This window comes from Hordeum vulgare, chromosome 7H (genome assembly GCF_904849725.1).
Source record: "Hordeum vulgare subsp. vulgare chromosome 7H, MorexV3_pseudomolecules_assembly, whole genome shotgun sequence".
NCBI classification, from domain to species: Eukaryota; Viridiplantae; Streptophyta; class Magnoliopsida; order Poales; family Poaceae; genus Hordeum; species Hordeum vulgare.
This window is the reverse complement of record NC_058524.1, coordinates 48,062,772-48,134,860: the sequence shown is the minus strand read 5'-3', so window position 1 is coordinate 48,134,860 and position 72,089 is coordinate 48,062,772. Positions and strand designations below refer to the sequence as shown.

Below are 72,089 nucleotides of genomic sequence, written 5' to 3'. Positions count from 1 at the left end.
CTGTGGGCCTTGGCTGCTGCTCAATCTTGGCCCCAAGTTTCCTTGTGGTCCAAAAAAATCTCCATAAATTTTTGTGGCAATTGGACATCATGTGATATGGATTTTCCGTGAAGGAAAAAACAGCAATTGGCCCTAGGCACTATGTCATCCACATAGAATATTAGAAATGCTATAGAGCTCCCACTCACTTTCTTGTAAATACAAGCTTCTGCATAAACTTGTATAAATCCAAACGCCTTGATCACCTCATCAAAGCATTGATTCCAACTTCGAGATGCTTGCACCAGTCCATAAATGGATCGCTGGAGTTTGCATACTTTGTCAGCATTCTGTGGATCGACAAAACCTTCCGGTTGCATCATATACAACTCTTCCTTAAGGAAACCGTTAAGGAATGTTGTTTTGACATCCATCTTCCAAATCTCATAATCGAAAAATGCAGCTATTGCTAACATGATTCTAACGGACTTAAGCATCGCTACGGTGAGAAAGTCTCATCGTAGTCAACTCCTTGGACTTATGAAAACCCCTTTGCAACAAGTCAAGCTTTATAGATGGTGACATTATCGTCTGTGTGTGTCTTCCTCTTAAAGATCCATTTGTTCTGAATAGCCTTTCGACCATCAGGTAATACTTCCAAAGTCCACACTTTGTAATGATACATGGATCCCATCTCGGATTTCATGGCCTCTAACCATTTGTGGAATCTGGGTCCACCATCGCTTCTCCATAGCTCGTAGGTTCATCGTTGTCCAACAACATGACCTCTAAGACAGGATTACCGTACCACTCAGGAGCAGTACGTGTCCTTGTCGACCTACGAGGTTCGTTAGTAACTTGATCTGAAGTTTCATGATCACCATCATTAGCTTCCTCTTCAACTAATGTAGGCGCCACATGAACATCTTTGTTCATCGTGTTACTCTATGGTTGAAGTGGCGGTTCAACAACCTCATCAAGTTCTATCTTCCTCCCACTCAATTCTTTCGGGAGAAACTCTTTCTCGAGAAATGACCCGTTCTTAGCAACAAACACTTTGCTCTCGGATCTGAGATAGAAGGTATACCCAACTGTTTCCTTTGGGTATCCTATGAAGACACATTTATCCGCTTTGGTTTCAAGATTATGAGGCCGAAGCCTCTTGACATAAGTGTCGCAGCCCCAAACTTTAAGAAATGACAGCTTAGGTTTCTTGCCAAACCATAATTCATACGGTGTCATCTCAATGGATTTAGATGGAGCCATGTTTAAAGTGAATGCATCTGTCTCTAATGCCTAACCCCAAAACAATAGTGTCAAATCGGTAAGATACATGATAGAACACACCATATCTAATAAAGTGCGATTACGATGTTCGGACGCACCATTACGTTGTGGTGTTCTAGGTGGCCTAAGTTGTGAAACGATTCCACACTGTCTTAAGTGCATGCCAAACTCACAACTCAGATGTTCTCCTCCTCGATCAGGTCGTAGGAACTCAATCTTCTTATTACAATAATTCTCAACTTCACTCTAAAATTGCTTGAACTTTTGAAACATTTCAGACTTGTGCTTCATCAAGTAAATATATCCATATATACTCAAATCACCGGTGAAGGTGAGAAAATAATGATATCCACCACGTGCCTCAACACTCATTGGACCGCACACATCAGTATGTATGATCTCCAACAAGTCACTTACCTGTTCCATTGTACCGGAAAATGGGGTTTTCGTCATCTTGCCCATGAGGCATGGTTCACGTGTATCAATGTTGGGTAACGTAGCATAAATTCAAAAAAATTCCTATGCATATTCAGATCTTCCTATGGAGAGACCAGCAACGAGAGAGGGGTGAGTGCAACTTCATACCTTTGAAGATCGCTAAGCGGAAGCGTTGCTAGAACGCGGTTGATGGAGTCGTACTCGCGTCGATTCAGATCGCGGTGTGCTTCCGATCTAGTGCCGAACCACGGCACCTCCGCGTTCAACACACGTGCAGCCCGATGACGTCTCCCGCACCTTGATACAGCAAGGAGGAGGGAGAGGTTGGGGAAGATCTCCGGCAGCACGACGGCGTGGTGTCGATGGAGAGACGAGGTCTCCCGGCAGGGCTTCGCCAAGCACCGGCAGAGAGGAGGAGAAAGAAGAGCAGGACTGCGCCAAGGGAGATGAAGATTGGTGTCTCCAACAGCCCAAAGTGCCCACTATATATAGGGGGAGGGAGGGGATGCGGCCCCTTGAGGGTTTCTGTGGTAGCCTGGCTTATTAGGGATGATAGACTACTCATATCAATAAGGAATTCCTTCTTTTTCGGGAGCCCATTCGAACAGAACTCCCAGGTTAAGCATGCTTGTCTTGGAGTAGTTCTAGGATGGGTGACCGACCGGGAAGTTGATCCCAGGTGCGCATGAGTGAGGACAAAGTGCGCAGGAAAGACTAGTATTGATATGTGGGGCCAGTCTAGATCCCGCCAGGAGTAACCCTCGCGGTTACACGGATGTTTGCAGACAGGTGGGCGGTCATGTTGTTCATAACGTTTGTGACCCGTCGTGGCACACAGCATGATACATGTACTGGACTGGATGCACAGACGTTTGTACCAAGAGGGAACGCTCCTGTGGCCCGACGAGGACGTCGGTTCCTCTGAGTGGTGGTGTATGTGATAGCCTGGCTTATTAGGGATGATAGACTACTCATATCAATAAGGAATTCCTTATTTTCCGGGAGCCCATTCGAACAGAACTCCCAGGTTAAGCATGCTTGGCTTGGAGTAGTTCTAGGATGGGTGACCGAGTGGGAAGTTGATCCCGGGTGCGCATGAGTGAGGACAAAGTGCGCAGAAAAGACTAGTATTGATATGTGGGGCCAGTCTAGATCCCGCCAGGAGTAAAGACCGCCGGCGGGTGTGTCCGGGGCGTTATAGTTTCCCTCTCCTGGGAGGGGCGGCAGCCCTAGATGGGGAGGAGGTGCAGCGGACAGGAGGGGAGGAGGGGTGGCGCACCCTTGTGGTGGGCCTTAGGCCCACCTGCGCTACGGTTCCCCCCCCTCTCCCCTCTTCTTGCGCCATGGGCTCAGTGTGGGGGGCGCACCAGCCCACCTAGGGGATGGTTCCCTCCCGCACTTGGCCCATCTAGCCTCCCAGGGTGGTGGACCCCCGGGGCCACTTCCGGTGGTCCCGGTACATTACCAGTGACGCCCGAAACATTTCCAGTGTCCAAAACCATCCATCATATATATCAATCTTTACCTCCGGACCATTCCAGAGCTCCTCGTGACGTTCGGGATCTCATCCGGGACTCCGAACAACCTTCGTAACCTCATAAATAATTCCCTATAACCCTAGCGTCATCGAACCTTAAGTGTGTAGACCCTACGGGTTCGGGAGACAGGCAGACATGACCGAGACACCTCTCCGGCCAATAACCATCAGCGAGGTCTGGATACCCATGGTGGCTCCCACTTGCTCCACGATGATCTCATCGGATGAACCACGATGTCAAGGATTCAATCAATCCCGTATATAATTCCCTTTGTCTGTCGGTATAGAACTTGCCCGAGATTCGATCGTCGGTATACCTATACCTTGTTCAATCTCGTTACCGGTAAGTCTCTTTACTCGTTCCATAGCACGTCATCGTGTGACTAACTCCTTAGTCAGATTGAGCTCATGATGATGTTCTACCGAGTGGGCCCAGAGATACCTCTCCGTCACGCGGAGTGACAAATCCCGATCTCGATTCGTACCAACCCAACATACGCTTTCAGAGGTACCCGTAGTGCACCTTTATAGTCACCCAGTTACGTTGTGACATTTGATACACCCAAAGCACTCCTATGGTATCCGGGAGTTGCACAATCTCACGGTCGAAGGAAAAGACACTTGACATTAGAAAAGCTTTAGCATACGAACAATACGATCTAGTGCTATGCTTAGGATTGGGTCTTGTCCATCACATCATTCTCCCAATGATGTGATCCTGTTATCAATGACATCTAATGCCCATGATCAGGAAACCATGATCATCTATTGATCAACGAGCTAGCCAACTAGAGGCTTGCTAGGGACACATTGTGATCTATTTATTCACACATGTATTACTGTTTCCTGTTAATACAATTATAGCATGAACAATAGACGATTATCATGAACAAGGAAATATGATAATAACCATTTTATTATTGCCTCTAGGGCATATTTCCAACAATCAAGTGATTCAAAATCAAGTGACTCCAAAAGTAGATAAGCATGGAGCTTCTTCATGTGTTTTACACAGATATGACCTAAGCAGCAGTGCCACAAGAAAGCGGTGTATCATCTTTTGGCATCAGTGTTATAAATATGTGTATCATCACTATCAAGATTCCACAAGAATAAACCATACACATTGGGTGCATGACCATAAAAAATATTAGTCATATAAATAGAACAACCACTATTCTCTGATTTAAATGAGTAACCATCTTGCATCAAACAAGACCCAGATATAATGTTCATGCTCAATGCCGGCACCAAATAACAATTACTTAGGCCCATCACTAGTCCCGATGGTAATCAAAGAGAGAGAGAGCGCCGACGACGATCACATCAACCTTGGAACCATTTCCCACGCGCATCGTAACTTCGTCCTTTGCCAGCCTTCGTTTATTTAGTAGTTCCATCTTTGAGTTACAAATATGAGCAACCGAATCGGTATCAAATACCCAGGTGCTACTATGAGAGCTAGTAAGGTACACATCAATAACATGTACATCAAATATACCTTTGTTGACGGTGCCAGCCTTCTTATCGGCCAGATACTTGGGGCAATTCCGCTTCCAGTGGCCAGTTCCCTTGCAATAGAAGCACTCAGTCTCAGGCTTGGGTCCAGCCTTGGGTTTCTCCACGGGAGCGGCAACTGCTTTGTTGTTCTTCTTGAAGTTTCCCTTCTTTCCCTTGCGCTTCTTGAAACTAGTGGTTTTATTCACCATCAACACTTGATGCTCCTTCTTGATTTCTACTTCCACGACTTTCAGCATCACGAATAGCTCAAAGATGGACTTGTTCATCCCTTGCGTAGTATAGTTCATCGTGAAGCTCTTGTAGCTAGGTGGTCTTGACTCAAGAAATCTGTCAGTGATCGTCTCGGGCGGAAACTCAACTCCGAGCTGAGTCAATCGGTTGTAGTACCCAGACATCCTGAGTATGTGCTCACTGACAGAACTATTCTCCTCCATCTTGCAGGCAAATAATTTATCGGATGTCTCATACCTCACGATTCGGGAATTTTCTTGAAAAACAAAGTTCAACTCGTGGAACATCTCATATGCTCTACGACGTTCAAAACGACGATTCTAAGCCATACAAGATGGCACATAGAACTATCGAGTAGTCATCAGCACGCGCCTGCCAGACTTCCACAACATCCACAGGCGGCACTGGAGGGGGTGGCGCACCAAGCGGCGCATCAAGGACATAAGCTTTTTGTGAAGCCGTGAGGACAATCCTCAGATTACGGGCCCAGTCTGCAAAGTTACTTCCGTAATCTTTCAGCTTAGCTTTATCTAGGAACGCATTAAAATTCAGGGAAGCTACTACGCGAGCCATTGATCTACAACATAATTTGCAAAAACAACTTAGACTACTCTTCATGATAATGAGTTCAATTAATCATATTACTTAAGAACTCCCACTCAAATCAACATCCCTCAGGTTGTCCGAGTGTAAAATGATCCAAATCCACCAACCCAAGTCCGATCATCACGTGAGATGAGGTTTCAATGGTGAACATCTTCATGTTGATCATATCTATTATATGACTCATATTCGACCTTTCGGTCTCTTGCATTCTGAGGCCATGTCTATGTTGGGTAACGTAGCATAAATTCAAAAAAATTCCTACGCATATTCAGATCTTCCTATGGAGAGACCAGCAACGAGAGAGGGGTAAGAGCATCTTCATACCTTTGAAGATCGCTAAGAGGAAGCGTTACTAGAACGCGGTTGATGGAGTCGTACTCGCGGCGATTCATATCGCGGGGTGATTCTGATCTAGTGCCGAACTACGGCACCTCCACGTTCAACACACGTGCAGCCCGATGACGTCTCCCGCACCTTGATCCAGCAAGGAGGAGGGAGAGGTTGGGGAAGAACTCCAGCAGCACAATGGCATGGTGTCGATGGAGAGACGAGGTCTCTCGCAGGGCTTCGCCAAGCACCGGCACAAAGGAGGAGAAAGAAGGGCAGGGCTGCGCCGAGGAAGAGGCAAAAGTCTATCTCCCAATGGCCAAAAGTGCCCGGTATATATAGGGGAAGGGACAGGTTGCGCCCCCTTGAGGGTTTCCCTCTCCTGGGGGGCAGCCCTAGATGGGGCCTGGTGCGGCGGCCAAGGGGGGGGAGGGGTGGTGCACCCCTGTGGTGGGCCTTAGGCCCACCTGCGCTAGGGTTTCCCCCCCCCCCTCTCCCCTCTTCCTGCGCCATGGGCTGAGTGGGGGGCACACCATCCCACCTAGGGGCTGGTTCCCTCACCCACTTGGCCCATCTAACCTCCCAGGGTCGTTGCCCCCTTCGGTGGACCCTCGGGGCCACCTCCGGTGGTCCCGGTACGTTACCGGTGATGCCCGAAACACTTCCGGTGTCCAAAACCATCCGTCCTATATATCAATCTTTACCTCCGGACCATTCCGGAGCTCCTCGTGACGTCCGGGATCTCATCCGGGACTCCGAACAACTTTCTATAACCTCGTATAACAATTCCCTATAACCCTAGCGTCATCGAACCTTAAGTGTGTAGACCCTACGGGTTCGGGAGACACGCAGACATGACCGAGACACCTCTCCGGCTAATAACCATCAGCGGGGTCTGGATACCCATGGTGTCTCCCACTTGCCCCACGACGATCTCATCGGATGAACCACGATGTCAAGGATTCAATCAATCCCGTATACAATTCCCTTTGTCTATCGGTATAGAACTTGCCCGAGATTCGATCGTCGGTATACCTATACCTTGTTCAATCTCGTTACCGGTAAGTCTCTTTACTCGTTCCGTAGCACGTCATCGTGTGACTAACTCCTTAGTCACATTGAGCTCATGATGATGTTCTACCGAGTGGGCCCAGAGATACCTCTCCGTCACACGGAGTGACAAATCCCGATCTCGATTCGTACCAACCCAACAGACACTTTCAGAGATACCCGTAGTGCACCTTTATAGTCACCCGGTTACGTTGTGACGTATGATACACCCAAAGCACTCCTACGGTATCCGAGAGTTGCACAATCTCACGGTCGAAGGAAAAGACACTTGACATTAGAAAAGCTTTAGCATACGAACAATACGATCTAGTGCTATGCTTAGGATTGGGTCTTGTCCATCACATCATTCTCCCAATGATGTGATCCCGTTATCAATGACATCTAATGCCCATGATCATCTATTGACCAACGAGCTAGCCAACTAGAGGCTTGCTAGGGACACATTGTGATCTATTTATTCACACATGTATTACTGTTTCCTGTTAATACAATTATAACATGAACAATATACGATTATCATGAACAAGGAAATATGATAATAACCATTTTATTATTGCCTCTAGGGCATATTTCCAACAGTCTCCCACTTGCACTAGAGTCAATAATCTAGTTACAGTGTGATGTATCGAACACCCATAGCATTATGGTGTTGATCATGTTTTGCTCGTGGAAGAGGTTTAGTCAACGGGTCTGCAACATTCAGATCTGTGTGTACTTTATAAGTATCTATCACTCCACTCTCGACATGGTCCTGGATGGAGTTGTAGCGGCGTTTGATGTGCTTCGTCTTCCGGTGAAACCTGGGCTCCTTGGCTATGGCAATGGCCCCAGTGTTATCATAGAAGAGTGTCATAGGACCCGACGTGCTTGGAACCACTCCAAGGTCGGTGATGAGCTCCTTCATCCAAATTCATTCATGAGCTGCTTCTACTCCGCTTCACATGTAGATGCTGCCACGACTTCTTGCTTGCTGCTGCACCAGCTCACTGCCCCACCATTCAACACATATACATATCCGGTCTGTGACTTAGAGTCATCCGGATCTGTGTCGAAGCTAGCGTCGACGTAACCCTTTACGACGAGCTCTTCGTCACCTCATAAACGAGAAACATTTCCTTAGTCCTTTTCAGGTACTTAAGGATATTCTTGACCGCTGTCCAGTGTTCCATACCGGGATCACTTTGGTACCTCCCTACCAAACTTATGGCAAGGTTTATATCAGGTCTGGTACACAACATGGCATACATTAGAGAGCCTACGGCTGAAGCGTAGGGGACATAACTCATCTTCTCTCTATCTGCTGCCGTGGTCGGCGACTGAGTTTTACTCAATCTCATACCTTGCAAAAGTGGCAAGAACCCTTTCTTTGAGTTTTCCATATTGAACTTCTTCAATATCTCGTCAAGGTATGTACTTTGCGAAAGACCTATGAGGCGTCTTGATCTATCTCTATAGATCTTGATGTCTAATATGTATGCAGCTTCTCCAAGGTCCTTCATTGAAAAACTCTTGTTCAAATAGGCCTTTATGCTCTCCAACATCTCTATATTATTCCCCATCAATAATATGTCATCCACATACAGTATGAGGAAAGCTACAGAGCTCCGACTCACTTTCTTGTATAGACAGGCTTCTCCGTAAACCTGTATGAACCCAAACGCTTTAATCACCTCATTAAAGCGAATGTTCCAACTCCGAGATGCTTGCACCAGCCCATAGATGGAGCGCTGGAGCTTGCACACTTTGTTAGCACCCTTAGGGTCGACAAAACCTTCTGGTTGCATCATATACAACTCTTCCTTAAGGTTCCCGTTAAGGAACGCTGTTTTGACGTCCATTTGCCAAATTTCATTATCATAAAAGGCGGCAATCGCTAACATGATTCGGACTGATTTCAGCTTCGCTATGGGAGAGAAAGTCTCTTCGTAGTCAACTCCTTGAATTTGTCGAAAACCCTTTGCGACAAGTCGATCTTTATAAACGGTTACACTACCGTTTGCATCAGTCTTCTTCTTGAAGATCCATTTATTTTCTATGGCTCGCCGGTCATCGGGCAAGTCCACCAAAGTCCATACTTTGTTCTCATACATGGATCCTATCTCGGATTTCACAGCTTCAAGCCATTTGTTGGAATCCAGGCCCGCCATCGCTTCTTCATAGTTCGAAGGTTCACCGTTGTCTAACAACATGATTTCCATCACAGGGTTGTCGTACCACTCTGGTGCGGAGCGTGCCCTTGTGGACCTTCGCGGTTCAGTAGTAACTTGATCTGAAGCTTCATGATCATCATCATTAACTTCCTCTTCAGTTGGTGTAGGCACCACAGGAACAACTTCCCGCGCTGCGCTACTATCCTGTTCGAGAGGGGGTGCAATTACCTCATCAAGTTCTACCTTCCTCCCACTTACTTCTTTCAAGAGAAACTCTTTCTCTGGAAAGGATCCGTTCTTGGCAACAAAGGTTTTACCTTCAGATCTAATATAGAAGGTATACCCAATAGTTTCCTTAGGCTATCCTATGAATACGCATTTCTCCGCTTTGGGTTCGAGCTTTTCTGGTTGAAGTTTCTTCACGTAAGTATCGCAGCCCCAAACTTTAAGAAATGACAACTTAGGTTTCTTGCCAAACCATAGTTCATACGGTGTCGTCTCAACGGATTTAGACGGTGCCCTATTTAAAGTGAATGCTGCAGTTTCTAATGCGTATCCCCAAAACGATAGCGGTAAGTCGGTAAGAGAAATCATAGATCGTACCATATCTAATAAGTGCGATTACGACGTTCAGACACTCCGTTGCGTTGCGGTGTGCCAGGCGGCGTCAGTTGTGAAACGATTCCACACTTCCTTAGGTGTGTGCCAAACTCGTGACTCAAATATTCTCCTCCACGATCAGATAATAGACACTTAATTTTTCTGTCACGTTGATTCTCAACCTCACTCTGAAATTCCTTGAACTTTTCAAACGTCTCAGATTTGTGCTTCATCAAGTAGATATACCCATACCTACTCAAATCATCGGTGAGAGTGAGAACATAACGATAGCCACCGCGAGCTTCAACGTTCATTGGACCACACACATCAGTATGTATTATTTCCAATAAGTCGGTTGCTCTCTCCATTATTCCTGAGAATGGAGTCTTAGTCATCTTGCCCATGAGGCATGGTTCGCATGTGTCAAATGATTCAAAGTCAAGAGACTCTAATAGTCCATCAGTATGGAGCTTCTTCATGTGCTTAACGCCGATATGACCAAGGCGGCAATGCCACAAGTATGTGGGACTATCATTATCAACTTTACATATTTTGGTACTCGCACTATGAATATGTGTAACATCACGATCGAGATTCATCAAGAATAAACCATTCACCAGCGGAGCATGACCATAAAACATATCACTCATATAAAATAGAACAACCATTATTCTCTGACTTCAATGAGTAGCCGTCTCGCATCAAGCAAGACCCTGATACAATGTTCATGCTTAAAGCTGGTACTAAATAACAATTATTAAGGTTTAAAACTAATCCCGACGGTAGATGTAGAGGTAGCGTGCCGACGGCGATCATATCGACCTTGGAACCATTCCCGACGCGCATCGTCACCTCGTCCTTGGCCAGTCTCTGCTTATTCCGCATTTCCTGCTTTGAGTTGCAAATGTGATTAACAGCACCGGTATCAAATACCCAGGAGCTACTACGAGCGCTGGTAAGGTACACATCAATAACATGTATATCACATATACCTTTAACGTTGTCGACCTTCTTGTCCGTTAAGTATTTGGGGCAGTTCCGCTTCTAGTGACCCTTTCCCTTGCAATAGAAGCACTCAGTCTCAGGCTTGGGTTCATTCTTTTTCTTCTTCCTGGCATCTGGCTTACCGGGCGCGGCAACAGCTTTGTCGTCTTTCTTGAAGTTCTTCTTACCCTTGCCCTTCTTGAAACTAGTGGTCTTGTTGACCATCAACACTTGATGCTCTTTCTTGATTTCTACTTCTGCAGACTTGAGCATCGAGTACAACTCAGGAATGGTCTTCTCCATCCCTTGCATGTTGTAGTTAAGCATAAAGCCTTTGTAGCTTGGTGGGAGAGACTGGAGGATTCTGTCAATTATAGCATCATCCGGAAGTTCGACCCCAAGTGAAGTCAGACGACCGTGTAACCCAGACATTTTGAGTATGTGCTCACTGACATAGTTGTTCTCCTCCATCTTACAGCTAAAGAACTTGTCGGAGACTTCATATCTCTCGACACGGGCATGAGCTTGAAAAACTAGCTTCAGCTCTTGGAACATCTCATATGCTCCGTGTTCCTCAAAACGCCTTTGGAGCCCCGTTTCTAAACTGTATAACATGCCACACCTAACCAGAGAGTAGTCATCACTCCGCGTTTGCCAGACGTCCAGAATGTCCTGGGCTGCTGCGGGAGCGGGAGGGTCACCTAGCGACGCATCAAGGACATAAGCCTTTTTAGCTGCTTCAAGGATGAGCTTCAAGTTGCGAACCCAGTCCGCATAGTTGCTACCATCATCTTTCAGCTTGTTTTTCTCTAGGAATGCGTTGAAATTGAGGTTGACGTTGGCCATCTACAATATTTATAAAGACAACTTTTAGACTAAGTTCATGACAATTAAGTTCATTTAATCATATTAAGTATGAACTCCCACTTAAATCGACATCCCTCTAGTCATCTAAGTGATACATGATCCATGTTGACTAACCCATGTTCGATCATCACGTGAGACGGACTAGTCACCATGGTGAGCAACTTCATGCTGATCGTATTCAACCATACGACTCATGTTCGACCTTTCGGTCTCTTGTATTCGAGGTCATGTCTGTACATGCTAAGCTCGTCGAGTCAACCTAGGTGTTTCGCGTGTGTAAATCTGGCTTACACCCGTTGTATGCGAACGTTAGAATCTATCACACCCGATCATCACGTGGTGCTTCGAGACAACGATCCTTCGCAACGGTGCACACTTAGGGGAATACGTTCTCGAAATTTCAAGAGGGATCATCTTATTATGCTACCGTTGTTCTAAGCAATAAGATGAAAAACATGATAAACATCACAATGCAATCATATAGTGACATGATATGGCCATTATCATCTTTGCCCTTTCGATCTCCATCTTCAGGCATCGCATGATCATCATCGTCACCGGCGTGACACCATGATCTCCATTATAGTGTCTCCGTGAAGTCATCACGCCAACTACTACTATCACTACTACTATAGCTAACCGTTAGCAATGAAGTAAAAGTAGTAAGCACATGGCGTTGCATCTCATACAATAAATTAAGACAACTCCTATGGCTCCTGCCGGTTGTCATACTCATCGACATGCAAGTCGTGAAACCTATTACATGCAACATCACAACTTTGGCCATATCACATCACATGTCAAACCCTGCAAAAACAAGTTAGACGTCCTCTAATTGTTGTTGCAAGTTTTACGTGGCTGATTTGGGTTTCTAGCAAGAACGCCTTCTTACCTATGTGACAGCCACAACGATGATATGCCAAAGCTATTTACCCTTCATAAGGACCCTTTTCATCAAATCCAATCCGACTAGAGTAGGAGAGACAGACACCCGCTAGCCACCTTTATGCACGGTGTGCATGTCTGTCGGTGGAACCAGTCTCACGTAAGCGTACGTGTAAAGTCGGTCCGGGCCGCTTCATCCCACAATACCATCGGAAAAGAATAAGATTAGTGGCGGCAAGCAAATTGACAAATCATCGCCCACAAATTTTGTGTTCTACTCGTGCATAAAATCTAAGCATAGAAAACCTGGCTCGGATGCCACTGTTGGGTAACGTAGCATAAATTCAAAAAATTTCCTACGCATATTCAGATCTTCCTATGGAGAGACCAGCAACGAGAGAGGGGTAAGAGCATATTCATACCTTTGAAGATCGCTAAGAGGAAGCGTTACTAGAACGCGGTTGATGGAGTCGTACTCGCGGCGATTCAGATCGCGGGGTGATTCCGATCTAGTGCCGAACTACGGCACCTCCGCGTTCAACACACGTGCAGCCCGGTGACGTCTCCCGCACCTTGATCCAGCAAGGAGGAGGGAGAGGTTGCGGAAGAACTCCAGCAGCACGATGGAGTGGTGTCGATGGAGAGACGAGGTCTCCCGGCAGGGCTTCGCCAAGCACCGGCAGAGAGGAGGAGAAAGAAGGGCAGGGCTGCGCCGTGGGAGAGGCAAAAGTCTATCTCCCAATGGACAAAAGTGCCCGGTATATATAGGGGAAGGGAGGGGTTGCGCCCCCTTGAGGGTTTCCCTCTCCTGGGGGGGCAGCCCTAGATGGGGCCTGGTGCGGCGGCCAAGGGGGGAGGAGGGGTGGCGCACCCCTCTGGTGGGCCTTAGGCCCACCTGCGCTAGGGTTTCCCCCCTCTCCCCTCTTCCTGCGCCATGGGCTGAGTGGGGGGGCACATCAGCCCACCTAGGGGATGGTTCCCTCCCCCCACTTGGCCCATCTAGCCTCCCGGGGTCGTTGCCCCCTTCGGTGGACCCCCGGGGCCACCTCCGGTGGTCCCGGTGCTCCCGGTACGTTACCGGTGATGCCCGAAACACTTCCGGTGTCCGAAACCATCCGTCCTATATATCAATCTTTACCTCCGGACCATTCCGGAGATCTTTGTGACATCCGGGATCTCATCCGGGACTCCGAACAACTTTCAATAACCTCGTATAACAATTCCCTATAACCATAGTGTCATCGAACCTTAAGTGTGTAGACCCTACGGGTTCGGGAGACAGGTAGACATGACCGAGACACCTCTCCGGCTAATAACCATCAGCGGGGTCTGGATACCCATGGTGGCTCCCACTTGCTCCACGATACCCATGTCAAGGATTCAATCAATCCCGTATACAATTCCCTTTGTCTATCGGTATAGAACTTGCCCGAGATTCGATCGTCGGCATACCTATACCTTGTTCAATCTCGTTACCGGTAAGTCTTTTTACTCGTTCCGTAGCACGTCATCGTGTGACTAAATCCTTAGTCACATTGAGCTCATGATGATGTTCTACCAAGTGGGCCCAGAGATACCTCTCCGTCACACGGAGTGACAAATCCCGATCTCGATTCGTACCAACCCAACAGACACTTTTAGAGATACTCGTAGTGCACATTTATAGTCACCCAGTTACGTTGTGGCATTTGATACACCCAAAGCACTCCTACGGTATCCGGGAGTTGCACAATCTCACGGTCGAGGGAAAAGACACTTGACATTAGAAAAGCTTTAGCATACGAACAATATGATCTAGTGCTATGCTTAGGATTGGGTCTTGTCCATCACATCATTCTCCCAATGATGTGATCCCGTTATCAATGACATCTAATGCCCATGATCAGGAAACCATGATCATCTATTGACCAACGAGCTAGCCAACTAGAGGCTTGCTAGGGACACATTGTGATCTATTTATTCACACATGTATTACTGTTTCCTGTTAATACAATTATAGCATGAACAATAGACGATTATCATGAACAAGGAAATATGATAATAACCATTTTATTATTGCCTCTAGGGCATATTTCCAATAGTCTATACATGTTAGGCTCGTCAAGTTTAACCTAAGTGTTTCACATGTGTAAAATTGGCTTACACCCGTTGTATGCGAACGTAGAGTCTACCACACCCAATCATCACGAGGTGCTTCGAAACGACAAACCTTTGCAATGGTGCACACTTGGGGAGAACACAATTTTACCTTGAAATTTTAGTGAGGGGTCATCTTATAATGCTACCGCCGTCCTAAGAAGAATAAGATGCATAAAAGATAAACATCACATGCAAATCATATAAGTGACATGACATGACCATAATCATCTTGTGCTTTTGATCTCCATCTCCAAAGCACCGGCATGATCTCCATCTTCACACGCATGACACCATGATCTCCATCATCATGTCGTCAAGTGGTTGTCGCACCAACTATTGCTTCTATGATTATTGCTAACTCATAGAGATAAAGTAAAGCAAAAATGGCACAAATAAATTAGAGACAACCATATGGCTCCTACCGGTTGTCGTACTCATCGACATGCAAGTCGCAATAATCTATACAAAACATGATCTCATACATCACATATATCACATCATGTCTTTGGCCATATCACATCACAACGTGCCCTGCAAAAACAAGTTAGAAGTCCTCCACTTTGTTGTTGCAAGTTTTACGTGGCTGCTATGGGCAACTAGCAAGAACTATTCTTACCTACGCAAAGCCACAATGGTGATATTCAAGTTGCTATTTAACATTCTACAAGGACCGCCTCTGTCGAATCCGATTCAACTAAAGTGGAAGAGACACACACCCGCTAGCCATCTTTTTGCAACAAGTTGCATGTGAGTCGATGGAATCGATCTCTCGTACGTCGACGAGTAAGGTTGGTCTGGGCCACTCCATCCCACCGCCAAATCAAAATAATACTAAGGAAGTAAGCAATCTTAATATCAACACCCACAAACACTTTCCGTTCTACTCCTTCATGTTATCTACGCATAGACCTAGCTGTGATACCACTGTTGGGGAACGTTGCATGGGAAACAAAAAAATTCCTACGAACACCCAAGATCAATCTATGAAGATCAACACCTACGAGAGGGGGAGTGCATCTACATACCCTTGTAGATCACTAAGCGGGAGCGTTAATACACGCGGTTGATGTAATTGCACCTTTTAATGATCCAGTCATGATCCGTCAGGCGATCCAATCATGATTCGATCTAGTGTCGAACGGATGACACCTCCGCGTTCAGCACATGTACAGCTCGATGACGCCTTCACCACCTCGATCCAGCGAGCGAAGGTGAAGTAGTAGTTTCAGTTCTCCGACATCACAACGGTGTGGTGGCAGCGGTGGTGGAGCTATCCCAGCAGGGCTTCGCTAAGCGATGTCGCGATAGTAACGAGGGAGAAGGACTACGAGAGAGAGAGAGAGAGGAGAGCTGCGTTGTGGCCCTTGGGGTGCGGCTACCCTCCCTATCCAATAGTATATATATGGGGAAGGGAGTAGGGGTGGCGCCCTAGGGTTTCCCCTAGGGTGGGGAGACGACCACCAAGAGGTGGCTTGACCCTCAAGGAAAGGAGGGGTGGCGGCCACCTCTCGGCCATCCCACCTCCTTGGTCGCATGGGCCTCAGGTGGGAGGGGCGTACATCCCACCAAGGGCTGGTGTGCCACCTCTCACAGCCCATGGGGTCCTACGGGGCGGGTGGACCCCCGGAACACTTCCGGAGCCTCCGTCACAAAACCGTTAACTTTCCAAAACTCTACTAGAACTCGAATACCAACTTCCCATATATCAATCTTTACCTCTGGACCATTCCTAAGCTCCTCATCATGTTTGGGATCTCATCCGAGACTCCGAACAATCTTCGGTCACCAACATAATAACTCAACAATACTATATCGTCACCGAACGTTAAGTGTTTAGATCCTGCGGGTTCGAGAACTATGCAGACATGACCGAGATACCTCTACTGTCAATAACTGTTGGGGAACGTCGCATGGGAAACAAAAATTTTCCTACGCGCACGAAGACCTATCATGGTGATGTCCATCTACGAGAGGGGATGAGTGATCTACGTACCCTTGTAGATCATACAGCAGAAGCGTTAGAGAACGCGGTTGATGTAGTGGAACGTCCTCACGTCCCTCGATCCGCCCCGCGAACAATCCCGCGATCAGTCCCACGATCTAGTACCGAACGGACGGCACCTCCGCGTTCACCACACGTACAGCTCGACGATGATCTCGGCCTTCTTGATCCAGCAAGAGAGACGGAGAGGTAGAAGAGTTCTCCGGCAGTGTGATGGCGCTCCGGAGGTTGGTGATGATCTTGTCTCAACAGGGCTCCGCCCGAGCTCCGCAGAAACGCGATCTAGAGGAAAAACCGTGGAGGTATGTGGTCGGGCAGCCGTGAGAAAGTCGTCTCAAATCAGCCCTAATTGCTCCATATATATAGGAGGAGGGAGGGGAGCCTTGCCTTGGGGTCCAAGGACCCCCCAAGGAGTCGGCCGAGCCAAGGGGGGAGGACTCCCCCCCCAAACCGAGTTGGACTTGGTTTGGTGGGAGGAGTCCCCCTCCCTTCCCACCTCCTTCCTTTTTTTCCTTTCCTCTTGATTTTTCTTCTCTTGGCGCATTGGGCACTTGTGGGCTGTCCCACCAGCCCACTAAGGGCTGGTGTGGCTCCCCCAATGCCTATGGGCTTCCCCGGGGTGGGTTGCCCCCCCCCCCCCCCCCCGGTGAACTCCCGGAACCCATTCGTCATTCCCGGTACATTCCCGGTAACTCCGAAAACCTTCCGGTAATCAAATGGGGTCATCCTATATATCAATCTTCGTTTCCGGACCATTCCGGAAACCCTCGTGACGTCCGTGATCTCATCCGGGACTCCGAACAACATTCGGTAACCAACCATATAACTCAAATACACATAAAACAACGTCGAACCTTAAGTGTGCAGACCCTGCGGGTTCGAGAACTATGTAGACATGACCCGAGAGACTCCTCAGTCAATATCCAATAGCGGGACCTGGATGCCCATATTGGATCCTACATATTCTACGAAGATCTTATCGTTTGAACCTCAGTGCCAAGGATTCGTATAATCCCGTATGTCATTCCCTTTGTCCTTCGGTATGTTACTTGCCCGAGATTCGATCGTCAGTATCCGCATACCTATTTCAATCTCGTTTACCGGCAAATCTCTTTACTCGTTCCGTAATACAAGATCCCGCAACTTACACTAAGTTACATTGCTTGCAAGGCTTGTGTGTGATGTTGTATTACCGAGTGGGCCCCGAGATACCTCTCCGTCACACGGAGTGACAAAACCCAGTTTTGATCCATACTAACTCAACTAACACCTTCGGAGATACCTGTAGAGCATCTTTATAGTCACCCAGTTACGTTGCGGCGTTTGATACACACAAAGCATTCCTCCGGTGTCAGTGAGTTATATGATCTCATGGTCATAGGAATAAATACTTGACACGCAGAAAACAGTAGCAACAAAATGACACGATCAACATGCTACGTCTATTAGTTTGGGTCTAGTCCATCACGTGATTCTCCCAATGACGTGATCCAGTTATCAAGCAACAACACCTTGTTCATAATCAGAAGACACTGACTATCATTGATCAACTGGCTAGCCAACTAGAGGCATGCTAGGGACGGTGTTTTATCTATGTATCCACACATGTAAATGAGTCTTCATTCAATACAATTATAGCATGGATAATAAACTATTATCTTGATACAAAATCATAATAATAACTATACATTTATTATTGCCTCTAGGGCATAATTCCAACAGTCTCCCACTTGCACTAGAGTCAACAATCTAGCCCTCACATCACCATGTGAATTACATTGTAATAAATCTAACACCTATACAGTTCTGGTGTCGATCAAGTTTTGGCCGTGGAAGAGGTTTAGTCAGCGGGTCTGCTACATTCAGATCCGTGTGCACTTTGCATATATTTACGTTCTCCTCCTCGACGTAGTCGCGGATTAGGTTGAAGCGTCGTTTGATGTGTCTGGTCTTCTTGTGAAACCTTGGTTCCTTTGCTAAGGCAATGGCACCAGTGTTGTCACAGAACAAGGTTATTGGATCCAGTGCACTTGGCACCACTCCAAGATCCGTCATGAACTGCTTCATCCAGACACCCTCCTTAGCCGCCTCCGAGGCAGCCATGTACTCCGCTTCACATGTAGAATCTGCTACGACGCTTTGCTTGGAACTGCACCAGCTTACTGCACCCCCATTAAGAATAAATACGTATCCGGTTTGCGACTTAGAGTCGTCCGGATCTGTGTCAAAGCTTGCATCGACGTAACCTTTTACGGCGAGCTCTTCGTCACCTCCATACACGAGAAACATCTCCTTAGTCCTTTTCAGGTACTTCAGGATATTCTTGACCGCTGTCCAGTGATCCACTCCTGGATTACTCTGGAACCTACCTGCCATACTTATGGCCAGGCTAACATCCGGTCTAGTGCACAGCATCGCATACATGATAGAACCTATGGCTGAAGCATAGGGGACGGAGCGCATATGCTCTCTATCTTCATCAGTTGCTGGGCACTGAGTCTTACTCAATCTCGTACCTTGCAACACTGGCAAGAACCCTTTCTTGGACTGTTCCATTTTGAACATCTTCAAAACTTTATCAAGGTATGTGCTTTGTGAAAGTCCTATCAGGCGTTTTGATCTATCCCTATAGATCTTAATGCCTAGAATGTAAGCAGATTCTCCTAGGTCCTTCATAGAGAAACTTTTATTCAAGTAACCTTTTATGCTCTCCAAAAGCTCTACGTTGTTTCCAATCAGTAATATGTCATCCACATATAATATTAGAAACGCCACAGAGCTCCCACTCACTTTCTTGTAAATACAAGATTCTCCAACCACTTGTATAAACCCAAATGCTTTGATCACCTCATCAAAGCGTTTGTTCCAACTCCGAGATGCTTGCACCAGTCCATAAATGGATCGCTGGAGTTTGCACACCTTGTCAGCATTTTTAGGATCGACAAAACCTTCGGGTTGCATCATATACAACTCTTCCTTAAGGAAACCGTTAAGGAACGCCGTTTTGACATCCATCTGCCAGATTTCATAATCGAAAAATGCAGCTATTGCTAACATGATTCTAACGGACTTAAGCATCGCTACGGGTGAGAAAGTCTCATCGTAGTCAACTCCTGGAACTTGTGAAAAAACCCTTTGCCACAAGTCGAGCTTTATAAACGGTCACGTTACCGTCAGCGTCCGTCTTCTTCTTAAAGATCCATTTGTTCTGAATAGCCTTGCGGCCCTCAGGCAGTATCTCCAAAGTCCACACTTTGTTTTCATACATGGATCCTATCTCGGATTTCATGGCTTCTAGCCATTTGTTGGAATCTGGGCCCACCATTGCTTCTTCATAATTCGCAGGTTCATTGTTGTCTAACAACATGATTGATAAGACGGGATTACCGTACCACTCTGGAGCAGCGCGTGATCTCGTCGACCTGCGTGGTTCAACAGAAACTTGAACTGGAGTTTCATGATCATCATCATTAACTTCCTCCTCAACCGGCGTCGCAACGACAGAGGTTTTCCCTTGCCCTGCGCCACCATCCAGAGGGATGAGAGGTTTGACAACCTCGTCAAGTTCTATCTTCCTCCCACTCAATTCTCTCGAGAGAAACTCCTTCTCGAGAAAAGCTCCGTTTTTAGCAACAAACACTTTGCCCTCGGATTTGAGATAGAAGGTGTACCCAACTGTCTCTTTTGGGTAACCTATGAAGACGCACTTTTCCGCTTTGGGTTCCAGCTTTTCAGGCTGAAGCTTTTTGACATAAGCATCACATCCCCAAACTTTAAGAAACGGCAACTTTGGCCTTTTGCCATACCACAGTTCGTATGGTGTCGTCTCAACGGATTTTGATGGTGCCCTATTTAAAGTGAATGCAGTTGTTTCTAATGCATAACCCCAAAATGATAACGGCAAATCAGTAAGAGACATCATAGATCGCACCATCTCTAACAAAGTACGATTACGACGTTCGGACACACCATTACGCTGTGGTGTTCCAGGCGGTGTTAACTGCGAAACAATTCCACATTGTCTTAAGTGAGCACCAAACTCGAAACTCAGATATTCACCCCCACGATCAGACCGTAGGAATTTGATCTTCTTGTTACGATGATTTTCCACTTCACTCTGAAATTGCTTGAACTTTTCAAATGTTTCAGACTTGTGCTTCATCAAGTAGACATAACCATATCTACTTAAATCGTCAGTGAAGGTGAGAAAATAACGATATCCGCCGCGTGCCTCTACGCTCATTGGACCGCACACATCGGTATGTATGATTTCCAACAAGTCACTTGCACGCTCCATTGTTCCGGAGAACGGAGTCTTAGTCATCTTGCCCATGAGGCATGGTTCGCACGTGTCAAGTGAATCAAAGTCAAGTGACTCCAAAAGTCCATCAGCATGGAGTTTCTTCATGCGCTTCACACCAATATGACCCAAGCGGCAGTGCCACAAAAACATGGCGCTATCGTTGTTTACTCTAACTCTTTTGGTCTCAATGTTATGTATATGTGTATCGCTATCAAGATTCAATATGAACAATCCTCTCACATTCGGTGCATGACCATAAAAGATGTTACTCATAGAAATAGAACAACCATTATTCTCAGACTTAAAAGAGTAACCGTCTCGCAATAAACAAGATCCAGATATAATGTTCATGCTCAACGCAGGCACTAAATAACAATGATTTAAGTTCATCACTAATCCCGATGGTAGCTGAAGTGACACTGTGCCGACGGCGATTGCATCAACCTTGGAACCATTTCCTACGCGCATCGTCACTTCGTCTTTCGCCAGCCTTCGTCTATTCCGCAGTTCCTGCTTCGAGTTGCAAATGTGAGCAACAGAACCGGTATCGAATACCCAGGCACTACTACGAGAGCCGGTTAAGTACACATCAATAACATGTATATCAAATATACCTGATTTTTCTTTGCCCGCCTTCTTATCTGCCAGATACTTGGGGCAATTGCGCTTCCAGTGACCCATACCCTTGCAATAGAAGCACTCTGTTTCAGGCTTAGGTCCAGCCTTGGGTTTCTTCGGCGGATTGGCAACAGGCTTGCCGCTCTTCTTTGAATTGCCCTTCTTGCCTTTGCCGTTTCTCTTGAAACTAGTGGTCTTGCTCACCATCAACACTTGATGCTCTTTACAGAGTTCAGACTCTGCGACTTTCAGCATCGCAAACAACTCGCCGGGAGACTTGTTCATCCCTTGCATGTTGTAGTTCAACACAAAGCCTTTATAGCTTGGCGGCAGTGATTGAAGGATTCTGTCAGTGATAGCTTCTTGCGGGAGTTCAATCCCCAGTTCAGCTAGACGGTTTGAGTACCCAGACATTTTGAGCACATGTTCACTGACAGACGAGTTTTCCTCCATCTTGCAAGCATAGAATTTATCGGAGGTCTCATACCTCTCGATCCGAGCGTTCTTCTGAAAGATAAACTTCAACTCCTGGAACATCTCAAATGCTCCATGACGCTCAAAGCGACGTTGAAGTCCCGGTTCTAAGCCATACAAGACTGCACATTGAACTATTGAGTAGTCCTCCTTACGCGCTAACCAAGCGTTCTTAACATCCTGATCAGCCGTAGCGGGTGGTTCATCTCCTAGCGCAGCATTAAGGACATAATCCTTCTTCCCAGCTTGTAAGATTAGCTTAAGATTACGAGCCCAGTCTACAAAGTTGCTTCCATCATCTTTCAACTTAGCTTTCTCTAGGAACGTATTAAAATTCAGGATGACACTCGCGTGAGCCATGATCTACAACACAAATATATTCAAAGTGGACTTAGACTATGTTCAAGATAATTAGAGTTCAACTTAATCAAATTATATGCTAAACTCCCACTCAAAAAGTACATCTCTCTAGTCATTTGAGTGGTTCATGATCCACTTACACTATCCCAAGTCCGATCATCACGTGAGTTGAGTATAGTTTCAGTGGTAAGCATCCCTATGCTAATCATATCAACTATATGATTCATGATCGACCTTTCGGTCTCATGTGTTCCGAGGCCATGTCTGCACATGCTAGGCTCGTCAAGCTTAACCCGAGTGTTCCGCGTGCGCAACTGTTTTGCACCCGTTGTATGTGAACGTTGAGTCTATCACACCCGATCATCACGTGGTGTCTCGAAACGACGAACTGTAGCAACGGTGCACAGTCGGGGAGAACACAATTTCGTCTTGAAATTTTAGTGAGAGATCACCTCATAATGCTACCGTCGTTCTAAGCAAAATAAGGTGCATAAAAGGATTAACATCACATGCAATTCATAAGTGACATGATATGGCCATCATCACGTGCTTCTTGATCTCCATCACCAAAGCACCGGCACGATCTTCTTGTCACCGGCGCCACACCATGATCATCCATCAACGTGTTGCCATCGGGGTTGTCGTGCTACTTATGCTATTACTACTAAAACTACATCCTAGCAAAATAGTAAACGTATCTGCAAGCACAAACGTTAGTATAAAGACAACCCTATGGCTCCTGCCGGTTGCCGTACCATCGACATGCAAGTCGATATTTCTATTACAACATGATCATCTCATACATCCAATATATCACATCACATCGTTGGCCATATCACATCACAATCATACCCTGCAAAAACAAGTTAGACGTCCTCTAATTTTGTTGTTGCATGTTTTACGTGGTGACCAAGGGTATCTAGTAGGATCGCATCTTACTTACGCAAACACCACAACGGAGATATATGAGTTGCTATTTAACCTCATCCAAGGACCTCCTCGGTCAAATCCGATTCAACTAAAGTTGGAGAAACCGTCACTTGCCAGTCATCTTTGAGCAAAGGGGGTTACTCGTAACGATGAAACCAGTCTCTCGTAAGCGTACGAGTAATGTCGGTCCAAGCCGCTTCAATCCAACAATACCGCGGAATCAAGAAAAGACTAAGGAGGGTAGCAAAGCGCACATCACCGCCCACAAAACCTTTTGTGTTCTACTCGAGAAGACATCTACGCATGAACCTAGCTCATGATGCCACTGTTGGGGAACGTCGCATGGGAAACAAAAAATTTCGTACGCGCACGAAGACCTATCATGGTGATGTCCATCTACGAGAGGGGATGAGTGATCTACGTACCCTTGTAGATCGTACAGCAGAAGCGTTAGAGAACGCGGTTGATGTAGTGGAACGTCCTCACGTCCCTCGATCCGCCCCGCGAACAATCCCGCGATCAGTCCCACGATCTAGTACCGAACGGACGGCACCTCCGCGTTCAGCACACGTACAGCTCGACGATGATCTCGGCCTTCTTGATCCAGCAAGAGAGACGGAGAGGTAGAAGAGTTCTCCGGTAGTGTGACGGCGCTCCGGAGGTTGGTGATGATCTTGTCTCAACAGGGCTCCGCCCGAGCTCCGCAGAAACGCGATCTAGAGGAAAAACCGTGGAGGTATGTGGTCGGGCAACCGTGAGAAAGTCGTCTCAAATCAGCCCTAATTGCTCCATATATATAGGAGGAGGGAGGGGGCCTTGCCTTGGGGTCCAAGGACCCCCCAAGGAGTCGGCCGAGCCAAGGGGGGGAGGACTCCCCCCCCCAAACCGAGTTGGACTTGGTTTGGTGGGAGGAGTCCCCCTCCCTTCCCACCTCCTTCCTTTTTTTCCTTTCCTCTTGATTTTTCTTCTCTTGGCGCATTGGGCACTTGTGGGCTGTCCCACCAGCCCACTAAGGGCTGGTGTGGCTCCCCCAATGCCTATGGGCTTCCCCGGGGTGGGTTGCCCCCCTCGGTGAACTCCCGGAACCCATTCGTCATTCCCGGTAACTCCGAAAACCTTCCGGTAATCAAATGAGGTCATCCTATATATCAATATTCGTTTCCGGACCATTCCGGAAACCCTCGTGACATCCGTGATCTCATCCGGGACTCCGAACAACATTCGGTAACCAACCATATAACTCAAATACGCATAAAACAACGTCGAACCTTAAGTGTGCAGACCCTGCGGGTTCGAGAACTATGTAGACATGACCCGAGAGACTCCTCGGTCAATATCCAATAGCGGGACCTGGATGCCCATATTGGATCCTACATATTCTACGAAGATCTTATCGTTTGAACCTCAGTGCCAAGGATTCGTATAATCCCGTATGTCATTCCCTTTGTCCTTCGGTATGTTACTTGCCCGAGATTCGATCGTCAGTATCCGCATACCTATTTCAATCTCGTTTACCGGCAAATCTCTTTACTCGTTCCGTAATACAAGATCCCGCAACTTACACTAAGTTACATTGCTTGCAAGGCTTGTGTGTGATGTTGTATTACCGAGTGGGCCCCGAGATACCTCTCCGTCACACGGAGTGACAAAACCCAGTTTTGATCCATACTAACTCAACTAACACCTTCGGAGATACCTGTAGAGCATCTTTATAGTCACCCAGTTACGTTGCGGCGTTTGATACACATAAAGCATTCCTCCGGTGTCAGTGAGTTATATGATCTCATGGTCATAGGAATAAATACTTGACACGCAGAAAACAGTAGCAACAAAATGACACGATCAACATGCTACGTCTATTAGTTTGGGTCTAGTCCATCACGTGATTCTCCCAATGACGTGATCCAGTTATCAAGCAACAACACCTTGTGCATAATCAGAAGACACTGACTATCATTGATCAACTGGCTAGCCAACTAGAGGCATGCTAGGGACGGTGTTTTGTCTATGTATCCACACATGTAAATGAGTCTTCATTCAATACAATTATAGCATGGATAATAAACTATTATCTTGATACAGGAATCATAATAATAACTATACATTTATTATTGCCTCTAGGGCATAATTCCAACCAATATGCACACATGACCGAGATACCTCTACTGTCAATAACCAATAGCGGGACCTGAATGCCCATATTGGTTCGTACATATTCTACGAAGATCTTTATCGATCGAACCACGATGTCAAGGATTCAGCTAATCACGTATGCAATTCCCTTTGTCCATCATCATGTTACTTGTTCGAGATTCGATCGTCGATATCTCCATACCTAGTTCAATCTCGTTACCGGCAAGTCTCTTTACTCGTTCTGTAATACAAGATCCAGTGACTAAATTCTTAGTCACATTGCTTGCAAGCTTATTGTGATGTTGTATTATCAAGTGGGCCCCGAGATACCTCTCCATCACACGAAGTGACAAATCTCAGTCTTAATCCATGCCAACTCAACAGACACCCTCGGAGATACCTGTAGAGCATATTTATAATCATCCAGTTACGTTGTGATATTTGATACACACAAAGCATTCCTCTGGTGTTAGGGAGTTGCCTGATCTCATGGTCGTAGGAACAAATACATTGACATGTAAAAAGTAATAACAATAAACTTGATACGATCAAACGCTATGCTTACGATTTGGGTCTTATCCATCACATCATTCTCCTAACGATGTGATCCCGTTATCAAATGACAACTCATGTCTATGGCTAGGAAACCTTAACCATCTTTGATCAACGAGCTAGCCCAGTAGAGGCTTACTAGGGATAATGCGATGTCTATGTATTCACACATGTATTTGAGTTTTCAATTAATACAATTATAGCATGGATAATAAACAATTATCATGAACAAAAAAACATAATAATAACCACTTTATTATTGCCTCTAGGGCATATTTCCAAGAGCTTCAGGGTTTTCTACTTCGTAGTTTTTGTTTATAGTTATCATAGAATTAGTTTAACGTTTAGGGCTATCGTTCACTAAACCTTCAAGTTTGAGGGGACTTAAATAGTAAAATTATTAATCCTAGTTTAGAATTTAATGTCTAAAGTTTAGGGTTTAAGGTTTAGTGCTTATAGTATACGATACTCATCTACTCAACATAGCGGTCTTACTTTAAGGATTACATCTAAGGTTTTTCGGTATCATGTACTACACCCAGCGATCTTTCTTCACAATTTGCAATTTAAGCTTCAAGGTTTACATTGTAGATTATTAGGTTTACTGTTTACTATTAGGGTTTAGGGTTAGAGTTTTGAGTTTAGGTTCCCTTTTATTAATTTGAGATCATTTGCGATGCCATTACTATTTGTGCCTTGTCGATTTTTAGGGTTTAAGGTTTAGGGTCTTAGTGTTTTAAGGTTAGTTTTATTAACGACTACATTGTGTTTTCTAAAGTTTTCACCTTCAAATATAAAATTATTATCTACTTCCTCTGTATACCCAAATAATTGTAGTTGAAGAGAACTAGTTTAGTTCTCCCCAGCTGCAGCTATTTGGGTACGGAGGGAGTACGAGTCAACACAACTATTTTTACTCACAATTATATTACAATAACGATCTAAGACTTTAAACCTGTGTAATGTTTGAGTTTCACAGAAAGAAATATGGATTTTTAATTTCATAAAATTTAGTTTCAGCATTTGTAATTTATGGGAATATATTTAATACACACACATGTGCTTCGACGCATCATAAGATTCTAGTTCAAGCAAATTCAAATAAAAAAATACTCGATACTTTGGATAGAATAGCTCTTCAGAGGTAACAAATGACCGATGCGAATGCTGACGTAATCAAATGTGAAGGACCAACCATACCAGATACCACACATTCACCGCACTGCTGGGGCTCCTTATCTTCAGTACTTAGGCTGACCATAGTGGGGGTATCATAGCTAGTAACATAGTCTTGAGACTATCAAACATGGTGATGTGGCAAGTAATTAAAGAAGAGAAAGAGAGTTAGAGTAACATAGGTAGATACCGTATCACGTTAAATGCTATGCTAATGTGTGTCATGCATGTTAATAAATGAGATCACCTATGATACTAGTTTATGATACTATGCACTATGAAGGTAGTATCATACAATAGTAACATATGCATGATACTACTATATGTTACTCCTCACTATGAGCAGCCTTACATTGACTTGACCAACGTCGTCGAAACCGAGAGAGCATGTGTTTCCTCAATGTAAATTTATTTTTTCCAAGAAAAATACTACTCCCTCAGTTCCTAAATATAAGTCTTTAAAAAAGTTTCATTAGTGGACTACATACGGATATATATAGACATACTTTAGAGTTTATATTCACTCATTTTGCTCCGTATGTAGACTCCTAGTAAAATATCTTAAAAGACTTATACTCCCTCCGTTTCTAAATAAAAGTCTTTCTAAGAGTTTCACTAATGGACTACATACGACTGTATATAGACATATTTTAAGGTATAGATTCATTCATTTTGCTTCGTATATAGACACGTAGTGAAATATTTTAAAAAACTTATATTTAATTAGGGAGGGAGTATTTAGCAACACACGGGGTACTTTCTACGTACTTTCTAGTAGTAGAACAATTTCCCGCACCAGGCGCAGGCAGCGAGCGATCTGACCGGGTCATCAAAGCCCACCCGCTTTCCCAGGTTTCCCTCGGCACTGTCCCGCCCCACCACCACCACCTTTCCTCCCCCCTCCCTCTCCCTCCCCGCATTTCAAAAACTAATCCCCTCTCCCCCCCTCTCGTGACCTATCTCCTGCTCCGCTCTGACCTACCCTACCCAGCCCCCCACGACCACGATCCGCCATTCCCACCAAATGCGGCCACCACGAACCTCCTCCTCCCCCGCTCTGCCCTAGAGCAGCCGCCGCAACCCCGCACGCAGCCAGGCGTCGCCGCCGCCGCGCCCCCTCCTCCCCCGGCCGCCTCGCCCCGCCGCCGCCACCGCGGCTCCCGCCTCGGCCCGTCCCTGCCGCCGTCTCCGCCGCGTCGGCCACCGTCGACATTGGCTCTCAGGTACGCCCTTCCCTCCGGTCATGCGGCGGCTGCTTCCGCCCCGAAACAGGCCGCCGCCGCGCGCGCCGCCTAGATCCGCCCATGGCGCGGGGGCCCGGAATGCGGCGCCGCGCAGCTACGCTCTGACGGCCTGCAACGGGTGGCGGCCGAGCCCGTGGGTTTTATACCGCGTTTCTCCCATCTAGCAGGGGCATTCACGAGCTACCGCCCCGTTGTTTTTTGTCATGGTCTGCCCGTTCCGTTACCGAAGCGCCGCTTCATTTACTTCCGAGCGCAGTCATCTGGGTATATAGTGCCCTAATAACTCGCGGGGATATTGGACGCTTATAGGAGCACTTACATGACCAACAGTAGTAAACTGGGTTATTCATTCCAGTAATTTGTCTGTTCTCTCTATGGTGCACAGTATCATTATGCGCTTGCAGTTTGTAATCACGATGCCATTTTATGCCTAACGTTGCGCCTGAAAATGTTGAGATGAACTAATTACTAATTAGCCGCGCTCTAACGATGGTTGTCTTGTGGCTTCGATATTCTTACCCTTCAATCGTACGACTATGATATGAGTTTGTATTATGCTTGTTATATGATGAAGTTACCACGTGTGTAGGTTTACTCAAGATAATAAGGCTAGCATGTCAGATGAAGATGGAAGTGAGGCCTCCCGACATGTTTTACGTGTTATTGACTCGTTGAAGAAGAAAGTTACAGCCGATCGTTTTACTTACATTAAGGTGCTCTGGGATCACACGTTCTGTAATTCTCTCAGTATTTTTTCTGTCAGATGTCCATGTTGTTCTTTTTTATTATTATTTCTGATTGTTATTTTTTCTTTCCAGAATAAGATAGAGGGAAACAAGATAAAGCTCAGTCCCGTTACACAAAGCACTAGCAATTCTTCAAAAATCTGGCAAAGAAATACATCAAATAGCACTGACTCGAATCTGCTGACAAGTAGGCAAGACGATGTACTCTCTTCTGGGCCTCGTATTGTACTATCCCCCGCTGATGAAGACGGTGTCAGTTCTGATGAAGAAAGCTCCTATGCCACGTCAACTGTTATGTTGGGTGGAAATCTAGCTGCAAAGAATGTCACTAGGCCAATTAAACTCCAAGAAGCGCAAAAAATTCCGCCTTATACAACATGGACATTTTTGGACAGGTATGTTTATAACCACATGCACTTCTCGATGCGTACAAATGAGTTTCCTTCAGTAAGGTCTTGGTAGGGTTTTTTTGAGACAAAAGTTTTCTCGGGGTTTCATGCAGGAACCAGAGGATGACAGAAGACCAGTCTGTACTTGGTCGACGAAGGATTTACTATGATGCAAGTTGTGGTGAAGCTTTAATTTGCAGTGATAGTGAGGATGAAGCTGTTGAGGATGAAGAGGAGAAAAAGGAGTTCAAAGTTTCTGAAGACTGTCTAATTCGGTAAACAAACTTGGGGCATTCCTTTGTTTTCTTTTGCAGCAATACATTTGTTTTATTTGTATTTTCGTACAGGAACCACGCTACATTAGGATACACACAGCTTATGGTTTTAGGATACCTAAGCAATTAGTAGTTTCCTGAAAAAATTACGGTTAAAGGATTGTCTCGTTTTTTCTTTCTTGAAACATAATACCCCATCCGTTCCTATTTGGGTGGTGTTTTTTTTTCTGTTGAAATTCCTATTTAGGAGGCACATTAGGAAGTCAGATGATTAGTTTAGTGTCTAGTCCTCTCACTAATCTCTAATCGGCTCTTAACCCATTGATCTCCACAATCTATGGACGTACTAAATATGCCCAGAACACATGCCCGTTATCTTCTCTCGTTCCTCCTTTATCCATGATAAATACATGCAGGACAGCGGTAGTGCGCAAGGTTGATGTGTGAGATCAAGAGAAAAAACAGGAGCGAATCCGTTTGCATTTTTCGCAGGATAGCGCTTTATGAATACGAGAGCTGGGCTATGGCGCAATTATGAGGTGGTGTGAAGAAAGAGCTGGAGTGCAGTTAGCATGATAAATAAGACGGGAGCACGCGTGATGGTAAAATGACCATAATCTTTGCGGGCACTCTGCACTGGAAATCCTTGGTCTTGACAAAACTGGAAACACGCCACCAAAAAGGGAATGGCGGGGGTACATCAAGAGTTGTAAAGTATATTTAATTAATATGAATACAAAGTGTCACTAAGTAATTATTGTGGTGATGTGGTCTGCATTGCTTCACTTAATTTTCATGTAATAAAGAACTTTGATAATTCAATAGTGCTTTTGTGTCATTCTTCTTCCTTTTTACCTAAGGTGAGACTGCAAAATGTTAAATTGGTTTGCATAATCGGACTAGACTAGCTTGGACCTCCAGAAAAGTAGGCTTACTTTACTTAAAATGGGCTGCATGCTTTGTTTCTAGCGTACTCTTGAAGGAACTTTAATGTGGAGTTTATGTTGCTCAACAATAATCTGCGTAGTCTGTTGATGAGTTTACACACCTTCTTTAACCTGGATAAACCAAAAATAGATTTAGGCTTCTGTTATGCGCCTTCTTCTCAATGGGTTATTTGATGACGATGTAATTAATTATGTTCCTCTGCTACTCTATGTTAGGATGACAATTCAAGAATGTGGCATGTCTGATGCAGTGCTGGAAACCCTAGCTCGATGTTTTGATAGGGTAGCTGGTGACATAAAGGCTAGTTTTCTGTTCATAATCATTCACATAATCTCAATAGCATTTTGGCCATTTGGGCTTTTCCTTTTCCAGTTCACATTTTTGCTACAATTAACACATATAGCCGTATTTTACAGGCCAGATATGAGATCCTAAATGGGGGCAAAACCGAGGGTTCTCTTAAAAAGGTTTCTGAACTTAATGCCAAAGTGGAAGATCTCTACCGTGATAAAGATTTAGATGCAGCATTGGATTCCTTTGACAATCTCTTTTGTCGCCGATGTCTAGTACGTTCATCTGTTAACCATCATATGCTTTCCATAATGCCTCTGGTTTGCTGATGAATATTCTGCCCATCTTGATATTGGCAGGTTTTTGATTGCAAACTACATGGGTGTTCTCAAGATTTAGTATTTCCTGTAAGTTTTGAAGTTCAAGAGTTATTTCCAAAATTGGGTGGTATTCTAATTTGTGCCTTCTCATACAGACAGAAAAGCAACCACCTTGGAACAGCATGGATGATGGTATACCATGTGGTATTCATTGTTATAAACTGGTTTGTATTTTATGGTGTATGACTTCTGAAAATTGGCTTGTTTTGTCTGACAATTTGGATTTTGGTACATAAGTACGTGACTTGAATTGACATTGTTTTGCAATGTTTTTTCAGGCTCCTAAACCAGATGCTACTACCACAGTTGATTCTGACATGCTTGACATAGAGGAGCCAACTCACTCATCTGATAATACAAGGAACCAGTTAAGCTCAAATAAGAAAAAACAGGGTTCTAGTGGTAAGAAAGCGAAATCCCAACAAAGTGAAGGCTCTTCAATCCAAAGGGTTGCCTCAGAAAGCAGTGACTCAGAAGGACATCCAACGAGTACTAAATCTCCACAACAATCATCTTGTCAATCCAAAGTCAAAATTAGCCCAAAAGGTGGAATCAGGAAAAGTACTAATAGAAGAATCGCCGAGCGGATTCTTATGAGTGTTAAAAAAGGACAAAGAGAAGTGGCACCATCAGATTCTAATTCTGGTGGATGTCTCTGGCCAAGGGATATGAAGCTTAGATCCGATACACGAAATGGACACAAGGATTCAGTTGCATCCCCACAACAGAATTCTCCAAGTACAAGAAGTTCTCGGAAGAAGGATGTGCCTCAAATGGAGAATAATTTAGCTTCAGGGGAAGATCGTAATGATGCAACAGAGGAAACCAAGAACGAACATTCAGCAATAGATGGCCATGATAGTTCGATGATAGAAGATGTTGAGGAGAATATATGCAGACAAGAAAATAAATGTAGATCCTGGAAGGTGATTGAGCAAGGGCTTCTAGTGAAAGGTTTGGAGATTTTTGGAAGGAACAGGTTGGACCCTTCTCCTGATGACCATATTTATATAAGTGGTTTCATTATCTTGCACTTGTTTATGTGTTGCTTACTACTCCCTCCGTAACTTAATATAAGATGTTTTTTGACAGTCATAATGTAAAAAAATGTGTTCTTATATTAACTTACAGAGGGAGTATTATACAACCAGTCAGGTGATCTTTTGTCTGTGGCTTTACATAACCTGTAAACATTTTTCTGAACTGAGTAGAGTTATATGTGAATTGTTTTAATCTCTGCCACTCGGAAGACTTTGACTATGGTAGACAATTCATTCCTTTACATACAGTATTCCCATCATTTCCTTTTGCATGCTGTTTTCTCACCATCTTAAAAGTGCGGAGTATGAGGGACTGAAAAAATGCCGGGGGAGGAAATGTTTATGAACTTTCTTTGACTAAAAGTTGCGGCCATCCCCTCAAAACTATATATTACAAACATATTTTCCACTAGTAACATAGATTTTCCGCTAATGACATTATCTTCATAGTGGCAAGGCATATACTACCTACATTAATGATTAAAGTTTTAAATGTGAACTGCAAGGATCCCACCACCACATATATTTTTAGGCACTGTTTTTTCTCCAAGGTGCACAAAATACTCGATTTTCCATGAAAATTCGAGGGTATGACACTTTCATGTGTCTTTTTTGAATTGTTGCTGCTCACAGTAGGAGCACATGAATCTGGGAGCCAAATTGCTGCTCTCCTTTATCATTATTATAGCCGTAAGTTTACCCTGTTTCCCAGAATTAATAGTCGTACTGAATTCATGGGTTTTCTTTCATGCAGTTGTTTAATTGCTCGGAACCTTCTCTGTGGAATGAAAACATGTAGCGATGTTTTTCAGTATATGAGTTATATTGAAAATAGTAGCGCATCCGGAAATCTTAGCAGGGGTGATTCTCTCGTCAAAGGATATATAAAGGTATGGTTCATTCTCCCCCTCTATGTTATTTTTTATTTTTCACCCAGGAAGTTTCTTATTTTAGTGCTTCCAATGTTAACATCTCAGGGACATGAGTTGCGTGTAAGATCACGGTTTATTAGAAGACGGGGTAGAGTTCGTCGTTTGAAGTACACCTGGAAATCTGCAGGTTACCATTTTATAAGGAAAAGGATTACAGAAAGGAAAGATCAGCCTTGTCGGCAATATAATCCATGTGGTTGTCAATCATCATGTGGGAAACAGTGTCCATGTCTCGTAAATGGGACGTGCTGTGAGAAATACTGTGGGTGAGTTGATTATTTTCCTTTACAACAACTTGCACAATTATAGCATAATTTCTATGCATCTGAAGTACATGTGTTTTTGTTCTGTTTACTATGGAGTTCTTCTAGTTATTGACTATTGCCGATCTCTCCCACATATTAACTTATCTTTTCACTTTGCTGCTATATACTACTCCCTCCGTCTCAAAATAAGTGTCTTAAGCTTAGTACAATTTTGTACTAGAGCTAGTACAATGTTGAGACAGTTATTTTGGGACAGAGGGAGTATATTTTTGCTTGGATTAAGCCTGTCACGTGTGAACTAAGAATGCTTGCCCTTCTGGATACTAATACTTCAGTGCTGAGTTGATCTCTCTTACTTTTTAGCACACCTAGACTCTTTTTAGACAACATCCAAGCTAGTATTGGATTCAAACGAGATTTTTAAAGCTGCGTAGTATATGGATTAACTCTCAGTAGAGAATAAAATCAGATTAATTTATATGGCCCCGGATACTTTGTTGTTATTGCTTAGTTTGAGAAGTTTCAGTTGTGAATGGAATCAAAACTATAAAAACACATAAAACAGGCATGCAAACAATTTTGTGTCCTCATCCTGCTGTCATAATGTAGCAATTTGTGCGAGGAACTGGAAGTTTATTCCCTTTGCATTTCAGGTGTCCGAAAATGTGCAAGAATCGTTTTCGAGGTTGTCATTGTGCAAAGAGCCAGTGTCGCAGTCGCCAATGTCCATGCTTTGCTGCTGACAGGGAATGTGATCCTGATGTGTGCAGAAACTGCTGGGTAGGGTATGTATTTGCAAAACCAGATTAACCTTTGAAGGTCCATGTAGTTAATTCGCCAGTATCAATGTATAGAAAATTGCATCACCAGGACTTGTGTATTTTGTTCTTTGCAACTTTTACAATCTCACCTGTAGCAGATTAGTTCAAAATTCACCATGTTTGCCTTTGAAATTTTCCATGATGCTTCTGTTTTACCACCTGACATTTGGGAATTAGTTATGCATTTGAAATCGCACACAGCGGCCAACAGAAGTAAATCTGCACGTTGTAAGTTGCCACATTACAAGTATGGGTGGTAATTCTCCAAAAGCTCGGATGTATGTGTTACACAAGTGTCTCATCTATTATTAGAAGTGCATAAATACTCTTGCTTGATAACACTGTAGCATCTCAAGATACAGTTCTGCAGCTAAAAGCTCAAACAAGGGGATTGATAAACGATAAATTAATGATTTTAATTTTGTAGCCATCAGCAACAGTTGACAATCATCACACATAGTAATTTGACATGATTCACCCATTTGTTAACACGCTTGATTGAATGCTTATGTGCGTGGTGCGCCAGTGCATTGTTTAAAGGGTCTAAACTTAACGGGTTTCCCATTGTTTATGCACATACTATGTAAAGTCATGGGAACAATATCTTGTTCACAATGGATGTTTACCCGAACCCGTAAAGTTGCAAGCCGTTAATGGACAATTTTATTAATGTTGAATCATGCTTTGCAAACTGTTCTAGCTTGAAATGTTGTCTCATCTGTAATTATTGCAGAATAAATCATCATTGCATTAAACTGTTCCATTTCTAACCTACAGGTGTGGTGATGGTTCACTGGGAGTTCCCAACCAAAGGGGCGATAATTATGAATGCCGGAACATGAAGCTACTTCTTAAACAACAACAAAGGGTAAAAAAATTACACTTTAGTTTATCACATGTTATGGACAACTTGGTTATATTTCTTCGAGTCGATACTTGATTTGATGATTTCTTTGGTTGGCACTGTCATCTAACAGAATAAAGATAAGAACCACAGATTCTTTGTGTGCAGAACTTCAGTCTCAGATACCTGAACTTCTAGATGTGATCTACACATGATTTAAGTATCTACATCTCTTTAAGCTAGTTCTCATTACTGTCGAGGCTGGTGTTGATATAGCAACAATTTAAAACTTCTGAGCAATGGCTCTTGTTTATGGCTAGTTATGAACCAATTAGGATATGCTTTTGATTTAATTAGGCGTTCTCTGAAATCAAGGAAAAATAGAACAGGGCAAATGAGTTTAAGTGTCTACACTAGCATTGATATACCAGCATTGCCACTCCTTACTAAAAAGGGCATTAATAGATATGAAGACAACGATGTTGTCATTAGTTGTGGCAAGTGACTATGAGTTGCAAAGCCGATTTGTTGTACACGACGGCCATTTTAATGTTCTCGTTGGACTTGATGTTGTAACACAACACATCGAATAGCTGGTAAAGCACATGCTTCTTGATAAAAGACTTGCTGTCCATTATAATGCCTGGGTTCTGTTTTGAACGAAATTTTCTCTTCATGGTATTGAATAGTCATTACTTTGTTGTCAGGTCTTACTTGGGAAATCTGATGTTTCTGGCTGGGGAGCATTTCTCAAGGTAAGATTGCTCCTTCCATCTTATCCATCGCTCTTCCCTCTAACTCATCTTATTTATCTTTTCCACAATCTTCAGAATACTGTTAGCAAGCATGAGTATCTTGGCGAGTACACTGGGGAGCTTATTTCTCACAAGGAAGCAGATAAGCGTGGAAAGATATATGACCGCGAGAACTCGTCCTTCCTTTTCAACCTGAATAATGAGGTAGGTGTACAAATATTGCCATTTACAGTCGTCTCAACATTCAAGGCCATATGCTTCACTGATCATTAGATATAGCTCCTGCTTTTAAGTCATTCTCCTTCTCAACTTGCTCCATTCAAAGCCCTGCATTTTACATCTGATCCGGCCGCTGTTGCCTTACTCTACTCTTTGAATGCAGTTTGTTCTGGATGCCTTCAGAATGGGCGACAAGCTGAAGTTTGCCAACCACTCCCCCGACCCGAATTGCTATGCCAAGGTTATCATGGTGGCAGGCGATCATAGGGTAGGCATCTTTGCCAAAGAGCGGATCGGTTCAGGCGAGGAGATCTTCTATGATTACCGCTATGAGCCTGACCGAGCCCCCGTGTGGGCTCGAAAGCCCGATGCTCCTGGAGCGAAAGACCCCGGGCAGCCATCCAGCGGGCGGGCCAAGAAGCTCGCCCACTGAAGAGACATCCGTCATTGGTTGATTCTTTTGTTCAGCGCCAGAATCTGGTAGTCGTTAGCATGCTGTTGTACCTTAACCTGGCGTTCATTCCTTGGCCCATGACTGTTGTTGTTGTAGTGTCAGAAGTTCAGAACCCCATTTGTATCGGAACCTGTGGACGAACATGAACGGTTTTTTAACCGCTATGGTTGCTTCATGCCCAATGCAGCTGGGGTGCCTTTGGTGGTGTGTTTGCCCTCTCCAAAGTTCTTGTATGTGCGTGTGTTTGCTGTGATTGCATGGGATTTGTTTGTTTGAGCAATGCCCAGTGTTATTGCTTGTGGCTCACTGTTTACAGAACATTCTGACTGATGAGTGAGGACATCCACGCAAACAAGCGAGGAGCTGTGCTTGCCAATGGCATTGCACAGGTTGACAAGAATAGGGGGCAGATCATGGAGTGTTGGAAGGCACCAAGGGTAACCGAGTCTCTGCATATGTTACAAGGGAAAACAGAAGATGCAACTTATAACATGAGGCTAAAATCACAATTCACAATATGCAAGTGCCACCCATCAAATATAGAATCAGCCTGAGAATTTTAACCATGGCAATCATGATTTACATACAATTTGGTTACAACACGAAGAATTCAAGGTCAGCTTGGAGAGGCTGCCGAGGCCTCGCATTCCTCCTGCTCCAACTCAAGCAAGAAATGAAGCGCAATTTTGCCCTTGTTGAAAATTACACCACATTGCGTTTCTCGGCCAAGGGTTCCTGGACTCCCTCCAGGGGTCCTGTTAGTAGCTAATTGATGGTTACTCTTTGTAGTTACAACTTACATGCTATACTTGCCCAAAAGGTCACACTGCAATGAGATGCCTAATTAATCCCAGACTCCACCCACGGTAGAAAAGAAATGGCACAGGACAGGATATCCACTCCTCTCAAGAGCAGCATCACTGGAACCATGATCCCTCTGTAACGGTTGACAAAAGATCCACTCCCGGCGGTTGGTACTTGGTAGTAGCCATCTCCAACAAAAAATCTGGAAAAAACACATCTAGCAGACCCTGGATGTTAAGAGCAACACAAAGTCAGCATAGAATCCTTCAGATCCAACATGGGTTACGCCTCTTGCACGTTGTAGATTTGAACGCTTGCGGACTCGGGATTCACATCTAGCTTATCATGCGCAAGGTATTCAAGAAATGCAAGGGAGATGCAAGCCTGGTCCTACCATCAAGCTAGTTTCATATGGTTGCAATATGCCACTCAAGCTAGTTTCATATGGTTGCATGGAAAAGAGACATTACTGAGCTGAAAAAATGCATACCTTGTGTCCTTTAGATGTTCTTCGCGCCACCAAAATTTGAATTAGGACGCACCGCGGCATATGCTGACAAATCCTGCTGGTCATAAGCGCACAAGAAGCCAAGAGCCTTTCAGCATTTTTTATCAACGCTGTCTGTAATGGCAGTGGAATCGTAAACCCATCTACCGAGTTAAAGAGATGGTACAACTGTTATGGGCTCTAATACCAGAAAAATAGAAACGCTACGGCATACTTGTCGATGTCATGAAGGTTTGCTCTGTTTAGTCTACAAAGTCATGCATTGGTAATTACAAAGTCATGCATTGGGTAGTCCACATAAACTGCTTTCTGTATTCCATCTGTATACTTCCTCGTATAGGTTCATTACAAGCTACTACTCCTTCCGTTCTTTTTTATAAGGCTTTTCAGACAGCTGAAATTAAGCTGTTTTGCACGCTGTCTGAACTGTCTACAACGCCTTATAGAAGTGAACAGAGGGAGTAGTATATTCAATGTATATTTTGTACCATGGTACACGGACTTGCCCCACCAGCCACAGATCATCTGTTTTCTTCCAACCACCACACCCATTCGTACTGTTCTTTTTCATCGCCACCACCCCCTTCTCTAGAGTCAGACACCACCTCGATCTAAAAACCCACGCCTTCTTTGGCTCCAACCAAGGTCCATCACCATGTCCGCATCGTCCTCACCAGGTCCAACCAATGTTCCTCTGCTCTACATGGCTGAGTGCTCTGCACCAAGATATTACTTAATCTGCTTTGAAGAACCTGGATCCATCCGAATATGTGGGTGGGGAGCAGGATAGAGTTTGTTTCTAATGGAGGCAGTAACACAACCGGGAAGATGAACAGTGATGGTGCTCGGGAAACCAGCCCTATATATCACTTCAGGGTTACAGAGATGGGCGACTTAGGCATTTCTTTGATTATTGTATGATAGATGATGTAGGTAACAGTTTGGCAATTTAATTTTCCTGTTCTAATATGTACTAAACAGTGCCGCGTTAATTGAGTATCCTTCCATCTATGATGTGTTATTAAGTGAGTGTATGCATCTGGTATGTCAGTTGGAGTGAATTTTGTGGCATTTACTACAACAACCCCGAGGGATTACGACCTGATCTCAGCTTCTCCGACTCTCGTGAGCCAAAAACCGCATCTGTCGTGTACTTATGTATATTTCCCTTGAGGAACAACATGTACTCCTGTATAGAAGCCTTGTTCAATTTTTTTTGTTACAGAACTTCCATTTATGAGTTCCAAAGTGCTGTCTGGTAATAATGCTAATGCACAGTTGAATAACAGAAGAAACAAATTTTGTTCAGGCCAATCTGCCAGCCAGAATACCTGTGGTGCACAAACAGGCATTGTATTTGGATGCATGAAGATCTGGTTTGGTTGCATAGGAGATGGAAAAACCTGCAAAACATGAAGCATGCTGGTATAAGATCAGTTAAATGGCAGAAGGAAAGATAATATTTCCTACATATTTATGCGTACCTGATAGTAATATGATCTTCCAATGGTTCCATTACCATGCGGATCTTGTGCAGGTTGAAACTGCTGCTCAGTAGTTTGGGCAATTAGTACCGGAGGAGCCGAGGAAGATGCCAGGGCTTGCTTCGCTTTTTCTGCAAAGTGGCGTATTTTTTTATGCAAAAGGATGTTTTAAAAGCATGAGGAGACTTAAGAGTTGCTACTTACTGGCGCTTGGTCCTTTAGATATTTTCTTCTTCTTCTTCTCCCCTTTACTGGCATCTTTTGCAGATTGAGCGTGCAGGCTTCTCATTTCGAAGAACACTTCTAATGCCTTCTCTCCTGTTTCAAGGGAGTCCCAGAATATCTTTCTTGCTTCTTCCAGTTCCTGGCTCTTCAATACAAGGTTATACGCATACTGCATTGCGCGATTGCGATATGCAAGTTCAGCCTCGGTACATTCCTGTTGTGTTGAATCTTCTTGACTGGGATTATACATGCTTCTCCTGGCATCTTTCGTCCAGCGTTTCAAGATGTACTTTTCAGGAACCATATCCACATTCTGCAGGCTGAACGCTTTCATAGCATGAGAACAAAGAAGACCCATCCTTTCAAACTTTCTGCAACCACAAGAGATTTCCATTGTGGATGTATCAAGAAGAACAGTCCACATTTTTGAACCCCTGCCCTGCATTGTTATTTCAAACCTCAATAAGCTTCCACCACAGGAACTTTCATGACATGAAGTTGCTCCACATCCATCCAGAAATTCAGCCTCAAATAATTTGTACAACCTATGTGTATAAGACTCTGCAGCCTGCTTCAGAACTGTACTGTGCTTGATTGCACGAACTGGAGCAGTTTGGCTGCAGCGAAAATCCTCTTCTGACTCATTTCTACGTAGTGTTTTCACAACCTTTTCCAGCAAGAGAGCAAATCTTGTTAGAGAAGTAGATTCATCAGCAATTCCAGTGAGGATATTGTTTGAGACCTCTCCCCACTGGGATGAATTAATCCCACCATCAAAAGTATCTTGGTTAAATACCGAGCACCATCTGTTATGAAACTTATAAAGGCCATTAAGCCAATCATTATCCTGTAGTTTGTATTCATCAAGCATAGCATCCCAAGATTCCTGAAGTTCCATTTCTATGTCACATCCTTGCATGCACTTCATAAACATATTTTGAAATGCTTGAGAAGTATTTACAGTGCCTAAATGAGACTGTGCATTCTTCAGAATATGCCAGTAGGAGAAGCAATGCTGCGTGTTAGGAAACACCTGCTCGGCTGCCTGCATAATAGCCTCATCTTGGTCAGTGAAAATCGATTTTGGCGATCGGCCACCCATTGACTCCAAAAATGATTTAAATAGCCAAACATAGGAAGCAGTGGAGTCATCTAACAAGAACGCAAATCCGAAAACAATATTGTGCCAATGGTGGTTAACTCCAACAAAAGGGGCACATATCAGGCTATATTTATTTGTGCGGTAGGTTGTGTCAAATATAACAGCATCCCCAAAGCAGTCATAATCACTTCTACTTTTACCATCCCTGAAGAAGAAGTTAGTCATGCGACCTTCTTGATCAACTTGGACATCCCAATAGAACATTCCTTCCTCGTTGGTTCTACGCTTGAAGTAGCTTACAAGACTTTGGATGTCTCCTGCCGCAATTAGCGTTATATTCTGCACATTGTCACGATTGTAGCAATCCCTTGTCGTGTAGCCTGGAGGCTCACTAATATCACCCACGGTCCTGTCAGAGGAACCATTCATTGCATGTGATTCAGCAGATTCTGCTGGATCTATAACACCTGATTTTCCAACAGCAAATGACTTGGCGGATCTCAACAGATGCCTCTCCCCAGGTTTGGCCAACTGGTGATTGTGCACGGGAACAAAGCGTATGACGGTCCAACGCCCTTTCTCATCGACTCTAAAGCGGACCATCGCCTTGCAATTCGTTCTTGTGTCCGGCCGATTGAAATTCGCTTCCGTGACAGGCTCGTCGTATTTAAGCCCTTCCTTGGAGCAGTAGTAATCTTTTGTCCGGATGTCCCTGGTGCCAATGAAGTAGGACTGCTTGCCCTTCCGGACACTAAAACCGATCCGATGTCCATAGTCGCAGTAGAGCTTGTACGCCTCTTCCTCACTGTGGACCGTGCAACCGATAAGCTCCTCGGTCGCCTCCTTGCGGCTCAAGGAATTTCGATGGTCTTCCCCCTTCTTTCCTTCTTCGCCATTTTTCCTCATTCGAAGCAATTCCTCTTGTGAGCCTTGTCTGATATCCATTTCTACTCAAGCAGTAACACAGCCTTCATGTGAACAGCATCAGGGACCGGATCTACATGGCAATTTGTGAAGGTTATTAATAAGTTTGAGTCTGAGTTTGAGTTTGAGCAATCTAATCACTGGATGTGTAAAAAAGCTCATACCTCAAAACCAAATGTGCGAGGCTGCGGACGGGGTGGAGATAGCAGGGACGCCGTGAGGCAGAACGGAAGCGTCAATCGCGGCGGCGGTCGTGAGATGCGGAGGCGGAGGCGGAGGCGGTCACGCTAAGCTCCGGCGCACGGCGGCAGCTCTAGGGCACGGCAGGGTCGGGCTGGAGCTTGGGTGGGCCATAGCGCGCGCGGGATAGCTCGTGAGAGGAAGAGGAGATGCTGCGGGATGGCGGAGAGGAGAAGTCGAGCTGCGGAGCTCGCGGGCGACCGCCGGCGGGCCTCGCCGGAGCCCAGCGACGGGGGCGGGGGTTGGTCGTGCGGTGTACGGCCGAGATGGTGGAACGGGTCTAAGGAAAGCAGCGGCGGCGTTGCCTGGACCCGGTGTTGGAGTCCTGTAAGTGAACCGGCGTAAATGGGCCGGAGACGAGGTGCAGTGGGTGTGGCCGTGTAAATGAAGCCCGTCTTTCGCGTTTCACGGAGGCCTATCTGCCGCTCAAAGCGGCAAGATAGTCGAGCACATGTGCACGCGCGCGCGCGCGCGCACACACACAAAGGTCACATGTCTTCCTTACCTACCATTACTCTTTTGGCTCTTCTATACTTCCATGGGTAGAAATGTTGAAGCGGATGGTTTAATTAAGAGCCCGTTCAGTGTCACTCTGCTCCACGGCTTCGCTCCGGGAGCGGACGGAGCTGTAATGCAAAATCTTGGAGCGAGCAAACAGCCGCTGTGCAGATCCTGGGAGCCGGTGGATTACCGAACAGGTCCTAATTTATTTCTTTTTTTAGATCTCGCTCGGCATGTTTGGCTTGTTGAGCCTTATGACCTGTAACAATTACTTTGATCAATAAAGTGCAGCATATAGTTCCCTAAATAAAATCTACTCATTTGGTTTTCCAACGGTTTCCTTCTTCCTCCGCTCTCCTTTGGTTTTCTCATAAAACATGAACATTTTTTATTGCATGCAAAAATGAGCGATTTTTTTTAAAGCTACTTGATTTTCTCCTGAAAATTATTATTTTTTCTTTTTGAAAAATAATCATCGTTTCGAACGTGTTCACTACATATTTTATATTTCTATTATATATTGGAAAAAATAACTCATATGAATTAAAAAAATCATCATATGTGAGAAAATTTCATCATGTATTTGAGAAAAAACATGTTCATACACAAAAAGGCATTTTACCTAAAAAAATCGCAAGAAAATCAAATGGAAACTGAAAAAATAACCCGGCCGAACATAAAAAAGGAGAAACAAACGAAACCAGTTGCCAAACCCGTATTGGTGGCAGGCAGGGCTTTTCTTCTTCCCTTTTCTGTCAGAAAAAAAAGTTCATTGGACGAACCGAATGAGCAGCCAAGTGAAGAGATATTCACATAATTCAGCCCATCACAAGCACGAGACCGAAACATTGCTGAATCCAGTTTCATTCCCGTTACTGGGCTATATATATACTGGAATCACTGCCTACATTAATTATCGTGGGCCTGTATAGCAAAACCTGGCAGTGGGCCTTGTATAGCTCAAGTTTATACTCATGCTAATATTATTAGACTAAAAAAACTCATGCTAATATTATTCAGCATCTCTTACAGAAAATATATAGCAACAGTATAAGGGGGGAAACACTAGCTAGATTCCTGATACAAGAACCAGGCCTCCAGAAAGCAAGAATAGGCCATCACCAATGCAATCTCCTACTGGGACACACTGGTCTCAAGAGGCAAGGCGCTTTCGACTTCAGCTTCCTTTGCTGCAGCGGACCGCTCCGCAACAGCCTTTGACATCCCGAACATCTGAGCAACACAAACCAAGTGGCTTGATCATGAACACACCAAAGCTAAACAAGGCAGAGCCACAGAAGTTTCGAGTTTCAGAGTCGGCACAAATACCTTCTGAATGGTCTTCTTGAAGCAGGTCTTGTGCTCGTCCATGGAGGCATTGATGAACTCGTCAATGTGCTCTTTTACATCTTCAAGGAGTGTAGCATCATCATCGGTTTTCTTCTTCCGGCACGATGACATGCTAGGGTTTTTAGGAACATGTGGCTGAGAACCTTCAGACTGTGTATTGCTGGAATCCATGTCAACACTGAAACAAACCAAGGGAGAAAATGTTGATGTACATATTCCGAAGAGGAGATCAGGGTAATATGGATCTCGAAGCCAACTTCCGCATCACTGCAGCTACTCTACATATTTAATCAGGGAAAGGAGAGTCATACGTTGTCTGCCATATTAAACCACCCCAAACTTAAACAAGAAATGAGCATTATCTACTTCACCAGACTGAGATTTATGAGAGCGCAATATGGAAATCGCATGACGACAGTAATCAACTTGAAACGGGACTCAGACGGAACAGAGACACATCTGTAATGCAAAACTGATATATATATATATGAAAGAAAAGGGGAATACAATGACCATTAGTTTGAGATAATTCGTTAGGTAAATACTCGTACTAAATAATAAGCTAAAATGCGTCGATACAGATCGTAAACTTGCCATTTTGGAAAAGCGTCAATACAGGGATACATTTTACTATTTTTCAGTTCACAAAGAAAATGTATAGAAGCCAGGAACAACAGATTACCTTCTTGTTTGCTCTACTGTGGATGCCAAAGCAGCTCCAAGCCTCTCCAGTTGACAATGTTGATGCCCTGTTCTGACTCCAAGTTCCAAATGGATAGATTAGACTTTTAGTAAGTGTAAAATGGATATGGAGCAGCAAATCAAATAATTAGTTAACTGTATAACTATCATGGCATAACACGAAAGGTGGAACCTGAAGATCAATCAGCTAACATGCAAAAGGAGAAACAATCAGGTCTGACTGTTAAAATCAACAACACAACATAACAGTACCACTATATTCGCGATCATAAACAAGATTTGGGACATGTATCATGCCAACACTACCACTAGCACTAATGTATTAACCAATTTCGGCCAGTATAACCAGGACAGAGGTCCTGCTCTCTCAAATTGCATGTTAGTGCTAAGCTTTGTTTTCAGGCCAAGACGGTGCAGACAAAACAACTTAATCTTTTCCTTTCCATATAATATCGTCAGCCATTGCATGTTTCACTGCTAACTTGTTTAAAACAAAACATTTGCTCATCTTCTGAAAAAGAAAGAGAAATAAACTACAATTTGTAAACATCTGTCCCTACCAGCATTATCACAAACACCTATCAAGCAAAATCCTTTCACAAGTAAACTTGAACATGCACAGGAAAAATCATGCAGCAAGTACCCATCATGAAATAGTCATCATTATATTCTCACAATATCAAATCTACAGCGAGTAGTCGTCCGATACAAAAATCAGGAAAAGAACTTGAACAAACAGAGGATGCGAGAGGAAGGAGGGAGGGGGGATGAGGGAAGAGGAAGAATGAAGGGGTGGTGGCTACCTGCCAATGGACAGGTCGCCGGCGTTGCTGGGCGGGAGCGGCTGTTCGGTGGAGGGAGGCGCTGCTGCGCTCCTGTACTGTACCGGCGGCGCGGCGGCGGAGGCTTCGGCCGGCTGTTGTTTTCGTTTCTTTCTCTCTCTCGTTTTTTGGACCGGAGTTTTCGTTTCTTTCTTGGAGGAAAGGGCAAGCGGTTGCAGGGTCCCACCCAGAGGATATTTAGGCCTTCTAAAAGGTGTTTATTTATTCTAAAAAATGTTCATGTAGTTAAACAAGTGTTTGGCATTTTAAGGAAATTTTTATGAAATTTTGGAAAGTGTTTTCACCCTTTTGGAAGAAATCATGTAATTTTAGAAAGTGTTCACGCATTCTAAGAATATAAAGTAAATAAAAAGGTAATCTATTTTTTTAGAAAACAAATTCGTGTAATCTTCAAAGGTATTCGTGACTTTAAAAAAATCTCCATCTAATTTGTAAAACTGTTCACACATTTTTTTATAAAACATGTTTGTGTATTTGTCAACAATGTTTATATTTTTAGAATAATAAAAGTAAATAAATAAATAAAAGTCAAAAAAGGTAACACAAAAGGAAAATAAAAAATGGAAGAAATTGAACCCGAGAAAAGAAAACAAGTTTGTTTTTGAGAAAAAAACTAAGAAAAGGAAACCAAAAGAGCCAAGAAAACTAGTATCGGCAACACAAATATAGTCCCCTTTCCATGCTCGGGGGTGGTTCTTGAGATGGACAGTGGCGAGAATGTTTGAGTCTTTGTCCGGGCTTGCTCGGTCTAAGCCAGACAAGTGTTAGACTGTCCGGGCTTTGTACGGGCTTGCTCGTTCTTGAGGTGTTTCCTAGCGGACAAGTCCCAAATAATTTTTTGTCCAAACACTAATTGGTTGTGTATTGATTGTCCGACCATTTTTGGTATGGACTATCCAGCTATGTATTTTATGCAAAAGAACAACATTGCGGATACCTATAAATACCCACCTACCTCTTTGTGTGTGCATTAACCACATTGAATAAACTTGAGAAATAACTCTTCTAATTTTCTCCAAACCGAATATTTGATTCGTGAGGAAATGTTGAGAGATTTGAGTGTGGATCCCACTCAATCATAGATCTACCCTTCTCATTATTTTGACCAACCAGATTTGTGATTTGCGTAAGTTTTAAGCTCCGCCCATTGATCTTATTACTCTTGGATGTTATAGGGTCCTAGACGTTAAGAGTTCTTGGTGAAACATCATTATTTTTAATTTTTCCTTGAGTTTGTGAAAAATTTGGACACTGTCTTAAGGTCTATCACGAGTAGTTGAGAATCTCCTTTGTGATCATGTCTTAAGGACAAGAAGTTGAGCCTTTGTGGGTACCCCACATCTCAAAGGATGACTAGATCCCCTCCAAGGGAGTGAACATTGGGACACATCTTCACCTTTGTTTATATTTGGTTACTCTAATCCTAACTCATTTATTGTGATTAACTTTGGTCACTTGACCTTGCATGCTTCATATAGGTTGCTCTCTCACCATAGCATATTTAGGCTCACGCTTTACATTTCACAAAGTCTAAATTGCTAACAGGTGAAGTAACATTTGTTCTCTCACCCACTATAGGTCCATCTTAATACTTTTACCAATGACATAAGAGCAACTCTGACGGAGTAGCTACCTTGAAAGTGAAAATTAGATGGACTTAAGCCTTGTTTGTTTGGATGCAAGTGTGATGCAAGGAGCCTTGGGATGGTTGTGATGATAAAACTGTTGTGTTGGGGAAGCGACTGTGATGAAGTTTAATCATTTGGCACTAAAACTTTATATATGTTCCGAACTAAGGATATAACTAGAATTCCCGTGGAGTGCTAGAAGGATTCTAATTCACCAGTTGTAAATTTAATAATGTATTTTAATACTAATGCATACCATACTATTTTACAAATGATTAATTTCATTGGAAATATGCCATAGAGGCAATAATAAATTAGTTATTATCATATTTCCATGTTCATGACAAATGTTTATTATTCATCCTAGAATTGTATTGATAGGAAACTTAGATGCATGTGTGGATATATAAACAACACCATGTCTCTAGTGAGCCTCTACTAGTCTAGCTCGTTGGTAAAAAATGGTTAAGGTTTTCTAACTATAGACATGAGTTATCATTTGATAACGGGATCACATCATTAGGAGAATGATGTGATAGACAAGATCCAACCGTGAGAATAACATTAGATCGTACCACTTAGTTTATTGCTACTATTTTCTTCATGTAAAGTACGTGTTTCAAAGACCATGAGATCATGCAACTCCCGGACATCAAAGGAATACCTTATGTGCTATCAAATGAACTTCTTAACTGGGTGATCATAAAGGTGCTCTACAGATATCTCTGAGGGTTTCTATTCTGTCGGTGTGAATCAAGGCTGGGATTTGTCACTCAGTATGACGAAGAGGTATCTCTGGGCCCTCTCGGTAATACACCATCACAAGGAGCTTGCAAACAATGTGACTAAGGGGTTAGCCACGGATCATGTATTACAGAGTTATTAAAGAGACTTGCTGGTAACGAGATTGAACTAGGAATGAAGATACCAACGATCAAATCTCGGGCAAGTAACATACCAATGGACAAAGGAAACTGCATACGGGATTGAGTGAATGCTTGACATCGTGGTTCGACCGATAACTATCTTCGTGGAATAGTAAGAACCAATATGGGCATCCAAGTCCCACTATTGGTTATTGACCGAAGAGGTGTCTCGGTCGTGTCTACATGATTCTCGAACTCATAGGGTCCGCACACTTAATGTTCGATCACGCTAGACTAGTATTGGGATATGTACGTTGGTGACCGAGTGTTGTTGTTCAGAGTCCCGTATGAGATTCCGGACGTCACGAGGAGCTCTAGAATGGCCTGGAGGTAAATATTTATATATAGGAAGTCATATTTAGGGTTCCGAAAAAATGTTTTGGATTTTCCGGTATTGTATCGAGCAGGTTCTAGAAGGTCCTGGAGTGGGGTCCACCTGCATGGGGGCATCCACATGGACTTGGGTAGTGGGGCAAGGCCCCAAATCCCTTGTCTAGGCGCACCAAGACCACCCCCTTAAAGGAATAGGATCATATCCGGAAGGGATAAGATCAAGATCGCTAAAAAGGGGGTAGCAATCGGTGGGGAAGGAATGCAGGGATTTCCTTCCACCCCCTTGACGACCGACCCTAGGGGCTTGGAGGGCAAGCCACCAGCCCCTGTGAAAAGACCTCGATGATGCCTAGAGGGGGGGGGGGTGAATAGGCTATTTAAAAACTTCTTCGGATTTGGCTTGAACCTAATGCGGAAATAAACTAAGAGGGTACTTGTCAAGCACAAATCCTAAATGCACTAGGCACTGCAACGTGTATCAACAACACGATCTACCAAGATGGACACAATACAGTTACTAACAAGCACAAGTAAGTTACACAAACTTACTTGAGCTATATCACACGACAAGTAGGTGAACAACACAAGATACTAGATCACACTATATCAACACGATGTATCAAGGGATGCAAGTATGAACGCGTGGATATAGAGGGTATGCTTGAATGATTAATCTTGTACAAGAAATGGCCAACACAACATAATGAGCACAAGCAATATGCAATGTATGTATGCTCAAATAACACAAGTAAACCACAAGTATGGAGTTAGGGTTAAGGATAACCAAGGTCACTGAGACGAAGATGTATCCCGATGTTCACTTCCTTGGAGGGAAGCTAGTCACCGTTAGAGAGGTGGATGTTACCACGAAGGCACACCAACGCCACGAAGGCTCACCCTATTCTCCCTTTGAGATAACACCACGAAGGCGTTTCTCAACCACTAGTGGTAAGCCTTTGAGGTGGCTTCCAAACCCTCACAAACTTTTCCGGGGGAAATCACACGGGTTGATTCCTCTCCGAAGAACTCCTACCGCCTAGGAGTCTCCAACCTCCAAGAGTAACAAGATCACGGGGAATGCTCAAAACTTGCTCAAATCACAAATAGCTTGGGTTGAGAGAAGGAGAGGGAGAATATCTATCTTTTGATTGGAACAACTCTCAAAGGGGCTCACAAATGCTCTTGGGATCTAAGATTTGGAGTGAGCAAATGTGTGTGAGGTGGAAATGTGTTCTTATGAGGATAAGGCTGTGTTGGGAGACCCTCTCACGAAGTGGGAGGGGGGTATTTATAGAGTGGAGAGAAAAAGAGCCGTTGGGGACACTTTAAGTCACACAGGGTCCGAGCATCCAATGCATCTCGAGTTGTTCCTGGAACAACAAAACAAACAAAATGGAGCCCAAACTCATTGGGACCAAAGAGTTAGAAAACCATCAATACATAGGACAAACTCCACACACATATGAGCATATAGATATGAATTTGAATTTCATGCACACTTTAGCCAATTTATGACAGGGTGGAGTTTCCCTTATATATTGGGTCAAAGGAGGAAAGCAAGCAAAAGCAGTTGTATATAGTAGCTAGATATGCATGCTCAAGACTCTCAAGGATCAATTCAACACAAAGTTGATAAGTCATCAAAAGACAAGGTATCAAGTGATAATAAGATCCTAAAACAAAAGAACTATCACTGGAAGGATTTCAATTAAAAGATACATCAAGGAATGAGATATCCATTGACACATGCCAAATAGAAGGTAACAAGAAACCAATTGAAGGAAAACAAACACGAGGTATCTAGTTTCCAAGAGAGAGCTAGGTTCCAACAAACAAAGCCCTCTACAAATTTCATGATGGCACAAAGCATCATAAAGAGCAAGACTTGCCTCCCATTAACACAGACTTGATGGGGATCAAATGATTTTATGATGGGTGAATAAAGAGAGTGTTTTTAAAGAGAATAAGATAGCTCCCCCAAGGGACGTGCATTATATAGAATTTGCATTTGAATACAAAACGCACACGATGGGATCATCACTTTATCTATATCTATAACCACACTAGACATGTTAAAAATAGATTCATAAGAGGCAAGACAGACAAGCGAAACACAAAATCCAATGTAAAGATGATTATCAATTCCAATCATATGATGGGAATACCAATTGTCAAGGACAAGAAGTATTTTTGAAATGATGCTCATTGGTAGATCACAAATATATCCAAGATCATCTTTACCCATACAACGCAAGCAAATGACACTTGTAGAGCTAACATGCCACCTAGAAACAGGATAATTTACAATATCAACACTAAGTGGCAACACCTCAAATGTACACATTTTCTAGGTTTGTAATATGCACATAGCATATTACTCCCCATAATGTGATAAACCAACAATATTAACAAGTGGCAAATTAAAACCAACAAGAGATACTTAATGGACCATGTAGAATTTGGATTTCTCATGAGTAAGACATACCACATAGACACTAGATAATCTTGAAGCATCAAAACTAAGTGGTATTCCCCATGTATACACATTTATAGGATTGTGAGGTGTGCAAAGCACATCACTCCCCCACAATGGGATAGTCCATTAATCTCTCACAAGAGCCAACAGAAATACAAACAAGATGCAAATAGGCTCAATACAGGACTCACATGTACATGATGTGCAAAACAACATACACATACTCGATTACTCAAGATAAGCAAGTTGGAAGCACAACATATACAAACGCATGCAAGGTACAAAACCACAACATGCAAAGGGGCAAGCACCTAACAATGTAAACAGTTTAAGTATAAGTTACCGTAAAGGAGGCACATTGGATATAAGGTAGGAACTCGATAATCCAAATGACTTGGCTTGAGATAATATTAATGATGAAGACCCCTTAATTCTTCATTATGTATCCAAGTCTCTAATGTACTCCAAGGTCACCTATTGATCAAGTTTGAGCTTGTTGGCCCCCAACTACGCTGGGTCCTAAGAGGTTAATCACAATAGGCTTGGCAACCCAAATGGTTCTTTTCTTGACACCATTTTGAGTACCAACAAACTTGGCAAACACATTGCCAACCTTATCCTTCCCAAGGGAATATGTATCATCAATAGTGATTGGGTTGGATAAGTTACCTTTCGTGCAAGACGAAGCGACGTGACCCTTCTCACGACATAAGTAGCAACATCTACCCTTTGTTTTCTTCCCAGTTGATTTCTCACATTGGGGAGTGTTGGCTTGGGTCTTATTGGGAAGAGGCCTTCCTTCAACTTGTAGTTGAATATGTGATTGAGTTTGTGGCCGCTTCCCTTGTTGCTTGTGACTTTGAGACTTCGTCTTCAGAGGGCAAGATCTAACATGGTGCCCTTGAACTTTGCACTTGAAGCAAATGATTTTGGCCGAATTCTTGACTTGTTCTAGGCCCCTCTTGTTCTTGTTTGAGTTTACTCCAAACTCATTTTTTTCATTCGGAGATGTTTGCTCACATAGGACGTTGTTGAGTGTGGGCATCCCTTCATGACACTGTTCCAAGTATTTCTTCAAAGAAGTGACTTGGGCCTTGAGCTCTTTGATTTCCTCTGCACGGTTAGTATCAATGCAAGTACTAGAGGAAGTGTAGGCTTCAATGTTAGAGCAACAAGGCAAGGAAAGTAATTCATCACATGAGGTAGCAACATTATGAGTAGACGAATTACGAGGACTAGCACATGGAAATATAGTACTTTGACTAGAAGTAGTGCCATTGTCCACATGAGGCTCGCTTGATGTTACCTTGGTGATGATAGCCTCATGAGCTAACTTTTGCACATTATGGGATGTTAGAAGATCGGCATGAGAGCTTGTGATCATTACATGGTTTTCTTCCAACTTCCCATAATTGCTAGTTAGTAAATCAAGTTGAGCACGTAGCTCAACATTCTCCTTCAATGTTGATACTTCAAAAGAGGTAGAGTTAGATGTACAAGTATCATCAACAATATGGGAGGAGTAAGTAGCAAATAGAGACTTCTCATGAGTAGATTGAAGCTCCTCATAGATCTTAGAGGTTTTGATGAGCTCTCCCTTGACATTATTGCATTCAAGGAGAAGGACCTCAAAATCCCTTTTAAGTTTATCATGAGCAACTTCAATCTCTCCTTTTGAAGATCTTAAGTCTCTACATGCTTGATGACTCTTCTCAAGTTCATGTTCAAGTTGTTCACTTTTAGCTTGTTCATGATTAAGTGAATCATTACAGTTTTCAAAGTAAGCAAGAACATCTTGGAACCTTTGAAGAGAGTTATTTTTAGCTTTATGAAGAATTTTACTGATCACATAGATATTTTCAGTCAAGTCATCATCATCATCCTCATCGCAAATATCCTCGTTATTGCACAGGGAAGATGATACCTCATTATTACCTCTTGCCATGAGGCACATGTGAACTGGAGGAGTTGATGATGATTCTTTTGGTGAATCAGGTTCTTCATTAGTCAAAAGTACTTCATATTTCTTGATTTCCCCTAAATGGTTAGTCATAGAGCAACTAGGGAGAACCAAGATATTTTGATCAAGAGGACACGAGGAAGCAGGCATATCACCACAGACATTTGTCAAGGAATCTTTAGGTGAAATGCATGACCTATCAGCACAATAATTTACACTATGTGTGGTGCTAGATATGCTCGTGTCCATAGAGGCTATGCCATTTTCATCAACATATATTTCTTCACTCACCATGTCATTACCTTGTGAGATTGAAGATGCTGAGGTGTGCAAGCAATCGGATATGGGAGTAGTGGTGGACTCTTTAAGATATAAAAGAGTGAAGAGCTCATGCACCAACTCCTTCATCATAATACCGTCTTCATCAAGATTGGACCCACCATATATATCTTCAAGTTTAGTCCAAACTTCATGAGCTGACTTGCAAGTCGAGATAGACTTGAACACTTCAGGACTTATGGTTCGATGAATGGCAAGAAAGGCCTCGCAATCAAGATACATTTCATTAGTAGATGAAGATGCATCATCCCTTTTGTCGGCAATCCCTACAAGAACAATTCGTAAAGTATTTGGGCCCATGGCCCGAAAGTGATGAAGCATACGAATTCTCCATAGGGTATAATTTGTGCAATCAAAGTCAAAGATGCCATTGTGCACTAATCCAATAGTCGACATCGATACTCTCTAGGTCGTGAAACCTAATTAAAGAGAGACCTAGCTCTGATACCAATTGAAAAGACCTCGATGACGCCTAGAGGGGGGGGGGTGAATAGGCTATTTAAAAACTTCTTCGGATTTGGCTTGAACCTAATGCGGAAATAAACTAAGAGGGTACTTGTCAAGCACAAATCCTAAATGCACTAGGCACTACAACGTGTATCAACAACACGATCTACCAAGATGGACACAATACAGTTACTAACAAGCACAAGTAAGTTACACAAACTTACTTGAGCTATATCACACGACAAGTAGGTGAACAACACAAGATACTAGATCACACTATATCAACACGATGTATCAAGGGATGCAAGTATGAACGTGTGGATATAGAGGGTATGCTTGAATGATTAATCTTGTACAAGAAATGGCCAACACAATATAATGAGCACAAGCAATATGCAATGTATGTATGCTCAAATAACACAAGTAAACCACAAGTAAGGAGTTAGGGTTAAGGATAACCAAGGTCACTGAGACGAAGATGTATCCCGATGTTCACTTCCTTGGAGGGAAGCTAGTCACCGTTAGAGAGGTGGATGTTACCACGAAGGCACACCAACGCCACGAAGGCTCACCCTATTCTCCCTTTGAGATAACACCACGAAGGCGTTTCTCAACCACTAGTGGTAAGCCTTTGAGGTGGCTTCCAAACCCTCACAAACGTTTCCGGGGGAAATCACACAGATTGATTCCTCTCCGAAGAACTCCTACCGCCTAGGAGTCTCCAACCTCCAAGAGTAACAAGATCACGGGGAATGCTCAAAACTTGCTCAAATCACAAATAGCTTGGGTTGAGAGAAGGAGAGGGAGAAGATCTATCTTTTGATTGGAACAACTCTCAAAGGGGCTCACAAATGCTCTTGGGATCTAAGATTTGGAGTGAGCAAATGTGTGTGAGGTGGAAATGTGTTCTTATGAGGATAAGGCTGTGTTGGGAGACCCTCTCACGAAGTGGGAGGGGGGGTATTTATATAGTGGAGAGAAAAAGAGCCGTTGGGGACACTTTAAGTCACACAGGGTCCGGACGTCCGACAGTTGTCGGAAGTCCGGGCGACTGCGAGGGGTCGGACGTCCGACAGGGGTCGGTCGTCCGGGGCCTGTAGATACGACTGAAACTATTTTGAATTAAACAGCGACCAGACGTCCGACAGGGGTCGGTCGTCCGAGGCCTGTAGGTGTGCGTGAACATATTTGAATTCATCAGTATACGGACGTCCGGAGTGGCCCGGAAGTCCGTGTTATACAGCACAAGTTCTACTGGTGGTTGCTTCCGGATTTCCGATGAGTGTCGGACATCCGGTGGTCGGGCATCCGGAGAAAGCCGGATTTCCGAGATATAGTGCACACATTCTACTGGTGCTGACCTCCGGATTTCCGGAGCTTGGTCGGACGTCCGGCCCTCGGGCGTCCGGAGGGAGTCGGATTACCGAGATATAGAACTCAACTTCTACTGGTGCAGGCTTCCGGATTTCCAGGACTTGGTCGGACATCCGGGCCTCGGACGTCCGGAGGGAGCCGGAAGTCCGAGTTAAATGGCTCTGATTTCTCTGGTATAGGATTCCGGATTTCCGAGGTAGTCGGTCGTCCGGCCCTCGGACGTCCGGAGGAAGCCGGATGTCCGAGGCACTGGTTCTGTTTACGGATAACAGCAAAGCAGTGGAGATGTGGTCTGAACAGAAAGTGAAGATGTAGTTTGAGCAAGTTCATCGCAAAACCTGTGATCCCCTCTTAATAGTGCGGGATCCCTAAGGACTCAAGAATCATAAAAGAGTACTGATGATCCATACTTGAGTGTATACTTTTATTCGCTGATCATTACTCCGCACCACTAACGTCAAAGGAACTGATACCTTTGAGTTAGCCCTTTCGCCTGAGCTTGATGTTGTTGTTCCTTCTTGGCTCAAGTTGAAAGCAAGACATGATGAAGTCTTCAAGTAGCTTTCCCATACACAATGCGGAAGGCCTAGCTTATGTATTTATCTTCATTTGTCCACCGTGTGCGAACATCCACAAGAATCAAGCATGTAGTGCTCAAGAATGCTTATCTCGATCTTGTCCTATCCACCATGTGAACATCCACAAGAATCAAGCATGTAGTGCTCAGGAATGCTTATCTTGATCTTGTCCTTGTTAGCACATGAGATTGTCATTATCAACACATGATCATTGACAACAGTTTCAATGATATATTCGTGCTGATCCACTTGAACTTACACACCACAATCTTGATGACGATCACCACTTGACGTCATCCTTCATGGGTTGTATGAGATCTTCCTTTTGACGCAAGCCCAATGGAAACACACCTAACCCCCACATAGGAGTCTCACAAAGACCATGGGTTAGTACACAAACACGTAATGGACAATGCTTACCATACCATGGGATCACTTGATCCCTCTTGGTACATCTTATACGCTTTGTGTGTTGATCATCTTGATTTACTCTTTGTCTGAGATCTTGATCAACCTAGTGTTTCTATGACCATTCTTTGGATAATAACTTGAATAACATCTTGGTCAACATATAAACTCCTTGAACCCAACAGATGGACTTCAAGAAGTGCCTATGGACAAATCGCAATAAAAGCAATGTGTTGATCATCCTGATTTACTCTTTGTCTGAGATCTTGATCAACCTAGTGTTTCTATGACCATTCTTTGGATAATAACTTGAATAACATATTGGTCAACATATAAACTCCTTGAACTGAACAGATGGACTTCAAGAAGCGCCTATGGACAAATCCTATAAATATAACTTAAGGCAACCATTAGTCCATAGGAGTTGTCATCAATTACCAAAACCACATATGGAGATATATGCTCTAACACCCTCCCATGCCTATATAAAGGTGGGGTGGCGCAAGGGGGCAACACACCAATTCCCACGCCTCGGCGGGCAGCCCTCTCCCTACCGTTACTTATGTTTCACCTTAGATTCATTTCAGCAACGTTTGGGGAAGCCCTGTCGGCATTGCATCGCCACCATATCCGCCACGCCGTCATGCTGGTCGAGATCCCATCTACTTCTCCACCTCGTTACTGGATCAAGGAGGCAGAGACGTCAGCGAGCCGCACATGTGCTTATAACACGAAGGTGACGTCCGTTCGGCGATCGATCGGATTAGATCGCTATTGAGTTTGAAGAGTACGACTACATCAACTATGTAATGTATGCTTCCGTTTAAGTTTAACGGTCTACGAGGATACGTAGACACACTCTTCCATCTCTTTAATATGCATCTCCATAGATAGATCTTGGATGTTCATAGGAATTTTTTTGTTTTCCATACTTTGTTCCCCAACAATTTTAGATATTTATTTTACATTCTTTAGAACATTGATGATCATGGCAACCAACATAGTTAGATGAACGTGAAAATAATTAGAAGAATTTTCCTAGGTTTGACACACGTGCAGCGACGTGATAAATCAACACACACGCACGCACATGCCCACACAACAAGCAACACAGAGGCACACACAACTCTCTTGCATGTTAGTCTAAAAAATAATCTCTCTTTGTCAAGTTCTCAAGTTGAAGATCAAAATTCACTCAATGCTCTGCCACATCATGCACATGGACATGTATACATAACCAAAACTAATTTCTATTTCATCACAAATGTACATAAGTTCCCTGATTGAACGACATCGTTGAGGCGGGGCGGTGGGAGGGGACTCGATCCACTAGTAGAAAAAGGGCCTTTAGCCCAGGTTCGTTTGGGCTATTAGTCCCGGTTAATGCTAGCCCCGGTTCGGGGTTCGGCCCCGAACCGGGGCTAATGGCCCTCCATGTGGCAGGTCTGGTAGCGAGGGGGAGGGAGGACCTTTAGTCCCGGATCTAGTTACGAACCGGGACTAAAGGATCCGTCTGTTTATTTTGTTTGTTTGACCCGAAAAGGTAGAATTTTTTTTATTTTTTTTCAAATTTTATTTTTGAATATTTTCTGATTTGTTTTATTTTTTATTCCAATTTTCAAATATTTGAACTATTTGACAATTTAATCTCTAATCATCCATCCTCAATACTCTAGCGTGAATCACTCATTTCAAATAGTTTAACTTCCTCGCCGGTCACCCTTCCTCTCACTGCTTCAGCCTGAGCATGCTTAACTTTCTGGTTCTATCATCCCTAGTTGCCAAGTCTGCACTTGTTGTTTTCCTGGCAATAGTAAGCTATCAATCCTAAACAACCCGGTTCTTGATGTCATGTCACATGATTTAATTTTTTGAATTACAAACAATTATTAAAATAAACCTAATAAGTAACAATAACAGTGAATTTCAATGAAAACAACCTAATATTTTTAAATAAAATTAGTTTTTCTTATTTTTTTTTTAGAAAAAAACTTCTTTTTGAAATAACTTTTTTTCCATTTGGAATTTTGAGCATGTGAGAAAACTTCACCGGGCGGGCCCGGGTGAAATCGCGTCCCAATTTTTCTCTAGTTTTTTTTGATATATTAAACTTTCTTTTGGATGTCGTATGCAAAAGTTATGACCGTTTTACATCTTTTTCCTTTTTTTGCAAAAACGATCAAAATTCATATCTCAAAATTTCTATACCAACTAGACACTAAAGCCTAATTACATCTCAAAGGATTTTATTTTTTGAAGATTTTATCATTTTTGTTTATTTTCTACAAAACTAAAAAAGACGGTCGAGGGGGGGGGGTTCGAGTTTGAAATTTTCAGAATCCCCCTTTAGCCAAGAGTCCAATCATACCCGTCGACTACATCTGCTAGCACCGTCCCCGCCAGAGTCCTCGTCCAAGCTTAACCAAGCGAGAGTTAACCCTTTCTAACTTTATTTGCTATTTTTCATGCATTTAATGATTTTTTTAATCTAAATGACCCTGCAATTGAAAAACACTATAATGAACTCTGAAAATGTTGAAACTTGGCATGGTATCATCATTTCACCCACATAGTTTGTGCTAAAAAGTTGAGAGTGTTACGACAAAAACTGGATACAGTTCGTGTACAAACTGGACCATCTCCTTCAAAGTATCAGGGTTTGGAACGAAAACTCATCTCTTGCAAAGGGATTTCATTTTTTTGAACTTATTTGAACTCCATACATTTTGTGTGTTCAAAATGCCCCATTCAAAAGCACATCATAAATTTTCAACATTTTCAGACTCCATTTGGTATTTTTCATGCATTTACTTTTTTTTTTGAGCTAATTGACCCTGAAATTGAAAAGCACTACAAATGAACTCTAAAAAGGTTCAAAGTTGGCATGGCAGCATCATTTCACCCACATGGCATGTGCTAAAAAGTTGAGAGAATTACGACAAAAACTGGATGCACTTCGTGTACAAAACGGACAATCTCTTTCGACGTATCAGGGTTTCGAACGAGAACTCATGTCTTACAAAGGGATTTTGTTTTTTTGAACTTATTTGAACTCCATACTTTTTGTGTGTTCAATATGCATCATTCAAAGCCACCTCATAAATTTTGAACCCTTCCTCACCTCATTTTCTATTTTCCATGCATTTAATGATTTTTTTGAGCTAAATGATCCTGAAATTAAAAAACGCTACAAAGGAACTGTGAAAAGGCTGAAACTTGTTATGGTATCATCATTTCATCCCATGCCATGTGCTATAAAGTTGAGTGGGTTACGACAAAAACTGGATGCACTTCATGTACAAACTGGATCATCTCCTTCGAAGTATCAATGTTTCAGACGAAAACCCATTTGCTACAAAGGCATTTTTAAAAATTATTTCAACTTGATATGTCTCCAACGTATCAATAATTTTTGATGGTTTCATGCTATTATCTTGTCAAACTTTGAATGTTTTGTATGCCTTTTGTATCTTTTTTGGGACTAACTTATTAACTCAGTGCCAAGTGCCAGTTTCTGTTTTTTCCGTGTTTTTGACCTTTTTCATGTTGGGAAACGTCGCATGGGAAACAAAAATTTTCCTATGCTCACGAAGACCTATCATGGTGATGTCCATCTATGAGAGGGGATGAGTGATCTACGTACCCTAGTAGACCATACATCAGAAGCGTTAGTGAACGCGGTTGATGTAGTGGAACGTCCTCACGTCCCTCGATCCGCCCCGCGAACTATCCCGCGATCAGTCCCACGATCTAGTGCCGAACGGACGGCACCTCCGCTTTCAACACACGTACAGCTCGACGATGATCTCGGTCTTCTTGATCCAGCAAGAGAGACAGAGAGATAGAAGAGTTCTCCGGCAGCGTGACGGCGCCCCGGAGGTTGGTGATGATCTCGTCTCAGCAGGGCTCCGCCCGAGCTCCGCAGAAACGCGATCTAGAGGAAAAACCGTGGAGGTATGTGGTCGGGCTGCCATGGAAAAGTCGTCTCAAATCAGTCCTAAAACCTTCGTATATATAGGTGGGAGAGGGGGACCTTGCCTTGGGGCTCAAGGAGCCCCAAGGGGGTCGGCCGAGCCAAAGGGGGGAAGGACCCCCCCCCCCCCCAAACCGAGTCCTACTTGGTTTGGTGGGTGGAGTCCTTCTTTCCTTTCCCACCTCCTCCTTTTTTTTTCTTTTCTCTTTGATTTTGCTTCCAATGCGCATAGGGCCCTTTTGGGCTGTCCCACCAGCCCACTAAGGGCTGGTGCGCCACCCTCAAGGCCTATGGGCTTCCCCGGGGTGGGTTGCCCCCCCGGTGAACTCCCGGAACCCATTCGTCATTCCCGGTAACTCCGAAAACCTTCCGGTAATCAAATGAGGTCATCCTATATATCAATCTTCGTTTCCGGACCATTCCGGAAACCCTCGTGACGTCCGTGATCTCATCCGGGACTCTGAACAACATTCGGTAACCAACCATATAACTCAAATACGCATAAAACAACGTCGAACCTTAAGTGTGCAGACCCTGCGGGTTCGAGAACTATGTAGACATGACCCGAGAGACTCCTCGGTCAATATCCAATAGCGGGACCTGGATGCCCATATTGGATCCTACATATTCTATGAAGATCTTATCGTTTGAACCTCAGTGCCAAGGATTCATATAATCCCGTATGTCATTCCCTTTGTCCTTCGGTATGTTACTTGCCCGAGATTCGATCGTCAGTATCCGCATACCTATTTCAATCTCGTTTACCGGCAAGTCTCTTTACTCGTTCCGTAATACAAGATCCCGCAACTTACACTAAGTTACATTGCTTGCAAGGCTTGTGTGTGATGTTGTATTACCGAGTGGGCCCCGAGATACCTCTCCGTCACACGGAGTGACAAATCCCAGTCTTGATCCATACTAACTCAACGAACACCTTCGGAGATACCTGTAGAGCATCTTTATAGTCACCCAGTTACGTTGCGACGTTTGATACACACAAAGTATTCCTCCGGTGTTAGTGAGTTATATGATCTCATGGTCATAGGAACAAATACTTGACACGCAGAAAACAGTAGCAACAAAATGACACGATCAACATGCTACGTCTATTAGTTTGGGTCTAGTCCATCACGTGATTCTCCTAATGATGTGATCCAGTTATCAAGCAACAACACCTTGTTCATAATCAGAAGACACTGACTATCTTTGATCAACTGGCTAGCCAACTAGAGGCATGCTAGGGACGGTGTTTTGTCTATGTATCGACACATGTAAATGAGTCTTCATTCAATACAATTATAGCATGGATAATAAACTATTATCTTGATACAAAATCATAATAATAACTATACATTTATTATTGCCTCTAGGGCATAATTCCAACAGTCTCCCACTTGCACTAGAGTCAACAATCTAGCCCTCACATCACCATGTGAATTACATTGTAATAAATCTAACACCCATACAGTTCTGGTGTCGATCAAGTTTTGGCCGTGGAAGAGGTTTAGTCAGCGGGTCTGCTACATTCAGATCCGTGTGCACTTTGCATATATTTACGTCCTCCTCCTCGACGTAGTCGCGGATTAGGTTGAAGCGTCGTTTGATGTGTCTGGTCTTCTTGTGAAACCTTGGTTCCTTTGCTAAGGCAATGGCACCAGTGTTGTCACAGAACAAGGTTATTGGATCCAGTGCGCTTGGCACCACTCCAAGATCCGTCATGAACTGCTTCATCCAGACACCCTCCTTAGCCGCCTCCGAGGCAGCCATGTACTCCGCTTCACATGTAGAATCTGCTACGACGCTTTGCTTGGAACTGCACCAGCTTACCGCACCCCCATTAAGAATAAATACGTATCCGGTTTGCGACTTAGAGTCGTCCGGATCTGTGTCAAAGCTTGCATCGACGTAACCTTTTACGACGAGCTCTTCGTCACCTCCATACACGAGAAACATCTCCTTAGTCCTTTTCAGGTACTTCAGGATATTCTTGACCGCTGTCCAGTGATCCACTCCTGGATTACTCTGGAACCTACCTGCCATACTTATGGCCAGGCTAACGTCCGGTCTAGGGCACATCATTGCATACATGATAGAACCTATGGCTGAAGCATAGGGGACGGAGCGCATATGCTCTCTATCTTCATCAGTTGCTGGGCGCTGAGTCTTACTCAATCTCGTACCTTGTAAAACTGGCAAGAACCCCTTCTTGGACTGTTCCATTTTGAACCTCTTCAAAACTTTATCAAGGTATGTGCTTTGTGAAAGTCCTATGAGGCGTTTTGATCTATCCCTATAGATCTTAATGCCTAGAATGTAAGCAACTTCTCCTAGGTCCTTCATAGAGAAACTTTTATTCAAGTAATCCTTTATGCTCTCCAAAAACTCTACGTTGTTTCCAATCAGCAATATGTCATCCACATATAATATTAGAAACGCCACAGAGCTCCCACTCACTTTCTTGTAAATACAAGATTCTCCAACCACTTGTATAAACCCAAATGCTTTGATCACCTCATCAAAGCGTTTGTTCCAACTCCGAGATGCTTGCACCAGTCCATAAATGGATCACTGGAGCTTGCACACCTTGTTAGCATTCTTAGGATCGACAAAACCTTCGGGTTGCATCATATACAATTCTTCCTTAAGGAAACCGTTAAGGAACGCCGTTTTGACATCCATCTGCCAGATTTCATAATCGAAAAATGCAGCTATTGCTAACATGATTCTGACGGACTTAAGCATCGCTACGGGTGAGAATGTCTCATCATAGTCAACTCCTTGAACTTGTGAAAAACCCTTTGCCACAAGTCGAGCTTTATAAACGGTCACATTGCCGTCAGCGTCCGTCTTCTTCTTAAAGATCCATTTTTTCTGAATAGCCTTGCGGCCCTCAGGCAGTACCTCCAAAGTCCACACTTTGTTCTCATACATGGATCCTATCTCTGACTTCATGGCTTCTAACCATTTGTTGGAATCTGGGCCCACCATTGCTTCTTCATAATTTGCAGGTTCATTGTTGTCCAACAACATGATTGATAAGACGGGATTACCGTACCACTCTGGAGCAACACGTGGTCTCGTCGACCTGCGTGGTTCGACAGAAACTTGAACCGGAGTTTCATGATCATCATCATTAACTTCCTCCTCAACCGGCGTCGCAACGACAGAGGTTTCCCCTTTCCCTGCGCCACCATCCAGAGGGATGAGAGGTTCGACAACCTCGTCAAGTTCTATCTTCCTCCCACTCAATTCTCTCGAGAGAAACTCCGTCTCGAGAAAAGCTCCGTTTTTAGCAACAAACACTTTGCCCTCGGATTTGAGATAGAAGGTGTACCCAACTGTCTCTTTTGGTTAACCTATGAAGATGCACTTTTCCGCTTTGGGTTCCAGCTTTTCAGGCTGAAGCTTTTTTACATAAGCATCACATCCCCAAACTTTAAGAAACGACAACTTTGGCCTTTTGCCATACCACAGTTCGTATGGTGTCGTCTCAACGGATTTTGATGGTGCCCTATTTAAAGTGAATGCAGTTGTTTCTAATGCATAACCCCAAAACGACAACGGCAAATCGATAAGAGACATCATAGATCGCACCATCTCTAATAAAGTACGATTACGACGTTCGGACACACCATTGCGATGTGGTGTTCCAGGCGGTGTCAACTGTGAAACAATTCCACATTGTCTTAAGTGAGCACCAAACTCAAAACTCAGATATTCACCCCCATGATCAGACTGTAGGAACTTGATCTTCTTGTTACGATGATTTTCAACTTCACTCTGAAATTGCTTGAACTTTTCAAATGTTTCAGACTTGTGCTTCATTAAGTAGACATAACCATATCTACTCAAATCGTCAGTGAAGGTGAGAAAATAACGATATCCGCCGCGTGCCTCTACGCTCATCGGACCACACACATCGGTATGTATGATTTCCAACAAGTCACTTGCACGCTCCATTGTTCCGGAGAACGGAGTTTTAGTCATCTTGCCCATGAGGCATGGTTCGCACGTGTCAAGTGAATCAAAGTCAAGTGACTCCAAAAGTCCATCGGCATGGAGTTTCTTCATGCGCTTTACACCAATATGACCTAAGCGGCAGTGCCACAAAAATATGGCGCTATCATTGTTAACTCTAACTCTTTTGGTCTCAATGTTATGTATGTGTGTATCGCTATCAAGATTCAATATGAACAATCCTCTCACATTGGGTGCATGACCATAAAAGATGTTACTCATAGAAATAGAACAACCATTATTCTCTGACTTAAAAGAGTAACCGTCTCGCAATAAACAAGATCCAGATATAATGTTCATGCTCAACGCAGGCACTAAATAACAATGATTCAAGTTCATAACTAATCCTGATGGTAACTAAAGTGAAACTGTGCCGACGACGATTGCATCAACCTTGGAACCATTTCCTACGCGCATCATCACTTCATCTTTCGCCAGCCTTCGTCTATTCCGCAGTTCCTGTTTCGAGTTGCAAATATGAGCAGCAGAACCGGTATCGAATACCCACGCACTACTACGAGAGCCGGTTAAGTACACATCAATAACATGTATATCAAATATACCTGATTTTTCTTTGGCCGCCTTCTTATCTGTCACATATTTGGGGCAATTGCGCTTCCAGTGACCCATACCCTTGCAATAGTAACACTCTGTTTCAGGCTTAGGTCCAGCTTTGGGTTTCTTCGTCGGATTGGCAACAGGCTTGCCGCTCTTCTTGGAATTACCCTTCTTGCCTTTGTCGTTTCTCTTGAAACTAGTGGTCTTATTCACCATCAACACTTGATGCTCTTTACGGAGTTCAGACTCTGCGACTTTCAGCATCGCAAGCAACTCGCCGGGTGACTTGTTCATCCCTTGCATGTTGTAGTTCAACACAAAGCCTTTATATCTTGGCGACAGTGATTGAAGGATTCTGTCAGTGATAGCCTCTTGCGGGAGTTCAATCCCCAGCTCAGCTAGACGGTTTGAGTACCCAGACATTTTGAGGACATGTTCACTGACAGACGAGTTCTCCTCCATCTTGCAAGCATAGCATTTATCGGAGGTCTCATACCTCTCGATCTGGGCATTCTTCTGAAAGATAAACTTCAACTCCTGGAACATCTCAAATGCTCCATGACGCTCAAAGCGACGTTGAAGTCCCGGTTCTAAGCCATACAAGACTGCACATTGAACTACTGAGTAGTCCTCCTTACGTGTTAACCAAGCGTTCTTAACATCCTGATCAGCCGTAGCGGGTGGTTCATCTCCTAGCGCAGCATTAAGGACATAATCCTTCTTCCCAGCTTGTAAGATTAGCTTAAGATTACGAGCCCAGTCTACAAAGTTGCTTCCATCATCTTTCAACTTAGCTTTCTCTAGGAACGTATTAAAATTCAGGATGACACTCGCGTGAGCCATGATCTACAACACAAATATATTCAAAGTGGACTTAGACTATGTTCAAGATAATTAGAGTTCAACTTAATCAAATTATATGCTAAACTCCCACTCAAAAAGTACATCTCTCTAGCCATTTGAGTGGTTCATGATCCACTTACACTATCCCAAGTCCGATCATCACGTGAGTTGAGTATAGTTTCAGTGGTAAGCATCCCTATGCTAATCATATCAACTATATGATTCATGATCGACCTTTCGGTCTCATGTGTTCCGAGGCCATGTCTGCACATGCTAGGCTCGTCAAGCTTAACCCGAGTGTTCCGCGTGCGCAACTGTTTTGCACCCGTTGTATGTGAACGTTGAGTCTATCACACCCGATCATCACGTGGTGTCTCGAAACGACGAACTGTAGCAACGGTGCACAGTCGGGGAGAACACAATTTCGTCTTGAAATTTTAGTGAGAGATCACCTCATAATGCTACCGTCGTTCTAAGCAAAATAAGGTGCATAAAAGGATTAACATCACATGCAATTCATAAGTGACATGATATGGCCATCATCACGTGCTTCTTGATCTCCATCACCAAAGCACCGACACGATCTTCTTGTCACCGGCGCCACACCATGATCTCCATCAACGTGTCGCCATCGGGGTTGTCGTGCTACTCATGCTATTACTACTAAAGCTACATCCTAGCAAAGTAGTAAACGCATCTGCAAGCACAAACATTAGTATAACGACAACCCTATGGCTCCTGCCGGTTGCCGTACCATCGGCGTGCAAGTTGATATTATCTATTACAACATGATCATCTCATACATCCAATATACCACATCACATCGTTGGCCAAATCACATCACGAGCATACCCTGCAAAAACAAGTTAGACGTCCTCTAATTTTGTTGTTGCATGTTTTACGTGGTGGCCATGGGTATCTAGTAGGATCGCATCTTACTTACGCAAACACTACAACGGAGATATATGAGTTGCTGTTTGACCTCATCCAAGGACCTCCTCGGTCAAATCTGATTCAACTAAAGTTGGAGAAACCGACACTTGCCAGTCATCTTTGAGCAACGGGGTTACTCGTAGCGATGAAACCAGTCTCTCGAAAGCGTACGAGTAATGTCGGTCCAAGCCGCTTCAATCCAACAATACCGCGGAATCAAGAAAAGACTAAGGAGGGCAGCAAAACGAACATCACCGCCCACAAAAACTTTTGTGTTCTACTCGAGAAGACATCTACGCATGAACCTAGCTCATGATGCCACTGATGGGAAACGTCGCATGGGAAACTTTTTTTTTCCTACGCGCACGAAGACCTATCATGGTGATGTCCATCTACGAGAGGGGATGAGTGATCTACGTACCCTTGTAGACCGTACAGCAGAAGCGTTAGTGAACGCGGTTGATGTAGTGGAACGTCCTCACGTCCCTCGATCCGCCCCGCGAACTATCCCGCGATCAGTCCCACGATCTAGTGCCGAACGGACGGCACCTCCGCGTTCAGCACACGTACAGCTCGACGATGATCTCGGCCTTCTTGATCCAACAAGAGAGACGGAGAGGTAGAAGAGTTATCCGGCAGCGTGACATCGCTCCGGAGGTTGGTGATGATCTCGTCTCAGCAGGGCTCCGCCCGAGCTCCGCAGAAACGTGATCTAGAGGAAAAACCGTGGAGGTATGTGGTCGGGCTGCCGTGGAAAAGTCGTCTCAAATCAGCCCTAAAACCTCCGTATATATAGGTGGGAGAGGGGGGACCTTGCCTTGGGGCTCAAGGAGCCCCAAGGGGGTTGGCCGAGTCAAAGGGGGGAAGGACTCCCCCCCAAACCGAGTCCTACTTGGTTTGGTGGGTGGAGTCCTTCTTTCCTTTCCCACCTCCTCCTTTTTTTTTCTCTTTGATTTTTCTTCCAAAGCGCATAGGGCCCTTTTGTGCTGTCCCACCAGCCCACTAAGGGCTGGTGCGCCACCCTCAAGGCCTATGGGCTTCTCCGGGGTGGGTTGCCCCCCCGGTGAACTCCCAGAACCCATTCGTCATTCCCGGTACATTCCCGGTAACTCCGAAAACCTTCCGGTAATCAAATGAGGTCATCCTATATATCAATCTTCGTTTCCGGACCATTCCGGAAACCCTCGTGACGTCCGTGATCTCATCCGGGACTCCGAACAACATTCGGTAACCAACCATATAACTCAAATACGCATAAAACAACGTCGAACCTTAAGTGTGCAGACCCTGCGGGTTCGAGAACTATGTAGACATGACCCGAGAGACTCCTCGGTCAATATCCAATAGCGGGACCTGGATGCCCATATTGGATCCTACATATTCTACGAAGATCTTATCGTTTGAACCTCAGTGCCAAGGATTCATATAATCCCGTATGTCATTCCCTTTGTCCTTCGGTATGTTACTTGCCCGAGATTCGATCGTCAGTATCCGCATACCTATTTCAATCTCGTTTACCGGCAAGTCTCTTTACTCGTTCCGTAATACAAGATCCCGAAACTTACACTAAGTTACATTGCTTGCAAGGCTTGTGTGTGATGTTGTATTACCGAGTGGGCCCCGAGATACCTCTCCGTCACACGGAGTGACAAATCTCAGTCTTGATCCATACTAACTCAACGAACACCTTCGGAGATACCTGTAGAGCATATTTATAGTCACCCAGTTACGTTGCGACGTTTGATACACACAAAGTATTCCTCCGGTGTTAGTGAGTTATATGATCTCATGGTCATAGGAACAAATACTTGACACGCAAAAAACAGTAGCAACAAAATGACACGATCAACATGCTACGTTTATTAGTTTGGGTCTAGTCCATCACGTGATTCTCCTAATGACGTGATCCAGTTATCAAGCAACAACACCTTGTTCATAATCAGAAGACACTGACTATCTTTGATCAACTGGCTAGCCAACTAGAGGCTTGCTAGGGACAGTGTTTTGTCTATGTATCCACACATGTAAATGAGTCTTCATTCAATACAATTATAGCATGGATAATAAACGATTATCTTGATACAGGAATTATAATAATAACTATATTTATTATTGCCTCTAGGGCATAATTCCAACATTTCAGAGGAAGATTTTAAACGGAGTCCAAACGGAAAGAAACTTCCAAAAATATTTTTTCCGAAACAGAAGACGATCGGGAGACTTGAGAACCAAGGCAGGGGGTCACCAGGGACCCCACAAGCCCCCTAGCCGCGGCCAGGGGGGGCCGCGCCTCCCAGGCTTGTGGGCTCCCTGGGCCTCCTCTGCCCTAGGTATTTCGCCTATATATTTCCTAAAATCCCAGAAAAAATGAGGGGAGCCATGAAAACACTTTTCCGCCGACGCAAGCTTCTGTCTCCGCAAGATCCCATCTGGGGCACGTTCTGGTGCCCTGCCGGAGGGGAGATTCGGATACGGAGGGCTTCTTCATCAACACCATGACCTCTCCGATGATGCGTGAGTAGTTCACCATAGACCTACGGGTCCATAGCTAGTAGCTAGATGACTTCTTCTCTCTCTTGAATCTTCAATACAAAGTTCTCCATGATCTTCATGGAGATCTATCCGATGTAATATTCTTTGCTGTGTGTTTGTCGAGATCCGATGAATTGTGGATTTATGATCAGATTATCTATGAATCTTATTTGAGTTTCTTCTGATCTCTTATATGCATGATTTCATATCCTTGTAATTCTCTTCGAGTTGTGGGTTTTGTTTGGCTAGCTTGATCTATGATTCTTGCAATGGGAGAAGTGCTTGGTTTTGGGTTCATACCGTGTGGTGACCTCACCCAGTGAAAGAAGGGATAGCGAGGCACGCATCGTGTTGTTGCCATCAAGGGTAAAAAGATGGGGTTTTCATCATTGGTTTGAGTTTATCCCTCTACATCATGTCATCTTGCTTAAAGCGTTACTCTGTTCGTCATGAACTCAATACACTAGATGCATGCTGGATAGCGGTCGATGTATGGAGTAATAGTAGTAGATGCAGAAAGTATCGGTCTACTTGTTTCGGACGTGATGCCTATATGTATGATCATTGCCTTAGATATCGTCATGACTTTGCGCGGTTCTAGCAATTGCTCGCCAGTAATTTGTTCACCCACCGTAATATTTTCTATTTTGAGAGAAGCCTCTAGTGAAAACTATGGCCCCCGGGTGTACTTCACACCATATTTCCAGCCTTACACTTTTACTTCGTTGCACTTTTCGCCTTCAGATCTCACTTTGCAATCAATCTTGAAGGGATTGACAACCCCTTTATAGCATTGGGTGCAAGCTCTTTTGTGTTTGCGCAGGTACTCTGGACTTGACGAGATTCTCCTACTAGATTGATACCTTGGTTCTCAAATTGAGGAAAATCCTTACTGCTCCTGTGTTGCATCACCCTTTCCTCTTCAAGGGAAAACCAACGCAAGCAAGTCTCCATCAACGTGTCAATTTCTGGCGCTGTTGTTTGAGAAGTAGCACAACTCTAGACTTTTTGTGCATTCAATATGCACCATACTACAACATGTTAAAATCTACAGAAAGAACTAACTAAAAATAATAAAAAACAATAATTAAATGACTAAAACAACTATATAAGCAAAACAATATTGTTTTAGTTAAAATCCTAATTTAAGTTATTCTAAGAATAACCAAATAAATCCTACTGTGACAACAATCTAACACATGAGTGGGAACAAAAAGAATTAAACTAAAAACTATTTGTAAACTCAACTTATTCTCAAACTGGGTTTGAAGCAAATTTGTACAAATTGAAATTTAGACCATTCAAATTTGAAAACTAATGGCACAAACAGAACTAGACAAAATTTGAAATCTAATGCAAAAAAATCAATCAAAAACATCAAATATCCTAAAAGATATAAGCAATTTAAAACAGAAACTACAAACAGAAATTGAAAACAGAAAAAAAATCTAAACTAAAGGTCTACCCTTTAGTCCCGGTTCAAGACACGAACCGGGACTAAAGCCTCTAAACCCTTTAGTCCCGGTTCGGGACACGAACCAGGACTAAAGGTCCCATTTAAACCGGGACTAATGCCCGACCGACGCCTTTGCCGCTCGAACCGGAATTAATGTTAACATTAGTCCCGGTTCGTATTGGAACCATGACTAATGTGTTTTTCGAGCTGGGACGAAAGCCCTTATTTCTACTAGTGAGCGGAGCACAATGTCATCTGGGTTCTCACAATGTCATTGAGGAGTACGTTCAGCGCAATGGAGAAACATGTTACGGACGCAATGGAGAAACCGTGATGCTTCAGTCAAAACTCACACCACGTCAAGCATCAAAACAAAAGGAAACAAGGGACAACGTTGGTGTGGTGTCTTTCGAATGAACTATGTTGCATGTGGTGGCTTTTGGATGAACTACGGTCTACGTTTCTGGCATTGTTGGTGTTACAGAATAACGTGTTATCTTCATTGGTTAACCCAGTCACAATAACCGAGTACTTGATGACATTTTTGTAATTACTTAGTAACCAACACACTAAAGAGGATAATAGATGAATAACTTTTCGCCGAAGCATACTAATTTAAAGGCCCCCCCTATGTAAATCTTCTTTGGGGAGTAGCAACACTGACGATTGCTATGGAAATAACAAGGAGTTTAATTTTATTGATGGTGAAGTACCTGCCATTCTACAAATAATCCAGTATAGTTCCCTACTTTTTATGCATAACATAGCACCAAAACTTTCACTTCAGTCTTTGTGTACAACTTGCAACATGTACTTGATTCAGAGACTGAAGGGAAGTCATTGATTTTTGATATAGACCTAATATCTATCATTGGAACGTAAGCAAGCTGGTATTACAGCAAAATGTCCGACTAAAACCTAGCTATATACTTTTTTTTTTTGGCGGATAAAAGAACCTATAGACTATGGCTGGTTTTTGGTCGTTATTTCTCTTGCCACACAAAGCTCATCAGTGTTTGAAGAGAAGTACCACTCTTAACAATTGCTCTTAGCAGCGCATGAAATTAAACTCCTTCAGTGCAAATCAGATATGTCCAACAAATCATTAATTATCTAAGAATATAATAAGGTGTTCAACCTTTGCTCTGCCCACTATAGTTTTGTATCTAACTTATTTTCTTCAACATTTATCAGGCAGATTTCCTCTCTCACCATTTCAAACTATGACATAGAAAATGAATCTCAGTGTATCATTGGAAACTTTAGTATTTATGTGGTGTAGTGCTGGAGCTTGATTTTACCAAGCTTAGTAGTAGGAGTATGTCATAATGTAGTTTCCTCGACTCCTTTCTGGGCAATGTATGTCTGCGTTGGGCAACCAATTAGAGGTCAAAACCAAACAAAAACACAACTTAATTTTCCAGTATTTACACCACATGAGAGAAACAATGCTAAAAAAAATCAACAGTAGGTAAAATGATTTCGTAGATCATGGGTCACCCCCTGCCTCCCCGGGCAGTACGTACCAACCTAAACAGTAAAAACACGACCATAGATATACCTAGCTAGCAGAAACATCCAAGCCGAACTAATAATACGTACATTGAAGAAGCAGTGAAGCATACACCAATTCAGCCATTCTCATAGGTAATAGCTCGAACTAAGCTAGCTACTGATAGACCTTAATTATTAATTCGAGCTAGGGAGCAAACTAACTAGAGAACCAACCTAGTGATGTAATTAGCTAGACTAGAGAATGTGATATGCTCGATCGATCAAGAGCAGCCGAGCCTAAGCTCAAGATCCAGACCATCATCATCTTCCTCTTCGGTGCAGGACTGCGGCCCGGCCT

At 43.7% G+C, this 72,089-nt stretch overlaps 3 protein-coding genes across 9 annotated transcripts; 1 reads left to right on the top strand and 2 right to left on the bottom strand.

Annotated features, from left to right (window-relative positions):
• The first annotated feature begins 28,308 nt into the window (after positions 1–28,308).
• On the top strand, positions 28,309–37,007 carry LOC123411881 (histone-lysine N-methyltransferase CLF). Of its 2 annotated transcripts, XM_045104839.1 has the most exons (16): positions 28,309–28,393; positions 29,004–29,127; positions 29,233–29,555; positions 29,663–29,824; positions 30,988–31,072; positions 31,189–31,338; positions 31,423–31,470; positions 31,539–31,607; positions 31,722–32,422; positions 33,238–33,373; positions 33,461–33,681; positions 34,335–34,466; positions 35,280–35,370; positions 36,054–36,101; positions 36,177–36,305; positions 36,484–37,007. In XM_045104839.1, the coding sequence occupies exons 2-16, from the start codon at positions 29,029–29,031 to the stop codon at positions 36,751–36,753; spliced, it is 2,664 nt and encodes an 887-aa protein (XP_044960774.1). In that variant the 5' UTR covers positions 28,309–28,393; positions 29,004–29,028; the 3' UTR covers positions 36,754–37,007. The 2 variants fall into 2 exon arrangements, with proteins under 2 accessions (XP_044960774.1, XP_044960773.1); XM_045104838.1 differs by having other exon boundaries at positions 36,054–36,305.
• Positions 37,008–37,290: 283 nt separating this feature from the next.
• Positions 37,291–42,356, bottom strand: LOC123411882 (protein FAR1-RELATED SEQUENCE 9-like). 4 transcript variants are annotated; one of them, XM_045104840.1, is made up of 6 exons: positions 41,986–42,351; positions 39,775–41,894; positions 39,571–39,701; positions 39,418–39,489; positions 38,069–38,200; positions 37,291–37,805 (listed from the first exon to the last, which is right to left on the bottom strand). In XM_045104840.1, the coding sequence occupies exons 2-6, from the start codon at positions 41,840–41,842 to the stop codon at positions 37,692–37,694; spliced, it is 2,517 nt and encodes an 838-aa protein (XP_044960775.1). In that variant the 5' UTR covers positions 41,843–41,894; positions 41,986–42,351; the 3' UTR covers positions 37,291–37,691. The 4 variants fall into 4 exon arrangements, with proteins under 4 accessions (XP_044960775.1, XP_044960778.1, XP_044960776.1 ...); XM_045104843.1 differs by lacking the exon at positions 41,986–42,351 and having other exon boundaries at positions 39,775–40,840; positions 41,128–41,244; XM_045104841.1 differs by having other exon boundaries at positions 37,713–37,805; positions 38,069–38,144; positions 41,986–42,356.
• Positions 42,357–43,410: 1,054 nt separating this feature from the next.
• LOC123408171 lies at positions 43,411–45,579 on the bottom strand. Of its 3 annotated transcripts, none has more exons than XM_045101347.1 (4): positions 45,418–45,579; positions 44,595–44,670; positions 43,892–44,090; positions 43,411–43,795 (listed from the first exon to the last, which is right to left on the bottom strand). In XM_045101347.1, the coding sequence occupies exons 3-4, from the start codon at positions 44,081–44,083 to the stop codon at positions 43,697–43,699; spliced, it is 291 nt and encodes a 96-aa protein (XP_044957282.1). In that variant the 5' UTR covers positions 44,084–44,090; positions 44,595–44,670; positions 45,418–45,579; the 3' UTR covers positions 43,411–43,696. The 3 variants fall into 3 exon arrangements, with proteins under 3 accessions (XP_044957282.1, XP_044957281.1, XP_044957280.1); XM_045101346.1 differs by having other exon boundaries at positions 44,595–44,666; XM_045101345.1 differs by having other exon boundaries at positions 44,595–44,661.
• Between the last annotated feature and the right edge of the window lie 26,510 nt (positions 45,580–72,089).

Excerpts from the sequence above, each read along its gene's own strand:
- LOC123411881 (XM_045104838.1), top strand. The coding sequence starts at position 29,029 with ATGTCAGATGAAGATGGAAGTGAGGCCTCCCGACATGTTTTACGTGTT. Across the intron at positions 29,556-29,662 it reads ACATGGACATTTTTGGACAG|GAACCAGAGGATGACAGAAG; the intron begins GTATGTTTATAA and ends GGTTTCATGCAG. Across the intron at positions 36,306-36,483 it reads TTTTCAACCTGAATAATGAG|TTTGTTCTGGATGCCTTCAG; the intron begins GTAGGTGTACAA and ends CTTTGAATGCAG.
- LOC123411882 (XM_045104840.1), bottom strand. The coding sequence starts at position 41,842 with ATGGATATCAGACAAGGCTCACAAGAGGAATTGCTTCGAATGAGGAAA. Across the intron at positions 39,490-39,570 it reads GAAGATCATATTACTATCAG|GTTTTTCCATCTCCTATGCA; the intron begins GTACGCATAAAT and ends CATGTTTTGCAG. Across the intron at positions 38,201-39,417 it reads TGCCTGTTTGTGCACCACAG|ACAGCGTTGATAAAAAATGC; the intron begins GTATTCTGGCTG and ends CTGCCATTACAG.
- LOC123408171 (XM_045101347.1), bottom strand. The coding sequence starts at position 44,083 with ATGGATTCCAGCAATACACAGTCTGAAGGTTCTCAGCCACATGTTCCT. Across the intron at positions 43,796-43,891 it reads TCAAGAAGACCATTCAGAAG|ATGTTCGGGATGTCAAAGGC; the intron begins GTATTTGTGCCG and ends TGTGTTGCTCAG.